The 70,124-nt window shown below is 50.8% G+C and overlaps 3 protein-coding genes across 3 annotated transcripts; all 3 read right to left on the bottom strand.

Moving 5' to 3' along the window:
* Positions 1-4,937: 4,937 nt before the first annotated feature.
* RBP3 (retinol binding protein 3) lies at positions 4,938-14,374 on the bottom strand. Its single transcript, XM_065894672.1, has 4 exons — positions 11,327-14,374; positions 8,899-9,089; positions 6,897-7,039; positions 4,938-5,416 (listed from the first exon to the last, which is right to left on the bottom strand). Exons 1-4 carry the CDS (start codon positions 14,372-14,374, stop codon positions 4,938-4,940), a joined length of 3,861 nt encoding a protein of 1,286 aa, XP_065750744.1.
* Positions 14,375-27,900: 13,526 nt separating this feature from the next.
* GDF2 (growth differentiation factor 2) lies at positions 27,901-32,406 on the bottom strand. The gene is made up of 2 exons (XM_065894743.1): positions 31,999-32,406; positions 27,901-29,058 (listed from the first exon to the last, which is right to left on the bottom strand). Exons 1-2 carry the CDS (start codon positions 32,342-32,344, stop codon positions 28,109-28,111), a joined length of 1,296 nt encoding a protein of 431 aa, XP_065750815.1. The 5' UTR covers positions 32,345-32,406; the 3' UTR covers positions 27,901-28,108.
* A 7,908-nt stretch (positions 32,407-40,314) lies between these two features.
* Positions 40,315-53,789, bottom strand: GDF10 (growth differentiation factor 10). The gene is made up of 3 exons (XM_065894565.1): positions 53,222-53,789; positions 43,230-44,155; positions 40,315-41,289 (listed from the first exon to the last, which is right to left on the bottom strand). Exons 1-3 carry the CDS (start codon positions 53,535-53,537, stop codon positions 41,098-41,100), a joined length of 1,434 nt encoding a protein of 477 aa, XP_065750637.1. The 5' UTR covers positions 53,538-53,789; the 3' UTR covers positions 40,315-41,097.
* Between the last annotated feature and the right edge of the window lie 16,335 nt (positions 53,790-70,124).

The following is a 70,124-nucleotide window of genomic DNA, read 5'->3' as shown; positions in this document are numbered from 1 at the left end:
AAGTGCAGCTCTCAAGAGAGGCCAGAAATCAGGACCGTATGTGGAATTGTCTCTCTAAAAAACTGATGGCCAAAATGGCATGGACTTAAGGAAGCACGTTAGTGGTGGTGGCGTGGGGAGGGGCAGGAACCACCAGCTGGAGACCCCTAACTCTGTTATGCTCCCAGCCTTTGAACCAACTGGGTGGTGGGCCTGGCCCTGCTAACCTCACAGTACTGCCCTGTTCCTCTAGGCACAGGGAGAGACCCTATAGAGGGGTGAAAGTCAGCAGGCGTTGTCCTACGGTAAACCTCCCAGCCTTTCTTTCCTTGGGAGGTGCTGCCGCCCCCTGGTGGCAGCATGCCTTCCCTGCAGGCCACTTCTCTTCAGAGAAGGGGTTTTACATGCCCTGCCTATATGTATAATTTTGTTTTTATTCTTTGTAGTAGAAGTCATGTGTGAGGTCTAAATATCATATAGTAAGATATGAAATCCATAGAATAAAACTTTTATTTTAAAAACAAATTATTCTCCAATGTGTTTTGATTTGTGCCGCGTCCTAGAAAAGAATTTTTGGAAAGCGATTTTGTTTTTGTTTTTGTTTTTTTTGCGGTACGCGGGCCTCTCACTGTTGTGGCCTCTCCCGTTGCGGAGCACAGGCTCCGGACGCGCAGGCTCAGCGGCCATGGCTCACGGGTCCAGCTGCTCCACGGCATGTGGGATCTTCCCGGACCGGGGCACGAACCCGTGTCCCCTGCATCGGCAGGCAGACTCTCAACCACTGCGCCACCAGGGAAGCCCAGGAAAGCGATTTTGAATGGGCGTTGGGGAGACAGTGCCTTCTGGAAGGAGGGCAGCCGTTCTTGTTCTTTAAATGTAACTTTTTCTTCCCCGGTCACCTTATGTTTTCCTGGAGCAGGAGACAGGAAGCCAGTAGCCTCTGATACCCTTGCTATTCTAAGCTGCTTGGATTAGGAGGCTATTTTCACTGCCAGCCACCCTGATCTGCGAGGTAGCAAGGAGGTCCTTAGGCAGCTAATCCTATAGAAACTAGGAAGTGTGAGTTGAGCGCTCTCCACTGGGGACCTTGGAGGCAGGTTTCTTTGCCCACAGCTGTGATTCGGGCTGTATCCTTTTTCTTTCGAAGTTGTATCCTTTCATTGCATTAAAGCTGTGTGGGTGGCCATGACCCTCACTGACACACAAATGGGGCCGTCTGCTTCGTGTTGGGCTGTTTGGCAGATGGAGGCACACAGGAAGCAGGAGGGTGAGTGAGATGGGAGAAGAGCTGGGTCAAGTCTCCAGTCCTACCCTCTGGTGCTCCAGCATGGTGCCTGAGAGCTGGGTCAAGTCTCCAGCAACGATCCTGATGGTGAAGGTCCAGCCTGTCTGTGCCTGGGGATACCCTGGGAAAGGGGGTGGACGGCCTGGTCCAGCCCCTCTCACAGCACATCAGTGGGTGCCTTGAGGGGTCCTCAAGCAGGGGGACATGGGAGAAGGTTGCATGGCAGAGCAGTGGCCCTGGCTACAGGCCGGAACACAGAAATGGGGCAGGAGGCTGTGGTGGGGATTTAGGTACCGAGCCAGGACCTCAGGACAAGGCAGGGGGGATGGACGATGCAGTTCATTGTAAGAAAGCAAAGTGTGTGGCTGGTTGAAGTGGAAAAGGATATCTTGAGAGGAGCCAGGGCTGCACCCAGTGTTGGGTGGGCAAGCAGGGAGCCCAGGCTGAATAGTAGGCAGAAGCAAGGAGCTACTCGGCAGGACCTCATCTGTGGTCAGGCAGGGGAACCGCCTCTGGAAGGTGCTGCTTCTGTCCCTGATAAGTCGGGGCACAGCCATGCTGCCCTGCACGCTGGACGTCTGGTCATTGCTGCTACCAAGCTTCCCTGGGTCACTTGCTCCATAAAAAAAAAAAATGTCCTGCATAGGGGCCTCTGGTTGGCCCAGGCAGGACCACATGTCCATACCCCACAGCCAGGGAGCTGGAAAAGTGAGCGTCCAGGACATCTGGTTTCATGGTGGGGGAATGGTTACAGCTGACATTGGCCAAGCACTAGATTAATCATTCAATCTACACAGCCCCAGAAGTGCTATTATCTCGTCCATCGCATGGTTGAGGAAACTGAGGCACAGAGATGTGAAGCAAGTTGCCCAGAGTCACACAGCCTGGAAGTGGCAGGGCTGGCCTTCCTATCTGGGCAGGCTCAAGCTGGAACCTGAGCTCCTAACCACCTCTCTGCTTCTGAGTAAGTCTGTTTCCCACACGTTCATATGGGGAGCAATTCTCTGAACATCCAAAGGCGGTGCAAATGCTGGTGACCTAAAGGAGGGCAAACATCCACTGTGTTAGGTGTGTGACCGCCAGTGAATAACTGATCCTGTCTAAGGCTCTGGGCGGAGCTGACTCTGGTGGAGGTGGTAACAATGGATGTCCATGTGGTGTGAAGCTCAGAAGAGAGATCTGTGTATGTCACCCACCCTAAACCGCTCCACCCCTTCCCCTGTTTAAGACCCACCAGGGTATTTGCCATCTGTAACCCCACAGTGCCTGTGGGACAGCTTAAACAAATTAAGCTGCAGGAAACAGCAGTGGTGCAAATCAAGGAAATCCAAAAGATGTGAAAGGAAAACCCATAAAAAAATGAACACGCGGGGCTTCCCTGGTGGCGCAGTGGTTGAGAGTCCACCTGCCGATGCAGGGGACGCGGGTTCGTGCCCCGGTCCGGGAAGATCCCACATGCCGCGGAGCGGCTGGGCCCGTGAGCCATGGCCGCTGAGCCTGCGCGTCCGGAGCCTGTGCTCCGCAGCGGGAGAGGCCACAGCAGTGAGAGGCCCGCGTACCGCAAAAAAAAAAAAAAAAAAAAAAAGAACAACCACTAATGATCACTAAGGTATAGATAGTGAGTCAGTTATATAATTTATGTTATCTTCTTTATTATATTTTTGGAATAACGATGGCTGCATTTGAAAATAATGATATATGCTAATTACAAGGATTTAAGAAAAAGAGAAAGTATAAATAAGAAAGTTAAAACATCACCCCAAATGCTACCATCTAGAAGAAACCATCGTTTGATTTAGGTAATCATCTCATAGCTGTGTGTGTATATATATATATATATATGTATATTATATATATATACACACACATACATATATATGCGTGTATATATATGTATGTATCTCTTTGTAGGTGTATGTGAGAGAGAGAGAAAGAGGGAGGAGAGAGAGTCCTAGAGTATAAGCATATAATGTGGTCACACATTTGCCTGGGTAGCAGTAGGTTTAATGAAGAAAACTGTGAGATCACAGTATGTATGACAACTACTAAAATACGATCATGTCATGAATCTTACTTGAATTTAGCAGGAGGAAAAGGAGCTGGAGAGAAATCTTGCCTTCCATCAGGGCTTTCCAGTTTAGACAGGGTTGTTTTGAGGTGTTCTAGTGGAGAAACCCCTAGAGATGGTGGTGGCCCAGATTCCCCAGATCTCTGAGGTCTAGGGAGGGGGCTGATGAAGTCCAGGCCATGCCTGGTGCCCTGGGGAGTCGCCTGTGGCAGCTGCAGCCTGGACTCACCAGAGGGCCGGACAGGACAGGACCAGAACTTCATCCTCACCCCGGCAGTCCTGGAGCCTGGAGCTCTGGGAGCAGGGATTGTGCACTGGGATCTCCCTGCCCTCCTGGCCTCACCCCACCATGACTTTGGGCAGAGCCTCAGAGGTCTCTCATTTTTGGGTCCCTGTGACTCTAGCAGAGCAGAGTTGCATGGGCCCAGGGCACAAACCGGGGGCCTCTCATTCCTCCAGGTTACCCCTGGGCTCCAGGTCTCCTCCCAGGGCTGGCCCAACCCTGGGGGAGGTCTTGGGCTCTGCCTGTCTCAAACTGCTCACCCTGTTAGGAGTCAGCTTGGTCGCCAGAGCTGGCAGTGACAGGCTGCACTTGGACGAGCAGGGCAGGTCCCCAGACCACCACGCAGGGCCACTCTCCCCTCTGGTAGCAACGCTGCATGGCGGGATTCTGCGTGGCACCTGAGCTCACTTTTGGGTCCCTGGCAGAAGCAGGAGAACAAGGTCATGGGAGGAACGTGAAGGAAAGATAGACTTGCTGTGTAGAATTGGACTGGGAGGGTTTAGGGCAGGGAGGAGAGGGCTCTAAGTGAAACTGAATTTGTCTTCATGTGTCCGAGGGCTGACACTTGGAGGGAAACGTAGTTTTGCAGCTTCATAGGCATGTGTGTTCACTGTGCATCCACCGCCTGTGTCAGGTGCCATGCCAAGTGCTGGGCAGTAGGAGACAAGGATGCGTAGGACGGTTTCCACCCCTGAGGACTACACAGCATGGCGGGGACAGAAATGATCCCGGGGCAGAGTGGGAGAGGTACACTACTGGGGAAGATGCCCGTGCAGGGAGGACAGAATGGGGACAGTGTAGCGGGGGAGTGGGGCTCTGTCCCACATGGGGGCCACCAGCTGCAGGTGGTTGCTGTGTGCTAGACACGTGACATGTGCCAATGGAGATGTACTATAAGTGTGGGACACACACTGGATCTCAAAGACGTGGTGCAAAAGTATCTCATTCATGACAATTTTTATATTGAATACGCATTGAAATGATATTACTGTGAATATAGTGGGTTAAATGGAGTATACTATTAAAATTAATTTCACCTGCTTCTTTATACTTTCCTTAAAAATGTAAAGTGACACATGTGCCTGGCCTCCGTGGCTCACGTTATGACGCTGTTGGACAGAGACGCTCTAGTTGACTGCATGAGGACCAGGGGTTGGTGATTAAGAAGCGTCGGTGGAGATAGATATGGGCTTCACTTCCCAGGAGGGGGTTGACTTTGAAGGGGGTGAGCTTCCTGTCCTGAGGTGTTCCAACAGGGAGGATGCTGGCAATTGGGAAGAGACCAGGTATATGAGCTCCAAGGGTATCTCTGATTCTCAAGCCTAACCAGAGGGCAGCAGGCCCCTTTGCTGCCCTTTGGGGGCCTCAGTCAGGACCTCATGCCTGGGTGCCCCTTGGATGTGTCCCAGAGGTCCCGGCCTTTTCTGGCTCTGACTATGGTGGCCCTTGCGGCGGCCCTGCAGGCGTGGGCTCCGCCTCGCCCTTAGCAGAGTGTGCTGGAGCATCTCCTTGGCTCTGGCGAGGGCTGCTTCTGCAGGGACAGCCACGTCAGGCACCACACCCACCCCTTCCCAGGAGCTGCCGTCTGCAGCCCCCACTGAGCGGGCAGTGGGGATGGTGATGTACAGGTCGGTGTCATCCACGTGGTAGGTTTGCGGCAGCTGGCAGCCCCCACTGGTCACCTCCCCGATGACCAGTGCCCGGCCCAGCCTCTTCAAGATGTAGGTAAATTCCTCTGCGGCGCCAGCTGTCAAACTGCTGGTCAGAATGACCATGCTCTTCTGGGAGCCGTAGCGTTCACCTGCAGGATATAAGGCCCTTCAAAATAGGGAGTCAAGTCTCCACCCTGGGCACCTGCCTTCTCCATACTGCTTAGACTACAGAGAGGAGGGCCAGGGATTTAGTTCTGTGTCCTTGTGTCCACAGGCAAGTCACCCCACCTTTCTGAGCCCCAGTTTCTGCATCTGTAAAATGGGGATAAGGATGTGTGCCGGGTCCCGAGCATGCCAGTACTTGAGAGATTTTATCACCAGTGATGGGAAGAGGCTGGACTGACTTAGCCGAGAAAAGGGCTAACCTGACCAGACTCTCTTCACTTTGGACCCTCAGAAGAGCCAAGTTTATGACTTAATGACGACAGCCCTCTAGAACAGTGATGTCCAATAGAAAAGCAACATGAGCCCGAATGCAAGCCACATATGTCATTTCAAGTTTTCTAGAAGCCACGTTAAACAAAATGAATTTTAATACTGTTTTATCTAACTCAACAAATCCAAAATTTGTTCCTCTCAAAATGTCATCAATAAAATTATTGAGATATTTTACATTCTTTTTTTTCATAAAAAGTCCTCAAAATCTGGTGTGCACTGAACACTTTATGCACCTCTATCCATGTGTGGCATGTGGCTTCCGTACTGGACATCGCAATTCCAAGACCCCATGATCTGCAGATCTGTTTTTAACTGCTGGTCTTGAATGTCTATTTGAATTGAGAATTCATCTGGTCCTGATTTTTATTTACATTTTGCAATATTATTGAATGTATATCTTGGAAGATTCCCTCCAAATGCTTGTGTGATAAGGAAGTATGCAAATGAAAATTGCAGGGTGCTTTTCTGATCGGAGGAGGCACACCCCCCATTGGCTTCCCAGCCTCCTCTTTTCAGATGGATGGGCAGGTTCCTTGGTTTTGCAAGGTAGGCAAGGGAGATGGAGCAAGGCTATCCACCTGGGATGTGGCTGGAGAGCCGTGGCTCTGTGAAGCGCAGGGACTGTACTACTTCCTCCGGCCACTGCTCTGGCCTCAGGGCAGTTAACAGAAGCCCCATCAGAGTTATGAACTTCCTTTAGGTAGGTGTGCTGGCAAACTGCTGAGAGTTCAGGTGAGATGGAAAACCACTGGAAACGCCGTGGGATTTGGTGATGGCCTGAGGACCCTTCTAGCTTTACATTTGTCTTGCAGGCTGATGGTTGCTGTGGCAGGAATGGCAGGCATTTTGGTTTTAGACAAACCAGTGTTTGAGTTTGGGAGCTATCACTTATTAGCTGAGTGACCTTAGACAAGCTATTTGACCTAGTTGGGACTCATTTTTCTCATCTAGAAAGTAGGTATAATGGTACATGTTTTGCAGGGATTAAAGGTCTTATGTACAGAGTACATGGCATAGGACGGGGGCTTTATATTCTAGCTACAGTTACTTTTACCCGAACCCAAACTGTCTTTCCTTGATTTCCCAGAAGCTTCTAGAATGATAATAGGAAGGAAAGGCTTCTGTACCCACCTTCGAGCTGTGCGTGGGTCCAGAGCTCACTGACAGAGTCATTGGGCCGGTTGTAGATTTTGTCCAGCAGAATAGGTGGGCCTTCGTCGAAAAAGTAGGAGCATATGGCGGAGATGGAGGAGGTGGGACCACCGATGTTGAACCTGAGGGAAGGGAAATGTTGCCCACTGAGGGGCGGAGCCCACAGGGAAGCCCTCGGTGCCCCTCTGGGTGCCCTAATCCTTGCCCTGTGGAGGGTTCTAATTCCAGGCAGCCTCAATCTGGTGTCCTTTCTTCCTCCTACAGAATTCTTTGGTTGGCATTTCCCAGAGTACAAGATTCTTGAGAACCAGAGACTTTGTGGTCAAATTTATTTAGAAAATACTGCATAACTTACCCACCCCTTCTGTTCACACATTAATACATTATGTGATACATATTGTATATATTATATTAAAGGCCCTAAGTCCTACAGTCTGGAACTTGTTGATAAATTTCCCCAGCTTACTGACCGTGTACTTCTCCCATGCACCCATGCTGCCTGCACATTTTGAGAGCACTGTCTTCCCTAGTTTCATGCTTGATAATTTCACAGAACGCACTAGGTATCTTAGTTGAGGTGTCCTAACATGGCTCTTAGTGTGGTGGAGTGTTCAGAGTTGTGGAACTGCATTGGGGGTGAGGGATCCTGTGATCATTCCAGGCTATTTGGATTTGTCCTGCTGTGTGACCTCGCTGGGCCCCTGTCTCCTTATTTGTGAAACGAGGAATCCTGGGCTGGCAGTGTATTAGGAGTCTCTTCCAGTTGATGGTCTAGGATGGGTTCATGGCCCATGACTTCTGCATCTGAACCTCCAAACCTTGGCTTGGAAGGATCTTTAAGCAAAGCACACCTGTGGGCTGGGTCTCCTCTTTAGAAAAATGTGGATGACACAGTTAAGCAGAAAGGGACTTAGCATGAAGGTCATTTGGATGGTCAATAGAGCGTTTGAAGAATAAAGTCATCAGAGGTGCCACAGGAGTCCCCAAGCTCAAGTTCTGTGTATACCCAAACCCAAGCCCTGGGAGATGGTTCATCTTCCAGGGAGGAGAGTCCGCCTCTGGGATCCAGTGCCACCTAGTGACGACTAGGAATCACAAGAGTTTTGCAAGCCAGAAGCCAGAGCTCCCTCTCAGTCAATCCAGCAGCTGGGGATGGGGGGTAGGGTGGCGGGGCGGGGGATAGTGTCCAATTCCCAGGGGAGCTGGCTCCCCCCTTCCCAGTGCCCATGGAAGGTGCCCAGGGCACGTCTGCTGATGGCCCCGGGAGTGACAAGAGGTCTGGTTACTGAAGGACATTCTTCTACCCATCCTTCCCCAGCTCTCGGAAGGAAACTCAACCTGTATGAGGCATACCTTCACAGAAGCCGATGAGAGGTCTAGCTGAAAGCATCCCCCCAACAATCATTTTGTAGTGTAAAGAGTTCTTTTTGCAACAATAGTGACTAAATCGCAAATTCTCTCTGGGCCACTGGCTTTATGATTCTCATGACCAGGGTTGTCCTGGGCTGATTTCGTGAGATGTGAGACACAAGCATAGGTGGAAGCCTAGCTGTCCCAAACACGGCTGATCATCAGAGCCACCTGGATGATGCCTGTTAACTATACGGATCACTGGACCTCACTCCTGGGGCTCTGGATTCAGCAGGGAGGGGTCCTGGAATCAGTGTGTTCAAGGTCACACTTCCCCTCTCTCCTCACTGAATCCTGTGACTAGGTAAGTGTGGGGACCACTGGATTAGCTCAGTGGTTCTCAGCCTTGGTCACCTGAGCTTAAAAAAACCAACAGTGGTGGGGTCCCACCTGGCTAATTAAACCAGAACCCCAGAATAGCTGGCCAGAGCCCTGAGAGCCAGGCGGGCTATTCCACTTGGGTTCTTGCCGGCGTCCCAAGGTCCTTTCATCCCTACTAGACTCATGGCTTTGACTGTCTTCCAGCAGCTGCCCCAGCCTCGCTGGGAACTGCTGAGCCCCGCCCACTGACCTCATGTCGACAATCAGGGCGTCCGTGTGTACAATCTTCTTCCAGACATGCTCCACCAGCAGCTCGGAGACCTGGGTGAGCAGCTCACAGTCCCCAAACATATCAAACCTCAAGTAGCCAACGTTGCCCTCAAGCACATTAGTGTGGAAGGAAAACTTGATCAGGTCTTCAAAGACTTCAGGGGAAGGGATCTGAAAGAGTGGGAGGTCGGCTCCATGTCAGGAGAGGAGAGATTTGAAAGCTCAAATTATTTTTTTTAAGGTTCTGAGTATCTTTATTTCATTATTGACCATAGTACTTAAATGGACAATTAGCTCCGCTAAAGAAGAAAGTCCAGGTCAAACTCTCCCATAGCCATGTTTCCCTGTTATCCTGCCAAACCGTGCCCAGCATCCACACCTTGTCACTTCTGCCAGATACAGTGAAAGGTCAGATTTGAAAGTGGGTGCCACGGAGGTCCTTTATATCATGAGATATATTGAGCCCACAGGAAGGGAGCTAACATTTCCTAAGGAGGTTGTAGGTGCCAGGGCCTTTCCTGTTGGTATCCAGGTGGTTACATGAGTAGTGGGCCTGGGATATGAACCCCAATGAATGGTCAGCAGCCTCCTTACAGGGAATGCTCATGGGTGCCAACCTCTCACCCTGGTGTCAGAGCTGAAAGGCCCAGGCATGGTCTCCACTCTGACTCCCCTGAGCTCCCCAGACACTTTTTGTCTCTGAGCTCATCGTCTAAAGACATCATCATCTGAAGACATGAACTACTGGGCCCTTGAGTCTTTACCAGGGATCTGGCCCTGTGCTGAGCATGTAGCATTTACCGTAGAGAAGACACTATTATCCCCATCTTTTTACTGAAAAAAATTGAAGCACAGAGTGATTAAGTAACTTGCCCAAGGGCACACAGCCAGTAAGTGGAAGAGCCAGAATATGAATCCACACCAGGTGACTGCAAACCAGGAACACCCCTGCTGACTAGGACACCCGGCCTCCAGGCCTTGTGCTGACCTCAGTCACAAGCCCTTTGGCCATGGGCCGCTCTCCTCTGTACCCCTCCAGGCCTCAGTTCCTCTTTTTGTAAAATGGGATAACAGTTTGGCAGTAGATGCTTTTGGTGCCCTTAGCCCTCTGATTTCAGCCACAGCTTGACGCAGGCTGACAGGGCTTTGCCTCTAGCATACCCTTGTTTTTTGTTCTCTACTTCAGGACCTTCTCCAAGCTGCCCCAGAATCTAAGAGCGTTCATGTCCCCAGGGGGACCTTCAGCTAACAGAGAGTGGGAGCCGTGGGGTCACGTCTGCAGAGGCATTCCTCACACTTCTCAGGGTGCTGTTGCAGTCTTCAGAGGCAACAGGCTCCATAATGCGCCCACACTTCCTGTCCCACTTTCCCCACTTCCTCACTGCTGCTTCAGTGACCACCTCCCACATCAACTGACCGCACCTAAGCCCCTGTCTCAGGTCCTGGCTTCAAGGGAACCAGGACAAATGCTTCCCTGCCTACTTGTTGTGACTATGCAGTTATATCATAGATGATAAACACCATGGAGAGGTGTTGTAAAGGTGCTTTAGATCCAGCTCTTGCTGATGGGAGTGCTCGGTGAGTCCTGTGGTGTGCTTTGGCCCTTGATCGGGAGAACTTTTCCCTCATCTACCCCGGCAGCAAAACTCCTCAGCCTTGATTTACCTTTTCAGTGTTCCCCAGACCTGCAGTGCTGGCTTCAAATGTCTTGACCACACAGCCTGGCCCAGAATTTCCCCTTCAGTTGGCCCTTGTATCATGGTGCACGCCCACCCAGCGCAACTCCTTTGGGAGACAGTACTTGGCATTGCGGGAGGGGAGGAGAAGGCAGTCGGTGCCTAACCAAGCAGCCTCACTGCAGGGGTTGTCCAGGCTGTGCGTGGACACTCCTGCACCTGTCCCCAGGCTCCATGCTCTAGATCCAAGGCAACTGTGATGCCAGGACCTGTGCTGATTCCCTGTCTCCATCCCCCTGACTCATTCACACAAACTGCAAACCCCTGAGGCAAGCAGGTGATGTGGGTGCACACATACCCCCCATTTCCAGAATAGGAAATCACGGGGACCTCATGTGACTTATCAACCTCTTTCTCCAGCACTGACAATGGGAAGCCCTACAAACCCTTGCATTCTACCCAACCAAGAGTGAAGCTCCTTCTATACTAGCACTTTTCAAACTGAGCTCCTGTGGGTACCGATGTTCTACTGAGGTGCTTAGGGATCTCATGGGCATATGAGGGACTGGAGGACAGGGTGAGAGAGAGGAAAAGATGTGACTGGTGAAAAATTTAACATGAAAACACGTCTGGAAGCCATTGCTTTGCACCCTGCACAGAGCCCTGGATGTGCGGACGGTTGGTTGACTCTCTCCTGGGACTGTGCTGGACCAAGTCTCCCTTGTAACTCACCTGCATAGGTACAATCCCAGGAATGCGGTCCTTGGCATCCTCAGGGATATGGGCTGTCTTCAGGTGTGGGTCCCCGGACAGCACCTGCAGGTCAGCCTCCAGCATCTCGGCCAGGGCAGCTTCTGAGGTCACCCTGGCATAGCGGCTCTGCAGACGGCTCAGTTTGGATGCCATCTTGGCTCCCAGCTCAGGGGAGGCGTAGTTATCTGCCACGAGCTTCCCGGCTGTCTGCAGCACAGTGGGCACCTTGGCACGCAGGGCCACTATGTCCTGGGCTGTGGAGAGGGCCACGCTCATGGGCACGGTGATGTCTGGCTCCACCCCAGCCAGGTCCCAGGCCTCACCGGTGCTGGCACTCAGGGCCATCTGTGTGGGCATGGAGGCATATAAGGGGCTGCTGCCCACCTGGTAGATGCCCACGGAGAGCGCCCCTCCAGCCGTGGGCTCCCCGATGATGGTGGCACGCTGCAGGTCCTGCATGGTGTGAGCGAAAGCCTCAGCCGCTGACCCGCTGGTGTGGCTCACCAGGATGTAGAGGTCCTTGTGGGAGCCGTAGCGCTGGCCTGCCACCTGGGGCAGGGTCCACACCTCTGTGACCCTCGACATGGCTCTGTCAAAGACGGAGTAGAGGTGCTGGCGGGGCTCTGCCTCGAAGAAGTAGGAGCAGAGCAGCGGCACGGCCGTGGAGTAGCTGCCAGGGTTGTAGCGCAGGTCGACCACCAGCGCGGGCGTGTCTACTAGCTTCTGCCATACCAGCTGTACCAGCTGCGGCCCGATGGCTTTCACCGTCTCCAGCTCAGCCATGGCGTCGAAACGCAGGTAGCCCAGCCGGCCCGGCAGCACCTCTGTCTTGAACAGGGCCTCGATGAGGTATGAGAGCTCCTCTGGGGAGGGGACGATGGGAGGTGGTAGGGGCACTTCCTCAGCCACCATCTCGCCAGGGCTGTGGAACACCAGCAGACGGTGGTCTCCAGACATCTCCTGCAGGTCTGCCGTGAGCTGGGAGGCCAGTGACTCCAGGTCCACTGCTGTGCGGTAGGCCCCCTGGGCCAGCTTGGCTTGCAACACGGCGCCTGTCTGCCCCACGACCTCTGGCCGAGCATAGTGGGCCTCCAGCAGGTGCCCCGTGCCCTCCACCAGCTCCCCCAGGCTTCGGTGGAACTCCAGCACCTCCTGGGCTCTGTCCAGGGCTTCCTCAGCCAGTACAATGGCATCGGGGACCACGCCGCCCCCCAGCCAGCACTCGCCATGGTTGTCGATGAAGGTGAGCACGGGCACTGTGAGCGCCAGGCCGCCCTCGGGCGTCTCCAGCAGGGGCACCGTGTGCGTGTGCAGCAGGCTGCCCGCCGTGATCTCGCCCACCAGCGTGGCCCAGCCGAGCGACTGCATGAAGAAGGCCAGCTCCTCGGCTGCGGTGGCGGTACGGTGGCTGGTGAGCAGGTACACCCCGCGCTGGGTGCCGTATGGCTGGCCCAGCAGCTCAGTCTGGCTGAAGTGCTCCTGTGTGACATTGGTGCGCCGGTCGTAGGTGGTGAAGAGACGCACGGGGCCGGCGTCAGGTCCCTGGAAGTAGGAGAGCAGCAGGGGCACGGCGGAGGACGGCCCCCCAGGGTTCTGCCGCAGGTCCATGATGAGGTGCTCCGTGTCCTGCAGGGGCTCCCACACCTGGCGCAGGATGTACGGGGCCAGCACCCCCAGCACCGAGGCGTCGGCAAACCTGTCAAAGCGCAGGTAGCCCACGTTGCCCGGCAGCACGGACACCTGGAACACGGAGTCCACCAGGGCCCGCCGGGCAGCCTCGTCCTCGGGCACTTCTGAGACCATCTCCGGGGGGTCTTCAGCTTCATCCTCGGGCCCAGAAGAGGTTTCTCTGGACCTGACCACCTGCACCAGGAGCCTGGGGTCCTCGGACACGGCCTGCAGGCCGGCGTTGAGCTTAGTGACCAGGTCCTCCTCGGAGACCACCGAGGACAGGTCCATGTCGGCCAGGTGGTGCAGCAGGGCGGGCACGCGGTCCACCAGCGTGTAGTATTCCCGCAGGGCCTCCTGCAGGCGCTGGATGACGCCCGGCAGGGCGCGGCGCAGCGTGAGGATGGCCAGGGCCTTCTCCAGCGCCTGCTCGGCCGGTGTCCCCACACAAGGCAGCACCCCGCTGCCCTCCCAAGTCTGGCTGCCTTTGCCCAGGGGCCCCAGGGACCTGGACACGGGCACGGTGAGAAAGAAGTCAGACTGGCCTATCCTCAGCTTCTGGAGGTCCAAGGCCCCCCCTACAGTCCGCTCACCCACCACGATGGCCCTGCGCATTTGTTTGAGGATATAAGCGATGTCCTCAGCCACACCCCCCGTGCGACCACTGGTGAGGACCACCACATCTTTATTGGCACTGTAGTTGTCTCCTAGGACTTCGGGGAGGGTCCAGATCTCAGTGGTCGTATTAGAGGGGCGATCGTAGATGGTATCCACGTGCAGAACTGTGTTCCCTGGGTGCAGGTAGGAGATGACATAGGGGATGCCGGAAATGTGGCCCCCAGTGCAGTGGCGGAGGTCCAGCACCAAGGCAGAGGTGCCCATGAGCTTCCTCCAGACGTTGGCCACCAGGAAGCTCCTCAGCTTGCTCATCACCTCCTGGCCCGGGATGTCGTCCACCCGCAGGTAGCCCACATTGCCTTCCAGAACCTCATGGCGGAAGCCATTCTGCAGCCCCGCAATAAGCTCCTCTAGCGTGAGGTTCATGAGTGCTGGGGCTTGCCGGGGAGCCTCGAGGGTGCTGGGCTCATAGGAGATGACCAGGCGAGGGTCGTTCAAGGAGCTCTGCACGCCAGCTGTCAGCACGTGGGCCAGAGTCTGAGGGTCTGAGATGGCCAGGATCTCACGACTCTTGATGGCCTGCTCGATGGCTTCCTGCATCCCCATCAGGTTCTCTGGGAAGCAGTAGTTATCCAGGAGGACCTTGGCCATGTCCAGTACCAGGCTCGGCTGGAATAGGTGTGTGGGGCCAGCCAGGCTGCAGAGCAGCACGGGCAGCAGCAGGGCCCATTTTCTTGACATGAGGATCCAGAGGGAGGGCTGGCTCCTGCACAAAAGCTCTCTCGACACCGTGCGCCAGGCAACAGCACTGCCCTGCGTGGCTGCCTTTCTCCCGCGTCCTTCTCAGCCAGCGGACAGAAGGTCTGGGGCTAAACACGGGAGTTGGGGTGCAGCTTCCAGCTCCGGTAAGCCTTTAATCCTGTCTAATTCAAGCGCATCAGCCCTGGGGACTGGGGAGAAACGGCGGAAGTGGTTTGACTCAGAAGGTATGTGGGGTCTCATCTTGATGCGCCACCTCTGGTAGACTAACGTGAATAACTACCGTTTAAGTTCCTGCCACGTGCCACGCACTGTGTTCCACGCTTTACAGGCTGACAGTCTCCACCGTGCAAAGCAGAGTTAATAACCTGCAAGTAAATAGCATTTCCCCACTGCACTGGGCGACACACCCCTCTGGAATTAGGGAGAACTTGGGGGCCTGGTACTGCCACCCTTTACTCTGTGGCCTTAGGGAAGTGTCTTACTTATTGTGTAGATTAAGTGACAAAATATGGGTAAGGCACTTGACAGCATCAGGGAAGAAGGAAGCACTCGATTACTGATAAGTTCTTCGTGTCAGATAGTTGCTCTGTTTTGTAGCTGAAGAAACAGAGTTCAGTAGCTAACGGAAGCCCACCATCCTAGGTGGGGGGATGTGAGGGCAGCCAGTAGAAGCCTGTGGGGTCACCGTCACTTAGACGGCGCCAAGGTTGAGTCTGAGGCTCCATCTACTTCACGGCTTGAAGTTTATTCCCCCGTCTTGCTAATGCATCCAGGGAAGCGAAGTGGTTCCCCCCGACAGCTTTCAGATGATAGGAGTGAAATGTCTGAACTACATTGTGGGGCATGATGAACGGGATTGGTGATTCCAGGGCAGATGAAGTTAGCGCTGAGATCTAACAAGCATCCATTATCCTGGCTAAAGAAGACCCTCGCTGGTTGAGGGCTCGGCCCTTGGCCCACTGCTTGCAAGGAGAACTGAGTTGGAGGACTTAGGTCTCTGTGGTCCAGACCCCACAGGTTTCCAGATCATCAGTCCCCATAGAACTGCTGGACGCCCGCTCCTTTGCATAGAAGTGACGTGCGTCCAGCTGGTGACTGATTTGGCACAGATTTCCAAGAATACCTACCACGGAGCCTAGACCCTCGAACCCCTGCTTTGTCTCCCCATCCCTCTGGAAGTGGGCATTGCCCTCACTTAACAGATGAGACAGCTATGGCTCAGAGTGTGGTCACATAGCCAGGGACGAGCGCTGGGAGAGCCGCCTGGCTGCACTCTTTTCCCTTCGCCCCGTTACCGCCAGTGCACCCTCCTGGGACCGGGTGGCCACAGGCAGGCGTGCACGTGTGCCTCAGCCGGCAGCCGGAGGAGGTGGTCTTGGGGCCGGGGGACCTTCTCAGCACGCTCGAGAGCCACAATCCGCTCCCTGGAAATCATTATCTGAGGATGTTTACCAAGTGGTTGATGAAGGCCAAAGAGGTCAATTAGCTAAAACAAACATATTCTTAGCTCATTAGGATTTGTTTAATGCCCAAGTGACATATGGTCACATCACTCCACCGTGTGCAGCCAATCAAGTGAGACTGATTTATTATAATAATAAGGCCTCCTTAGTCCCCACTGGGAAGGCTGAGCCCTCTGCTCCACCGCCGCTTGGGGAATCACAACTCGGAACATGCCAGCCTCATCCTCTGAGGGCACTTTTCCATCATCGCTTGAGCCCAGGCAAAGCCTCTGGACCAGGAAAGGTGCAGATGAAGATGAGCAGGAATACGTATCTCTCTGGGAAAAGTGTTTCCCCTGGACTCATTAAAATGCAGCCTCAGGATGCGATGCCTGGAGCTGGTGTGGGGCTTTGATTTCTGTGGACGGCCCAGAGCCTCAGGGAGGACTGGGGTCTGTTGCAAGTCCCTGAGGTGCCCAGGTTAGTGCCTGCAAGGGGAGATGATGTGTCCTTCTGTGGGTGTGGCCTGAGGCCAGTGGGAGGAGATTCTGTCCCCAGAGTTCCCCAAACTCTCCAGGAGGAAGGGGTGTCCTGGCCCCCAGATGAGGGGGGCATAGCAGGTGGCAGCTGTCTAAGGTGAGCACGTTCTGGGCAAGTCCCATTGCGGGAGCCAGGAGGAGCTTCCACGCAGCCTTGGCCAGTTGTCGGCCCAGGGGCTACAGAGAGTCCCATTGCGATCTTGCGGGTTGAGTTTGGAGTTGGGATGCAGTCAAAGCCCCTGCCTCCCCCTCACTTGTACAAGCAGCCATGTGGGCAGAGGTGTTAAGAGCACGGGCTCAGGAGCCGCCCCAAACCCTACTGCTTTCTAAAGTACAGACCCAGATTAAGTGACATGACTGCTCTGTACCTTGGCTTCCTCAAAAGGGAAAGAGGATAAGAAGAGCCTCACAGTGTCGTTGTGACAGTGTCAGTAGGTATGCTGAAGAAGCCGAGGTCACAGTAGCAGCTGATGAGTGGCAGACAGCCTGTGATCAGAGCTCCCCAGTGGGGTTGGGCAGAGGTAACCCAAGAGGCAGGGGTTGTCTTAGGGACCCTGGGGGTACCAAGTGCTTCTGAAGACCCAAACCTTCCATGGGCTTCTGTGTATCTGGAGAGTCTGTACACCTGAGAAAGGCCCTGACACAGTGTTCACTCCAGAGCACACTCCAGGGAGATTAAAAGGGGGACAGTGGCACAGATGGTGTGCTACTGGGAGTCGAATGGAGCACACCTGGAGCCTGGGCAATCCCAGAAAAAGTTAATCTCCTGCTACATTACGGATTCCTTTTTTTCAGTGGTCAGAGGCCTTGTCTGTCTGGTTATTTATCCATTCATCTTCCTATCTATCTATCTACATACCTACCTATCTATTGTTTTATGTTAGTTTTCCCCTCAGTGTTCATTATGGTCACTTTCAAGCGGCACAGCAAATATCCATGACCTATTCACCTAGATTCCACCATTGACATTTTATTACCCTTCCTTTCTCTCACCTCTGTCTCTCTGGTCCTCTCTCTAACCCTCAAGCCAACATATTTTGGGATGTATTTCAAAGCAAGTTGAATCTTGACTTTATTTTATTTTAATCCTTTTTCTTTTTACTTTTCTAAAAATAAAAGTAAAACATACTCATATTTGCAAGTTGAATAATTCATAAACGTATGAACAGTCTTCTCCCAAAGCCTTTCTAATCCAGCCAATAATAACAGTTTAATGTGTAGCTGTCCTCACTTCACTTTTCTCTGTGTTCATATGTGGAAGCACATATGTAGGAGATCTATCTGTCCGTCCATCCATGGATCTGCCCATCTATGATGCTCATCCATCCGTCCGTCTACCTAGTGTCACCTCATAATAGCACGCAGGATAATTTGCATTTTGTTTTACTCACTTAAGCATACAGCAGAAACAACCTTCCAAGTTGAAGCATAAAGTTTGTTCTTTTAATGGCTGCATAATTGTCCTTGACAATTTACTGATCTGTTTCCCTAGCAAAAGATACTTTAAGTTGTTTCTGTTTTTGCTTCCATAAACAATACTGTGATAAGTGTTCTCAAATACATGTTCTTAGGACTAGTACTTCTTGCTTCTGTAGAAAAATTTCCAAACCTGGCCTTGCTGAATCAAATGGTTGGACACTTGTTTATTTTTTTTTCTTTATTATATTTTCAGTAACTTTAAAATTATATAATAGATGTGTATTTTTTCTTTTTTTTTTTTTACAACTTTATTTATGTACGATTGACATACAATAAACTGCCCATCTTTGAAATGTACAATTTGGTGAGTTTGTATCTTCCTCTCATCCTCAAATTTTCCTCATGCCCCTTTGTTATCCATTCCCTTGCGTCTCTATCTCCAGGCAAACACTGACAAACAGCTGTTGAGTGTACCATTGCGTCACTTATTTTATCGCTGAGTAGTATTCCATTGTATAGATATACCACAATTTATTATCCACTCACGTGTTGATAGAACTGCAGTTTGCTTCCAGAACGTACCTATTACAAACACAGCTGCTGTGAATATTTGAGTATAAGTTTCTGCGTGGATGTATGTTTTTATTTTCACTAGGACAAGAATGCGTGTTTAACATTTTAAGGAACAACCTAAATGTTTTCCAAACTTGAAATTTCTATCAGCAACATATGAGACTTTCAGTTCCCCCACATTAATGCCAACAATTTGTATGCATGGTTAGACTTTAAATTTTTGACTATTATAACGGGTATATAGTACATTCTCATTGTGATTTTAATTGGGACTTCCTTGATGACTAATTGTGTTGAGCATCTGTTTGTATATTTATTGACCATTTGTATATATTCTGTAGTAAAATCTCTGTTTAAACCTTTTTCCCATTTGTAGGGGGTAGGGAGAGGAGGCTGTTTTTTGCCTTACTATTGATCAAGTAAGAATTATTTGTACATTTTAGATAGGAGTCGTTTGCCTAATGTATGTATTGCAAATATTTTTTCGCAATCTGTGGCTTGTCTTTTCATGTCCTTAACAGTGTCTTTTGAAGATTTAAAGTTCTTGATGAATTCCAATTTATCATTTTTTTCTTTTATGATTCATATTCTTGGTGCTATATCTAAGAAATCTTTGCCTATTCCAAGGTCACCAAGCTTTTCTTTAATATTTTGTTCTAGAAGTTCCATAGTTTTAGTTTTTACATTTCTAATCCATTTTGAGTTAATTTTTGTGTATGTGTATATTTATTTTATTGTACGAGGAAGGGGTCAAGATTTTCTTTTTCCATATCAATATCCAGTTGCCAACACTAGTTGTTGAAAAAACTTTCCTGTCCCATTGAATTGCCTTGGCATTAGGTCAAAAAGTGATTAACCACATTAATTGAGTGGGTCTATTTCTGTACTCTCTGTTCTGCTGTATTCTGTCTGTTTTTTCACCAATACCACACTATTTTGGTTACTATAGTTTATAGTATGTCTTGAAATCATGTAGTGTAATCCCTCGAACTTTGTTATTCTTCATCAAAATCATTATCCTTTGGATTTATATGGATTTATCTAAAGCCATGTACATTTCAGATACCAATAATTGATTTTAGAATCAGACAATTGATTTGGATTGAATTGAAACTATAGATCAGTTAGGGGACAATTGACATCTTAACAATACTGAGTCTTCCAATCTTTGAAAAGGGTATAACTCCATTTATTTATGTCTTCATTGATTTATCAGTGTTGTATGGTTTCAGTATATAAATTATGTAAATATTTTGTTAGTTTTATTGTTTTTGTTCCCAAAAATATTTTTATTTATTAAAAGACACTGGTATTTAACTACAGAATGGGAGAAAATATTTGAAAATCATTTATCTGATAAGGGTCTAGTATCTAGAACATATAAAGAACACTTACAACTCAACAATAAAAAGACAAATAACCTAACTTTTATTTATTTATTTGTTTTTAATTTTTTTGAACATCTTTATTGGAGTATAATTGCTTTACAATGGTGTGTTAGTTTCTGCTTTATAACCAAGTGAATCAGCTATACATATATCCCCATATCTCTTCCCTCTTGTGTCTCCCTCCCTCCCACCCTCCCTATCCCACCCTTCCAGGTGGTCACAAAGCACCGAGCTGATCACCCTGTGCTATGCGGCTGCTTCCCACTAGATATCTATTCTACATTTTGTAGTGTATATACGTCCATGCCACTCTCTCACTTCGTCCCAGCTTACCGTTCCCCTTCCCCGTGTCCTTAAGTCCATTCTCTAGTAGGTCTGCGTCTTTATTCCCATCCTGCCCCTAGGTTCTTCATGACCATTTTGTTTTTTGTTTCTTTTAGATTTTAGATTTATATATGTGTGAGCATACAGTATTTGTTTTTCTCTTTCTGATTTACTTCACTCTGTATGACAGACTCTAGGTCCATCCACCTCACTACAAATAACTCAATTTCGTTTCTTTTTATGGCTGAGTAATATTCCATTGTATACATGTGCCACATCTTCTTTATCCATTCATATGTCAATGGACACTTAGGTTGCTTCCATGTCCTGGCTATTGTAAACAGAGCTGCAATGAACATTGTGGTACATGACTGTTTTTGAATTATGGTTTTCTCAGGGTATATGCCCAGTAGTGGGATTGCTGGGTTGTGTGGTAGTTCTATTTTTAGTTTTTTAAGGAACCTCCAAACTGTTCTCCATAGTGGCTGTATCAATTTACATTCCCACCAGCAGTGCAAGAGGGCTCCCTTTTCTCCACACCCTCTCTAGCATTTATTATTTGTAGATTTTTTGATGATGGCCATTCTGACTGGTGTGAGATGATATCTCATTGTAGTTTTGATTTGCATTTCTCTGATGATTAATGATGTTGAGCATTCTTTCATGTGTTTGTTGGCAATCTGTATATCTTCTTTGGAGAAATGTCTATTTAGGTCTTCTGCCCATTTTTGGACTGGGTTGTTTGTTTTTTTGATATTGAGCTGCATGAGCTGCTTATAAATTTTGGAGATTAATCCTTTGTCAGTTGCTTCATTTGCAAATATTTTCTCCCATTCAGTATTTTGTTAGTTTTATACTTAAGTATTTCTCATTATTTTCAGGTGCTATTGTAAATGATATGTTTTTCTTACAATTGTAATTTCTAGTTATTCATTGTGTATTAATCTTATATTCTGCAACCTTGTTAAACTCATTTATTCATCCACTATGTTTTTAATAGATTCCTTAGAGTTTTCTAGAGGAGTATTCATATTGTATTTCTTTCTCTCCCATCTACAGACTTCATTTCTTATCCTTGCCTTACTGCACTCCTTAGGACCTCTGGGGTCTTGATCCTGATCTTAGGGGGAAACAATTCAGTCTTTTATCATCAGTGTGATGTTAACTATATATTTGTTTTTTGTTTTCTTTGATAGATGCTCTTTATAAGTTTAAGAAAATTCTCTTATATTCCTAGTATTTAAGAATTAAAAAGAAAATCATGAACAGATGTTAAATATTGTAAATGCATCTTTTGAGATGACCATGTTTTTTCCTCTTTAGTTTGTTAATATGGTTGATTACATCTATTGGTTTTCTAATATTTAACCAGTCTCATTTGTGGGATAAATTTCTCTTGGTCATTATGTATTATCCTATTATATGTTGTTGGATTCAATTTACTGGTGTTTTTTTGAGGATTTTTGCATGCTCATGAGGGATATCCATATGTAGTCTTTTCTTTTGGCTTTGCTTTCAAGGTAGTTCTGACCTCATAAAATGAGTTGGAAAGGATTTTTTCTCTTCCTATTCCTTAAGTTTTTCTATTTTATGGGACAGTTCATGTAGAATCGATACTATTTTAATTATTTGAAGAGCTAAGAAGTACTGCTCTAGGCAAGGAAGGGCTGGTTCTGTTTATTCCTTATTCCCACTTCCCAACAAAGCATGTTTACAGTTTTGTGCCACGAAAGGAAAACAATAACTGAAGTCCCAGAATAAAGATCATTCCAGCTGTTAATCACTCACATAAGAGGTGTTCAGAGCCCCCAGATAACATCATTTGTCTGATGCAGAAGAGACCTAGGGTAACTGTGGGTGCAGCTCCCACTGGCACCTCCAGGGGGCGCTGTATGCCAGACAATGAGCCGGGCGGGGCGGGGCGGGGGTGGTGCTTTGAACTGGGATCAGTTCTGAGGTGTGTCTGGCGCTCTGAGTAGTGACCAAGGTCCTAACGGCAGTGGGAACATCACCCACATGCTTTCTCTGCAGGGGGTAAACCTCTATGAAGTGGGTGGCTGCCTTGACTCTTCCCTGCATCAAACATTTTCTGTGCAGTGAGGACAGAAATTCAAGTTTACAGACAATGAAAGTTGTGGCCAGAACCAGCCTAAAGACAAAGCACAGGAGTGCAGGGCCTAAAGAGGTTCTGGGAACGCATGCTTTTTACAAATAAATGAGATTTATTTTTTATTTTATTTATTTATATTTTTTTTGCGGTACGCGGGCCTCTCACTGTTGTGGCCTCTCCCGTTGCAGAGCACAGGCTCCGGACGCGCAGGTTCAGCGGCCATGGTTCACCGGCCCAGTCGCTCTGCCGCATGTGGGATCTTCCCGGACCGGGGCACGAACCCGTGTCCCCTGCATCGGCAGGCGGACTCTCAACTACTGCGCCACCAGGGAAGCCCTGAGATTTATTTTAAATTAAAACTGGAGAGAATTTATACCTAAGCAGTCATTTTTACCAGAGACATAAAACTATAAGAATAGTAAACAAGGGTCAAGTAGGTTTCCTGCTGCCCCAAGTCTGCAAGGTCTCGTGCAGTAAGTATTTGTTCACGGGTGATGCCTTCATTTATAGGTCTTGTTCACATCCTGCTTCTAAGGTGATTTCTCCTAAACCATCCTTCCTCCTATTTTATGGGTGAGGAAGCTGGGGCTTGGGGAGGTTACAGAACATGCCCAAGATCACAGAGCTGAGGAGCAGTGGATTGGCCGAAGGAAGGGAGGACATTGCCACCCTCCCTTACCTGGGCTTTGGTTCCTCTCTCTGTGTCGAAACCCCAGGCATGGACCTGTGGTGAGAGGCGGGGTTGGGGACATGAGTAGGGCCTAGATCCCCTATGGCTTTAGTAACCCCAGCAATGCCATGTCTCTGTGACTCCAGGGAAGATAGTCTGCTGGATGCTGATGTGAAGCCTGAACCCAGAACATCTCCCCCCATCCCATGGGAATCCACAGGATAAGACGGATAAGATGGGAGTGGTGGAATGGTGAATGGAACACAACTTTGGAAATCTAAGAGCAGGTCCACCAGGAGGCCTTGGAACAGGTCGTGGGGCAGACCCTGGAAGGCCTGGGGCTCTGCTCAGGCCACTGGGCTCAGCTGTCATCAACCTTTGATGTCCCCTTGAGCATCTACTCTCCAGGAGGGCCGTCTCCTGCTCTCTCCTTTTCATTCCTCTCTTTCTCTCTTTCTCTCTCTCTCTCCCCTCTTTCTCTTTCTCTCTCTCCAGGCACTAAGAAAAGTCTCCCTTTTCCTGTGCCAGCTCTTTTCTGGAAGACCAGGGAGCTAGCACCCCTCATACCATAGTTCTTCCAGCTTTCCCTCTCAATGGTGCTCTTTGGCCTGGTGTACCTGTAGTCCTCTCTGTCCAGTTGTGTTGCCTGGGGTGGCCTCACCCTGTGTCTGGGGTCATCGGTACATTGCTGGTGAGCAGGGCCTGCGCTCCAGATGCTGACCTCACTTTTCCCCCATGACTTAGCCGTTCTTCTTGCATTTCTTTCTCCAGGTTTATCAGACACGTCTGTATATGTATGAACCCCAATAATTAAGAGGCATCAGGATTTTCTCCATGAGACCCCTGGGTCCAGGCAAATCAAGGAAGTAGAGAGTTGTCTTTGCAGTTCCCAGATGTCTGGCTACATTTCAGGTTTGGGTGCCCAGCACATGGAGGACCTCTGGTGCATGTGCATGGAGAGGGCACATGTAGGCAGAGGTGACTCTTGCTTCCAACCCAGGTAGAGGTAGGAAGGCTGAAGATACTGGAAGAGAATGGGAAAAAATGAAGAGGAGGGAAACAAAAAAAGATAATGAGGAAAGAAATGAAGATTCAGAGTGAAAGAGTGTAATAAAAGGTAATAGTGTAGCTCTAACGTTTTTCCAAATATTACTCAGAAAGAGAAACAAGAACCTACATGAACTTTTCCAAAGTACCTGGGAAGCATTTGCATGTCATTTTGGGGGTGATAAGCAAGGACCTCAAGACTCAGTGACCATTGATGTGACCATGAACCAGTGAATGACCTGGTCAGGACCTGAGCCCAGGCCAGGCAACCCCACACCCGGTGCTCTTCCAGCCACCCTGCTGTTCCCAACTGTCCTCTGCTATTGGCCCCTGAGCTGTCCCTGACTATGGACACCATATAACCTGTCATCCAAACAGAGGCCCTAATTTCAATTATACATGGACAACACATGTTAACCAGGACCATCCCAGGCAAATCAGGGCGATGGTCACTGAGCCAGAGGAAGAAGTCGGCCAAGCACTGCCCAGTAGGAACATGGTCCAGGCGAAGGAAGGACAGTCGGGCACTGATGTGGATGACCTGGAAGGCACTGGAGGTGCGGCCCCAAATGGCCTCCCGAATGCAAGTGTGATACTGGGGTCCTGAGAGGGCCACGAAGCTCACATATTCACTGTCCAGCTCCTTAGCCCCCATCAAGGCGGCTCGGGTGTCGGGCTCTCTGGGAGGAAGGGAACCCTCATCCAGAACAGAAGCTCACGGGAGAGAGCCGCAGAGGAGCAGCCGTTTGCTGTAGGCCCAGAGACATCTTTCTGAGGACCGGAGTCGTCTGCTGATGAAAAGGGTTCCCTCGGGGAGGGGTGCTCGTCCCAGTGAGAGGTGTCAGGGAAGCTGAGAAAACGGTGTGAGATTTCTACCTGAGCTAGATGATCTGATTTGAAAAGGAAAGAAGTTCCAAAAGGTTTATTCAGTCTCACGGAAGCCATCTGTGTGCCACCAGTGCTGCCTGTCTAGTGTACAGTCTCTGGCCTCCTCTTCAAGGCGCATCTGGGAAAAGTGGGACCCCCTCTGTATCAGGCTGCTCCCATGGGAGCTGACATATAGATGGAATGGACCAACCTTTGAGAGCCAAACAGTGTTGCTGCCTTTGGTCACAGACCAGAGAAGCCCCTGGGCCCCTTCGGCGTGGGCCGGGGAGGAGGGGCCGGGCTGGTCCTTTCACTCAGACCCCGGGGAAGCTCTCAGCACCCAAGCTCCAACACCCTGTTCTACAGGATCTTGTCAGTGCCTGGGCCTGAAGCAGCCTCCAGAGTGTCCCTGGGACTCGGGAAACCAAGATGCCACCCCCACACAAGCATCTAGAACCAGCTGCATCGTTTGCGGGGCCAGGCACAGAACAAAAATATGGATCCCTTGTTTAAAGTTTGTTATGAATTTTGAGATGGCAAGAGCAGAACATGACACCAAGCGGCCCTGTGGGACTGCCACTTCATATCTGTGATCCTCACCCTGAGAGGGTAAAAATGAGAACACTTCAGGACACACTACAAATGCAGCATTGACTGTGGCAGTCATTAGTCATTAGTCATTAGGGCTGATTGGCCGTGTAACAGAGTGTCCAGAGGATGGCACTGTTGGATTTCATTCTCTGGCTGGGGCTGGACAAGCTTTGGAGGGTCTGGTGGAAAGAACACAGTGAAATGGAAGGCAGAGGGCATTTCTCAGGATCTCCTTGCAAGTTCTGTCCCAGCACATCCATCCAAATCACTTCGTCCTGAGCCACAGCCCACATCAGCCCTCCAGGGAGTGACTGAGGCCACAGGCCCTTGGGTCTTGTCCCCAGAGGACTCGGTGCCCCAGGAGGCTCAAGATAAGAGGTCAGTAGGACCCCACACCAGGTCAATGGCAACCAGGAGACAAAGGCACTGTAACGTCCCTTAGAGCCAAGAAGATCAGAATTGGAGCATCAAGAGTGGGGCCAAGGGGGGTGTGGGCAGCACTAGAGCTGGGCCTTCGTGGAAGGTGGACTTGGGCTGCAGAGCTGGGGGCGGGGCGGCCACAGCAGTCACCTGAGGGCCGAGAACAGTGGGGTGGCCTTGAGTATATCTGGCTGGAGCTGGGCGTCTGAGCAGGGATGTAGAGAGAGCAGAGGCTGGAAGAGTTGTGCAGGCCCCAGGACACCGGGCAGACAAGATTTACGGCCGGATGTGTCTCTCTGACAGAGCCCAGCCTCCGGCCCCTGACGTGTGGGGAGGTCAAGGAAGGCATGGGGCTGACTGTCATTGTCCACTTGCACGTATCCACTTCACACCTGCTCACACCCAGGCCCGCATACCCACACACGGGCTCTTGCACAGATGTGTCCATTCCCCCCAACCTGCAGAGACACCGCCCACATGTGTCCACCCCTCTCCGTGACTCTCCTTTCCACTTCCCCCCAGGGAAAGGAGGGCCTGAAGGGGGGCGGTGGGCAGGGTGTGGGGCTAGGGGACCATCCGGCCCAGGTCTCACACTCCAGAAAGGCCACAGATTAGACTTCTGAGTTTATTTCCAAGTGAAACTTTGATGCAGGCACAGAAATACACCACCGGGACTAAAAGATGTCTGTCATCCATCCTTACAATTAAGCGACATTGTCGTACCAGGAATTAGTATTTTCTGTAACTCCAGTAATTAAACAGTAATGTTTTTATTGCATTTTTGTGTTAAAGCTGTTCTTTGGTTCCATGTAAACATTTAACACAAACCATTAAAAAAACATATTCTGGGAACTTCAACCAGTGGGAATGGCCCAGGTCTCTCCAGGCCTCCTATAGGCTCTGCTCTGGTCAGCGGTCAGAACTTCCTCGTCCACCCCATTCCACGTGTGACCTCGAGAGTCAGAGGTCCTCTTTTGCGGTCAGTGGGGAAGGAGCCTTGTCCCAAGGCCCAAGCCCAGCACCAGGGCTGGACACACATTGCTCAGGAAAGCCAGCGAGTACAGCCATAGCCAATGCGGCCAATAAGGACCTGAGTTCGCCAGTGGCCAGGAGCCCTCGCCCAGGAGGACTAGATGTCTTCACCTGAGTACGTGGAGTAAGAATAGGGACGTTGCAAATACTGAAGCAAGAGCGCATTTATTCCAACAAATTCAAATCCAGGTCTTGTCATCCACCGAGTCCTTGTGGGAGGGGAGCCCATGATGTGTGATGCTGGTGCTAAGTAACTGCGGAGACACAGGCCATGGGCTGCCCCATCCCTCAGGGTTAACTGTGCACCCCCTTCCAAACCATCTTGCGGTTTGAGTCCATGGCGGCGAGTGACCCTGTATGAACCAGCAGGTCAAAGTACCTCCAGCCCCAGCGTTCACTGCGACCTGAGGGCTTCCGTCCTGCCTCTCTCCATCCCGCAGTTGCTTTAGGGGACGGTTTTCAGTGACTTAGGGGTCATCTTAAAAAGCACTTGGACACTGAATCAGCACAGGTACGGAGCAGTCAGAACATGCCCTGGATGTGACAAGCAGCCCAGTCATCCTGCTGGGTACTGGCCGGCCTCAGTCCCGTTTGCCCCGCACTCCCCAGCCCCCAAAGTCTAATTTTCTTCAGCTACCAGGCGACCTGCTAAACCTCAGTGGGATACTTGGGGAGGTCCCGGCCTTCGGTGATCAGCAGACCTATGGAGACCCGTGGGTTGGAATCATGCCATCGACTGTTGCTACTTGAACTGCCCGAGTGTTGGCTTCCGAGTGTGTGAATTGGGAGTCACGACGCCCATCTCGCAGGTTGTGGGAATAATGTGGAGTGGGTGTGGCGCACCCAGCCCATTCCTTTCCCCTTCACTCCCTGAGGTTATTGGAATAAACCCCATGCCTCTCACGTCCTTTAATTTCTATTAATCTCTGTGCATCTCCCGTCTATACTCCTTGGCCTCGTTTTCGCTCAATTTTCTGCTGACTCTGGATAATTTTTCTCTTGTCCCCTTTTCTTCATCTCCCCTTCCACCCTAGCAACACTTCCAGGCTTTCCTCTTCTCCCCAAACCCCGATTGCCCGTCGGCATCCCCTCCCCTGCAGTTCAACCCAGTGGTGTGTGCTTGGGGTGGGCCATGAGAGGGAGAGCAGGTCTTTACCACAAGGACCTGGTGGCTCCCCTTCCTTCTCCAGGCTGCCACCCAGGTGGACTTAGTCTCTGTCATGCCCAGCAGGACACAGGACCTCTCACTAGGAGCCCCCTCCACCCTGCCTCCCCCACCCACGGGCCAGCACTACCTGCAGCCACACTCGGCCACGCTCATCCCTTCATAGTGGTACTTGAGGGTGGGGACCCCCATGTCATCCTTGTAGAGGATGGAGATGGGGCTCAGTTTGGTGGGCACACAGCAGGCCTTGCCCACCTTCATGGGGAACTTGAGATGCACCAGGGTCTGCACGATGGCGTGTTTCGTCGGGGTCACATCGTCAGCGAGGGGGAAGAAGCAGCCGCCTTTACATTCAAAGGCGTCGTACTCCTTGGGCGCGATGATCCAGCTGTCCCAGCCAATGTCCTCGAAGTTCACCCGCAGGGAGGTCTTCTGACAGTGGTTGTTGGCCCCGGCACTCCTCTTCCGCCTGGCCGAAGACGAGCTCACGGCCGTGTGGCTTTGCACATCCTCCTCGTCGTCGTCCTTGTTCTCACCTGCCTCCATTAGGCCGTTCTTGAACAGCTTCTTGAGCACACTCTCCTGCTCGTGGCCGATCATCTCCCTGAGCTCCAGCCTGGTCTCCTTGGTGCCATTGCTGCGGTCATTGGAGAAGACGACAAAGAACGGCAGGTTTTTGGAGCTGGGGGGGACACTGATATCCAGCTTGTCACAGCCCTTCCTGTGACTCTCCACTGTCACTTCCAGTTTGTTTTTGCTCTTAGTGGGGTCTGCTCGGACCCACCTCTTCACAGCACTGGACACCTCAAAGTTCTCCCAGCCCTCGTCCCGGATATCCTGGGACACCAGGAAGGTCTTGGTTCCCCCAGAAGCATCCCAGGCATTGGCTCCATCCAGAACATCGTAAATGACCGTGTTTCCTTTCAGCTCGTGAGAAGAGTCCACGTGACTTTGACAGGAGAGGTAGAGTCGGAGCTCGGCCCTGGTGATCTGCTCATGCCTGGGAATGGAGATGTTGAAGAGCAAGATGTGTTTCTGGAAAGGGAAGTCTTCTGTGGCGGCTATAGAGATGGCATCTGAAATGCAAATACACGGTGACAGTCATCTGCTGGGAGAGTCTGTTTTCATGACACCAAAGCTGAGACTCATGGTTTAGATGAAAGGGCATCTGGCGTGACATTGTCTATCTCTATCAAGTCTCTGTTTGTTTTCACTTAAGCCCTTAATGTAGAAGGGTATTTTATTTTATTTAAAAGCTTTTTTTATTTTTATTTTTTGCGGTACACGGGCCTCTCACTGTTGTGGCTTCTCCCGTTGCGGAGCACAGGCTCCGGACGCGCAGGCTCAGCGGCCATGGCTCACAGGCGCAGCCGCTCCACGGCATGTGGGATCTTCCCGGACCGGGGCACGAACACGTGTCCCCTGCATCGGCAGGCGGACTCTTAACCACTGTGCCACCAGGGGAGCCCTAGAAGGATATTTTAAAATGTACATTTGGCATCTTCCAAAGAAAAACAGAGGCAGGAGATGCATCGCATTGAAATTGACAGCTCCAGCTGTTTATTGAGCATTTACTACGTGCCCAGCTTTGCACCAGGAGCTTTGCATATTATATTTCACTTTTCTCTTCACATTGATCCCCAGAAGATCTAATTATTATTCCACTTTTACAGACGTGGAGACTGGGACTTAGGGTGTTTAACTGCCAAAGTGCATACCGCCTATGTATGCATCCAAAGTGCATATATAACGATCCTCACTTTATTAAAAAAAAAATAGAATCAAATAAACAAAACAGAAAAGCACACTGTCAGCCTCAGAGTGCAGATCCTGAGTGTATGATTTTAAAGGAGAGATCATGGGAAGGGATGGTAAAATTCCAACATTATGGCAATGTTAAAAATCTCAGCATCTAAATGGTGTAAAAAACCATTCAGAATTGTAACTTCTGAGCAAAATGAAAGTGGATGATTTTTTTTTAATGTTTGAGGGAAAAATATATTAACCTGAACAGCTTGGTCGTGTTAGACATACATAGGCCTTGCCTTTTAGCCGCACAACTGTTTCACTTTCCTACTCCCCTTGCTGACACCCGGCCATTTTATCTCTATTATACCATGGCCTGGTCGCAAAGAGGGAAGAGAAGTTGTGTTTTTTGAGCACCTACTATGTGCCAACATGAGGGGATACTGTGTGCTGTCCTGAAACCCGGCAGTATCTGACAGACTGAAGTGCCAATCCTGACTCTCTCCCTTCTAGGCTTGTGACCTTGGAGAAGTCCTGAGTCTCTCTGGGCCTCAGTTTCCTCATCTGTAAAATGAGACTCATCCTACCAACCTCCCAGTGTTGGTGTGAGCCTTCAACAAGAAGGCACATGGAATTTACCCAACACTGTCCCTGGTTCACAGCAGATGCTCAATCAGTATTTCTGTGTCCTCCTAAGACCGTCTTCCCTACTTGGGCACAGCTCCCCCACCCCCAAGCACGTGGCCTTTCACACAGCTCTCTGTGTCCCCTCACCCAGCACGGATGTGTCAGTCTAGCTCCTGCAGCATGTGGTGAGCCACCGTGGCATATGTGAGTCATGAGTGGGGTCCATGAGCAGTGCATTAACCACCTGCTGTGCTCTTACTGTGGCACACCTAGAAGATACTCCTGGGACTGCATCAGGCACTTAGAGAACAAGTACCCTCCCCCTCGGAGCCGTACTCAGGCCATCTGTGAAGGGAAGCATAATTGGCCTTCACAGAAGTACTGGCCACAGGCAGGGCTGGGATCAGATCAGAGCACTTGTTTCCAGGACATGGACAATGATGGGGGGAGTGGGGAGGGATCACTGAGATGGCTGTGAATGCTGGACTCCCAGACTACAGGATTTGGTGATTAGGTCCAGCCAAAGAAGCCTGGCCTTTCCCTAAAGCAGAGGTTACAGACGCGCCCCATGGGCATAGTGAGACACTGGCAGTATCTGTATGACCTGCCGACCACATTAAAAAACAAAAAATTAAGCCCTGCGGACTTCATTTTTTAAAAATTAAGCCAGTGTTTTAGAAACCAGGCAAGTTCACATAAAATCCAGAATTTTCTTCTTCTTTTGGGCCATCAGAAAATACAGCCTTGCCGGGCATGCAGCATGCCCACAGCATCCTTTAGCTAGGGCGTATACCTGTTAAGAGTCTGCAGGTCTCAGGCCCAGGAGGGATGAAGCTCTGAGTGCCTGGCTGGTTAAAGAGAGGCTGCAGCCGTAGGGAAAGTGAGCTGTGCAGACAGGTGGGCCTGGGTCAGAATCCAACTGCGTAACTAATATGTGAACTGGGCAAGTTCCCTCAGAGTCTGCAAGCCTTGGCTTCCCTGCTCACAAGATCATGTCACCTACATTGTGTGAATTAGTGGACATAAGCCCTAAGCTGACATTCGTTATCTTCTAGTCCTCCTGAATCAGTGAAATTAATTTATATTTAGAAAATAATTAAGTTGTCCTCGGGCAACTTCTTCTTGTTGTTAATGCTTCTCTCTCGGAGGAATTTATCTGAATTTTAAACACCTTCTGATGAGAGAGAAATAGACATTCCTTCGGTGTTTAAAAATATACCGGTTAGTTGGAGGCTAAATAAGTTGTCTGTGTCTAAGTAGGAAGGGGACAGTATGGGAAGGGGGAGGTAGGGAAGGGATGGAAGGAAGGGGACTGGCATTCCTTCAGCACCTACTGTGTTAAATGTGGCTCTGGGCTCAGGGAGGGAGAATCTTCTAGAGCAGAGCTGTCCAGTAGAACTTTCTGCAATGATGGAACTGTTCTATAATCTCCACTGTCCTATAGGGTAGCCATAGTCATGCATGATTGCTGAGCACTTGCATCCAAGCTAGTGAAACTAAATTATTAATTTTATTTCATTTAAACTAATTTAAATCGAAACGTAAAGTCCCATGTGTCCAGTGGCCGCCATACTGGGCAGCGCAGCCTTGGACCACTGAGTCCCCCACCCCGACCCGGGGCGCCCCGGTGGAGCCGACTCTACCTTCCATGCTGAAGCTGCGCACGATATTGGATGCGGGGGTGGATGTCTTGTCGGTGGTGTATCTGTTGTACAGGTCGATCATGTACTGCGGCGGCTCGGCTCGGGTTTTATCCTGGGAAGGGACCCCGCTCAGGTTGAGGCTGCGCAGGAAATCCACCTTCATGTTCTCCAGGAACATCCTCAGGTCGAAGGTGCCCCGCTCCCGCTCACCTCCGGGCCCGCCTAGCAGGCGGTGGGCATCTGCCCCAGCCGATCCCCGCCCCCGGATCTCCAGTGGCTTCCCCTGCGCGGAGCAGGCCAGCAGGGAGAGCACAGGCAGGGCCACCCAGAGCGCCCCGCGGCACATCTTGGGATGCTCTAGCCCTGCTCCGGAGACTGCGGCAGCCGCGGTGTGTTAGCGGGTGCGGGGAGGAGCCGGGAAGGAGCCGGCCCGCATTGTCCTGCCCACCGCTCTGCACCGCGCAACCGGGCCAGTTCACAGGCTCTCACCCGCCTGCCGTCCCCGAAGTGCCCTCCGCTTGTTCTTATCTGGCCCTTGATGCTGTGCTCAGGCCTCTTATCTAAGGGAGCTCTCTGTTAATGAAGGCTCTATAAACATCTGACAAACACACAGGGCTTGTGGGAAGGACACGGCCTGCTGCAAAAATCTGAATTTCTCCGTGGGGTTATCGCCCCCTAATTAGGATCCTTTCTCATTTCCTTGCCAGCTCTGTTCAGAAGAATCTCGAGACAGGGTGACATGTGCTCCATCTCCTGGGCCACAGAAACAAAGAATCCAGGAAACAAACAAGACCAAAAAGTCCTCCAAATATAGAAACAACAGCACAAAACTCCCAGAAGCCCCCTGGCTAACCACTGGAGCCAGGGTGGGTGGTAGAGTGGAGGCTGTATCAGAGCTAGTAAGAAGCCTGGTTCCTGTGGAACTGGGCTGTGCATTTGTGGCTCAAGCGCTCGGTGCCTTGGTTTCTCATCTGTCAAGCGAGTTCCCGAGCCTTAGAGATCATGGGTGAAGGTGGCACGTATAATTTAGTGAGGTGGTGGGGACTTTGGAGTCAGACCAGATATGGGTTCAAATCCCATCTCCCTCACTTATACCTCACAAGCGTGACCTGGAGCAAGTCGCTTCACCTCTCTGAGCCTCGGGTTCAGAAGAGACTTGCAAGGATTCAAGGTGATTATGTGCTAACCATCATGGCGGTTGCCTTAAGCCCCAGTCAGTTGGGTGGCTGCATTCCGGCTGCAACTTCTCCACCCCAGGGTCTGACTGACCTGGGAGCTGGGGAGGAAGCCCTGTGCCGGGCTGCTCTTTGAAAACACCACTTACACACAGAATCCTGCTGGCCCTGGGACCCCAGAAGAGCCCTGTCACTGGTCTGGGGGGGTGCGGTCTTGGCTCACGTCAGCTGAGTGGCTGCTTGGGCCACACGTGTCAGTCAGGAGAACCATATAATCTGGGAGACAAAGGAGGAGGGAAGCTCTGAGGCCAGTACATGCCCAGGAGATGTTCCCCCCTGAGGAAGCTGACAAGCAGGGCCCCAGAGTCTGTGTTGTTTTAAGGGCAGTGGGCACACACTTATATCTGTCCATTTCCATCATGTGTGGGTTTGACCACAGCAAAGAATGAGCATAAACATATTCTGGGAGTCTACTCTGAGGAGGATTTGAATGTGAAGTTTTTTCGAGCTGGCAGGGCTCCTGGGGAGAGGGTTCAGGTTCAGGAAGATGGACAAGGGGCCAGGGCGGTCGGAGTCAGAGATCCCGGGTGTGCACCCAGCTTTTCCCCACCCCTGGTGGGGGGTGGAGTGAAAACAGGAATCCCCAGTGGCCAGGCCTGGATAGAACTTGCTGTCCCCGTACTTTGGGGACACTGCCAGGGAGGATGGATGGGAAGGGTGCAGCTTCAGAAGTGCTGCTTGCAGAGGGGGCAGGAAGCATGCTGGGCTTTGAGCCAGCTTAGTGCAAGAACTCCCTGAGGCAGGGAAAGATGAACGGGTGCACAGCCCTGGAAGCAGGACTGCAGCTTCACAGCAGGGAGAGGGCTGGGAGGAGCTGGGGAACTGGGCAGGCATCCCCCACAGGGCTCTAGTCCCTGGAGGCAGCCCAGAAGCCTGTCACATTTAAGAGGTGGAGTCAAGGGATGTGACTGGGGGTGGCCTGAATGTGCTCTTGAAGCTGGAGGAGTTGCTATCTGACGTTTTCTTAAAAACATGACAAATATTTTTTTCTGATTATAACAGTAATATGCAGTGCAGATAATTTGGGACGTGCAAAGTATTAGAAAGGAGATAAAAATAACTTGCAATCTCACCACCTAGTGATGGCCACTGTTACCATTTTGAGATTACATGCAGCTCCACAATCCCCTATTGAAAACCCTTGTGGCCAGGAGTGTTTTGAAGTTCAGAAAGCTTCAGATTTGGATAATTTGGTATGGAGTGTATACTGTAATATCCCCAGTGGGCTTGGGGGTGATCCCCTATACTCAAACACATTGACATTTCTGCAGTGAAACAAATAAAAACACAGATATCCATTCAGGTCAGGTTTTATCATGAAGGGAATTGAAAGAAACTTCAGGTTTTCTCTTTTGGATTTGGGGATCTCAGATATAGGACCGCAGACCTGTTTACATATGGCCGTCGCCACATCTGGCCGTGGAGGCTGCATGTGAACACTGCCTGAGGTCCTGGTCACATAGACTGTGATGAGGATGGCGCCCCCAGAACTGTGCAGTAAAACATGCCTCTGTATTTCTGGAATGATCTGCCCCACAAATTCAGAGCATCAATATGTCCACATCTCCTTTATTGTTTTTAAGTAATTGCATGAGACCTCCTGATCCATATTATTGGAAAGTCTGGTTTTCTCTCTCAGGTCGTCCCTTTCCTGAATTGTCCAAGAGCCCTGTAGGTTTATTTAGTCCAAAGGAGATGGAGGTGGAATGGTGTCAGTCCAACTTCTTAATGCTGGAAGCGGGAAGTGGGATAGAGGTCCTGGCAGGTCCCACCTGCTGTTGCTTCTCAGTGACACTCAGCTCTGCTGCTGGGGTGGGTGTCACACATCTTATAGCTGCTGGTGCACAGCTGCTGGGATGCCCTGGCTGGTCCAGGTTTCTGCCCGGGTGCCCCATGGTGTCCCCTGTTGGGCACCAAGGTAACAGCTTTCTTAGACATCCTCCTATGCTTACCCTTTCTCTAGAAGGCACTCCCCTGTGGCAGGTGGCTGGGTTGAGAGAAGAGGTCAGCTGTGATCACACTCTCATCCCATCCTGCCATCTCCCACAAATTTCCAGGTCCTTATGCGGACCCTGAGTTACCAGCCTAAACTCCCACTTTCCTCAAGGTGATCTAGAGACCTTGTTACCTTTCTGAACATATGGGCCTTGGTCCCTCTGGACAGATCCCCTTAACTCTAGATCCCCTTAACTCTAGGTCTTGTTCTAGGGAACAAGGTTTGGGTCTTGTTTTATCTTTCCCAGATGATGTGGGGTCTTCATACAAAAGGACCTGCTCCCTCTCCTTCCACCAGCTTTCCCTTCCTGGGGAAGGGCTGCCTTAACTGAGCCACAAGCGGTCTTATTTACCACTCCTCTCCCCCTCTTCTCTTCCCCCAAGTAGTGTAGCATGTGATGTATCAATTCCACTTCTGTGTATATATCCAAAAGAATTGAAAGCAGGGTCTCAAAAAGATATTTGTATACTCACGTTCATAACAGCATTACTCACAATAGCCAAAGGGTGGAAGCTACCCTAGAATCTATTGATCGATGAATGGATAAACAAAATGTAGTACATCCATGCAATGGAATATTACTCAACCTTAAAAGGGAGGGAATTCTGACACATGCCGCAATACGCATGACCTTGAGGATATGCTAAATAAAATAAGCCGGTCACAAAAGGACAAATATTGTATGACTCCGCTTATATGAGGTACTTATAGTAGTCAAATGCATAGAGATAGAGAGTAGAATGGTGGTGGCCAGGGGCTGGGGGGAGGGGGGAATGGTGAGTTACTGATTAACTGTGATACAGCTGCCTCTGTGGGATCAGGAACCCCTTCCATCACAAGAGACTTGACTACAAGACACCTGTCCTTCTGTTAACCTCTCAAGCTCCACTCTCACCCACACATTGCTCAGAGGAATGAAAACTGGACTGACCTTCAGGCTGTAAGGGGAGAGCATGAACCAGGCAGAGCAGCAGGTATGTCATTTCCCAGCTCTGGGCCTCGCCTCCCTGAGATCCTGCTTCCTCTTGGCACACGGCAAGTGCTCAGCCAATGTGCACTCTGTCTCTGGACTGTGCCCAGGTGGTCAGCACATTTATTAGAACAGTTGTTCTTAAAGCATGGTCCCTGAACCACAGCAGCAGCAGCACCTGGAAACTGGTTAAAAATGCTAAGTCTTGCCCCGAATCAGAGAGTCTGACTCAGCCCAGAAAGCCGGTCAAGGCTTCCAGGTGATTCTGATGCACATTCAAGTTTGCACATTGGTTTTAATAAAAGAGGAAATTCGTATGAGCCTTCCAAGAGATCAGGTGTGTGTATACTGTCTGGTACGGTATTTGGCACAGAGTAGATGCTAAATCACTGAATGAATAAACAGGTCATTCGTTCCTCTGCTCACCCACCCTTATACATACAGACAGGACTGCTTATGAGAGATTGGAGGAATCTAGGATTGGATTAGGCTTGAGCAAGAAGTAAAAGTAGACCAAAGCTTGAAAGAGTGCCATCATCTTAGGGAGTAGAAGAGAGGAGACTCGGAAATCTCAGAAGCATTAGTTTATCAGTGAAGGAGATTTTATGTTTGCAGCTTTGGGTAAAAAGAAATAGCCTTTGGCTCTAACTTCCATGTTTTGGTGCACAGCTAGGAGCCAGTGCTGCCAGGCTGGTTCTGCCCTCCTAGATTTCCCGCCGAAGCCCACTCCAGCCCACCTTGGCCCGGGCTGCCATCAAACACATCTTGCACAAGCTGGTGCCTGCGATGGCTTTATGCCACCAGCTAAGTCCAGCTCTTCCATCCTGGTGGAGTCATCTCCACTCCTCTTCCCTTGGAGCCCTCTCCTCAAACCCTCCCACTCCAGCCCCAGACTTCTGTAGGCTTCTCCATCATGGCCCTGACTCCATCCTGGCCACAGAAGGAGCCCGAGTTACAGGCTACATCTCTGATGACATTTTTCGAGTGACTTAGACATACAGAGGCACCTATCGGGACGCCTCAGGCAAGACACCTGGTAGTATCCAGGTTCAGTGTCCCTGCTTGTTGAGTAAAAGGGTTGCATCCAAAGTTTTTCAAAGTTTTCTCCCAGCCTTAACGTTTCCAGCTCGCAGCTGTACCGTTTATATTTGTCACATGAACTAAGGCTCTGCCCATCCAGAGGATGTATAACTTCAGGATTAGGGCTCAGCGGCAGGTCACCACACTGCCCCCTCCAGACTGACCCAGACACAGTTAGTGAGCTCAGGGACCCGCGCACACCTGGGCTGGGTCCTGGGCCCTCTTGCTCTTGTGATCATGTGATGTTGATATTTTGGTTTTAAGGGGAAAAAAGCATTATTAAAAGTTATAAAGCCTTGCTTTATTGTAAGGCCACTTAGGGCCATTGGGACAACCTTAACTGGCTGGTGGTGGGGGTCACTGCTCAGGAAGCTGGGAGGCAACACCAGCTACATAGGCCTTGAACCAGGCAGCCTTGCGTGTCAAAGCTGATGTTACCTGTGGTCTTGGTTAAGACATTGGTGCCGTATTACTTACTTGTCTTGGGCTTGTTTTTCTGAAGCACCAGCGGGGGAGTAAGCTGCAAGGTTGCCGTGAGGCTAAATGAAGTGTCATATCTAAATGCATGATGCTTTGTGAATGTGAGGGGACCCTGCTGACACTAGTTCCTTTCGTCATACGGCAAAGTCACCACCACTGGGTACCACCCAACCTGGCACAAGCACGAAGCCCCTGTCCATGGCTGGACACAGGGGTGATCCTCCCGGCCCGCTCCCTCTACCCTTGTAATCCAGAAATGAGGGCTCAGAGAAGTTGTAGCCTTTCACAGTGACCTAGGAGATCGCCCAGAAATTGCAAATGCCAGAAAGAATAAGATAGAAGTATTATAAGACACTCCATCTTCACCAAAAAAATGGAAAGGGAGCAGTTGGATGAGAAAAAAATTGAGGGGGAGAAGGGAACATGAAGAATCTAATATTGAGAAGAAAGGCATTTGGAACCTTATCAAACCCTAATGTTTTTACTTATTTTGCTAGTAATTTATATCCTGTCATATTTCAAAAAGGATTAGACATGGCAAACCAAGCCATGACCGATTTGCAGACCAATTTGAGACATCCCAGCAATCCAATGAAAGAATCATTTAGTCCCAGTACAGGTCCTGCAGGAATAAGGCAGTGTGTGCCTTAAGGACCACCCCCCTCGCCTCACCTGATCTCTGCCAAGAGGCAGGGCCATGTGCCCAGGGCAGCTGTTCACACACATGTCCCACAACCATTTGGAGCACCTCAGAGGAGATGCTGAGCATATGCTGCTGGGCCCCAGCCAGGTGTGTCCAGTATTTTTGCTGTAAACATCTTCGCCGCAAGCGGTTTTGTAGCACGACTAATTGGCCTTAAGGCCATGTTGCTGTAAAAAAATCACTGCTTGACGGTTATACTACACTAGAAAATGATAACACATCAATTTTTGCACACCCTTGGTTGAACTAATCTAAGCCAGCTTTTGTTAAAATGCTCACCATTTTCAAGAGACTTCTACTCATCAGGAATCACATAAACATTTGTTTTGGCAGGGATAGGAGGAGTTGATTCTTCTTTTGCCTCCAATTTCTAATACGGCATAATAAATTGGGTCAAGACAGCTTAAGAGAACAAGGTGTCATATCTAAATGAGCTAAAGAATCCATCACTAGTGCTCTCGAAGACTGTTGTTAGTAGCTGCCTCTTTTATATCTTTGATAAATCGGTAAACTTTTGGTTTTGATGGGTGGGAGGTATGACTGTGCTCACGGAAGAATCTGTCAAAACTGGTGTCATATTTTCTAGTGTAATGGAACTGTCACCCAGTTATTTTATCTTTTATGGCAAAATGGCCTCATGGCCACTTAGTTGTGCAGCAAGAATGCTTGTGAAGAAACTGCTTGCAGTAGAGATGTTTATGGGGAAAATACCTAGACCCCAACCCAGGTACCCTCAGCCCCCCTTACCTACCTGTTCTGGGTACTCTCTTCAGTGTCGGCCGCTTTGCCTCCAGTGGCTGCAGTTGCAGCCTTCTTCAGAGGCTGCCTGGGCTTCCTAAGCCACAGTGGCTGGTTGTGTAGAGGGCCAGAGAACTGAGTTTCCATCTCTGCACTGGGGGCAGCCTGGGGAGGGGGTGTGAACATCCAGCATCCTTGCCTTGAAGCTGGACTAACCCAGAGGTATAGCTTAAGTGCCAGAGCTCCCCACAGGATCCGGGCAAGGTTGGGATGCTTGGTTGCTTGCCCTCCTGTCCTGCTCTACCCACTCCTTGCCTGTTTCTCCTGGGAGCACTTCCTCATCCATGCCTTGCACAGGAACCCTGGTTTCAGGACCCTGACCTAAGACAGATGCCTTGGGCTCCTTTTCTCCTTCTAAGTCCCATCCTGGAGAACTGCTCATGGCTTTTCAACCTTCTCCGAGTAAGAGAAGACTGGGGGCCATGGCATCCTCTGAGTTCCCAGCCGAGGGACTGTTATACACCTGCCCCCAGTTGGACCCAGTTTCTCCTTCAGAAATGCTGGTCAATCAGCTTCAGGTACTACAACTGGAAGGCGATGTCAACTCAGGGATAAGGGAGCCACTTGGGGGAGAAAATTTGCGGACAGGGATGCTAACTAGGAAGCAGGGAGAAGCAGATGTTCCAGTTCCTCAGGAGCCCCCAAATCTCTGGAGAGACCCCTGACTTCTTCTACTCAATCTCTTGCTTGAACTACCCCAAGTAGAAGCCCTCTGACCAGGCTACCATAGATGTTCCTTTAAATATCTCAGGCACCTCCCCATCACTTGATATCCCCTCTGAGGCTAAGGAGTCGAGGTCACTGTGCCTGCCTGGGCCATGTCCTTCCTGGACGAGCCCAGGGTGGGGACCTGTGGTGTGATATGAGTGGGCAGGACCCTGGAAGGCATAGGAGTGGCCGGTATCTGGAGCTTAGGATAAAGATGAGAGAGTGTGGAGACGGCCTACAGGGGCCTTGGCTCCTAAACAAGGCTGTGACCCCAGCAGTCACCCAGATGTCATACTTACACATGGAGATCCATCCATATTTTGCAATGGGTGACATTCAGTTTTTGAAGATACCACTGTCCCTGTAATTTATTAGCTTTCCATAAAAACACATACCGTACACAATCTACAGTATAGAAAGTATAATTTACAAAAATATAAAATCTTGGTTATGTTTTAGTATTCCCGCGTATCACTGTATGGGTTATTTCAACAAGCACGTTTAAACAATGCATGCTCAACCAGCTTGACTACCTCTGTGGGGAACGGTGTCAACCCCCTCCTTTTTGTTTTAAAATAAAACATATATTAAGAAAAAGAAACCAAAATTGGTTATATGTGCATACTGTATGTATAAAAGCGTCTGCAGTAGATTCTGAGAGAAAACATCCATTTATACCATTATTTAGGCCCTGTTTTGTAGCATCACACTGTGGCCTGAAGTGTTTTAAACTGATTGTTTAAACAGAGGTTCTTTCCTTGTGAAGGGAGTGAGTGCCTTCGGGTCTGTAGTCTTCTTTCCAGGTTATGAGATGATAGTCACAAAACCCAGCCTGTGGACACGTCCGGTTTTCAGGCCTTCAGAGCACAGCGGACAGGCCGTGGGCAACCGTCAGGCCAGGGCTAATTCCCAGATCCCTTCAAAGGATTCGGACCGGCATTGAGGGGGCTGAGTCACCAGCAGTGAAAGACCCCAGAATGATGCCCTGGGGTGACAGATGGCTGCCTGCAAGCTGTGCCCTGCCTTTGCAGCTGCACCCTGAGTCAAGTGCTCACTCCAGAAGGTACCGAGATGGCTGCCCTGCTGTGTGCAGGCGGGACAGGTTCTTTGCACTCCAGAGCGGCTGGTCTTACCGGCAGGCACAGGTCTCCACAGACATGTTGGGGTACACCTTCAGAACCACATTCCGGTTCTCATCCAGGAAGAGGACCCCAAGAGAGTTCATCTTGTCGGGAACGCAGCAAGGCTCTGGGATGCCCGGGACGATGCCCACGGCCCTGACGATGCTCTGGATGGTGGCGTGGTTGGAGGGGCGGACGATCTGCAAGGGGGAAAGGAGCACGGTCACCTCCGAACTCTGCCTACCCTGCAGTCCTCACCCACCCACCAGGCTGCCTGCATGTCCTTGACTGAGGCCACAGAAAAGGCATTGACCTAGGAGAAAAGGTGAGATCACAGGGCTGGGTACACATTTCTTCTGAAATCAGTGGCAGACTGAGTCCTAGGGACTTTTGCAAAAGGCCTTCCTGCCCTTCGGGCTCCCAGAGGGAAGGCACATCCCCTACATGGCACTGGCCACTTGGGGGCACCTGCGCGTCACACATCCCCGAGGAGCACCAGGAACTGGGCAGGAGCCCCAGAGGGAAGGCAGTGGAGAAGATTGGAGGTTCTGCCTGGGGCCATAGCTGCCCAGACTTTACAGTCCAGGGAGCACCGACGCGCTTGCCACGTGATCGTGTTCTCAGCACAGGAGGGGAAGCCCTGCAGGCACAAGTGCGTCAGTGTGATGAGGCTGGAAACTCGCAGTTCCCAGGTGGGTCTGACTTTGGGGTGTCAGGCGCTGCTTCACCTACATCACCCCATTTTGTCATTGAATCAACCTTATGGGGTGGGTATGACTTTAATTTTCCTGGTGAAACTGAGGCTTAAGATGACTAAATAACTGTACCAGGAACCCTCAGTTAGAAAGTAGTCTGGCTTGGAAACTATGCTCGCTGGGCCCACACCAGCTCTCTTCCCCTCCCTCCCCAGGCAGCCTCTCCCATCCAGAAGAGTCTGGGTCCCAGCAGCAAACACGGCACCTCCCACAAGATGAAGAGGACCACGTCACAGGTGCTTCAACTCACTGTCGGCCAGAGTGAGACCCCAGTGCACAGTGCCTCTGGTGGCGGCGAGGTGGGAGGAGAGGGACACCGGCATTTGGGGAGTTCAGGCTGGTGTCAGGGAAGGTGGAAAGACAGCCAGGCAGACTGATAAGGTAAGTGCAGGGTCAGCCAGCAAGAGCCTGCTGTACTCACTCACCCTGCATCCCCCGGGCTGGGCCCTTCCAGCAGACGCCCGTCTCTCTGTCAGACACCTCCCTTCCTCTCTCCTGCACATGCACGGCTTTGAGGAGAAGCCTCTTAATTCCCAAACAGGTTAATGCGGCCCCGCGTCTGGGTCTGGGATTTCCCAGCTGGCTGATTTATTTACGTTCACAGTGGATTTACGCGCTGACTTCCTTTCTTGGAGAGGAAGGCATGACCTGGAACTCAGCAGAGGAGCTAAGTAGGAGGAAAGTGTGTGCTCTGTGCCGAGGTCGACATCAGCAGGCAGCCAGCCCACCGTGGTTCAGGATGTGGGGAGATGGATGGACAGAACCATGGCCCAGCCTGGAAGGAAGGTGAGCATCTGAAAACCCGGGCCAGTGCAATGGGGAAAGCAGCCCCCTGCTGTGTGTCCTGCCAACTTGTGTGCAATGAGAGCTAGCTGCCCTGTGAGTTCCTGCCCTGAGTCGGGGGTGGGGGATGGACGGTCACACTGGGAAGCCACTGAGGCCAGCTCTGTGCTGGTCACAGACACCAACGCCCTGAGACCCGGGCCAGGTTTCTAGAAGAGCCTTGGTGAGGAGGGGGCTTAAGAGACCTGACCTGTGTGCAGGGGGCCAGGCTCTCCTCAACCTCTGTGGATATTACTATGTGGGAACACACCTAAGGAGATGGATCTCCTGTTTTGCAAAAGGAGAAAGGTTCTGATTTAAAATTCAAATTCACTGAAGGCACAGCCAGACCCCATCCATCTGTGGGCTGTATCCACCCAACAGGCTGACATTTTGGCACGTCTGTCTACCTATTCTCTGCCTTGAGTAGATGGGAGGTGTCATTATCCCTATTTACAGACAGGAAACAGTGAGGAGGCAGAGGGACTTGCCTGCAGGGGCAGAGCTGAGAGTCACAATTAGCCCAGGGGCAGAACACAGCGGGGCGACCCCACACACTCTACCTTGGGCATGGGGAACTCGCAGGCTCCTGAGCAGTAGTAAGCGTCGAACGACTTGGGTGAGATGATCCATTCGTTCCACCCGATGTCTGCAAAGTCCACCTTCAGGTACCTCCGGGAGCAAACCCGCGGCTCGTCCCACTGCTTCCTCCGGGCTTTCTGCATCGTCTTCTCGTCAAAGTCCAGCACCTGCGAGGAGGCCATGAACACATCCTGGCCCTTCTTCCTGCGGTCCTTGCGGCCCGGCCGAGGCTTCAGTGCACGGAAGGGGCTGGGCCACAGCTCGTGCTTGTGGTAGTGCTGGGCGTGGGGGGCATGTGCCGGCCTCTCGTCCAGCCCCGGCAGCTCGTTGTTCTGGAGCGGCCCCATGGCCTGCGTGGCCCGGCGCACTCGGGGGTCTGCCGAGCTGTTGGGGGCTGCTCCAGGCTCCGGGTCCCCAGCCTGGAAGGGGTCATATCTCTGCAGTGTCACTGCCACACTGTTGGGCTCTGAGATGGCCAGGTCGTTGGCGTAGATGAGGATGTAGGGTGTGTGGGGGCCGGGCCTGGGTACCCCCGGGTCCTCCTCCCCAGAATCCAGCTGGGCGGACAGGAGCAGCTCGCCATCCCGGCGGGCCGCCTTGATGATGGGGGAGATGTCCTTGGCCCGCCACAGGCCCCGTGGCGGGGGTAGCAGGGCCATGGCCCCACGGAGCAGCCCCTGCGTGGCCATGTTCTGCGAGAGGCTTCGGAAGAGCAGGTGCTGGCGTGCAGGCGGGCCTGGGGGCAGCAGGCGGCAGGATGCATTCTTGGCTCGCTGCTTGCATGGTGCCTCGCGTGCCCGGGGCCACCGCGGCTCCGAGTAGAAGTGGAATGTGGCCATGAGGATCATTTCTGAGTCCTGCATGGAAGTCAGGTTGAAGAAATACACGGTCTTCTGGTTGACCACGTCTGCGAGGGAAGGACAGACCACAGCCTGTTAGGTTGTCTCCTGGACAGGCCCCCGTGCTCATAGGGTGTCCCGTCCAGGAAGTGGAGGAGGAATGCCCGTTGAGGGAGCACTTTCAGGCCAGCCAGGCTTTCCTCATCTCCTGTAATCCTCACATTGAACTGACGAGGGCACCCTTTGTTATTTTCAGGGACCAGATGAGGATGAGGGATTGAGGTCAGAGAGGTTGGGGACTGTCATATCCCATTGCAAAGAAAGGAAGAAAAAAAGGTGGCAGACAGGGTAGATGCTCAGGGCTGCTGGACCCTGAAGCTCCAGTTCCTGCCTCTGCACTCTAATGCCTCTCAATGAACAAATGATCTCCCCCATCTTCATTCATGAGATAAGATGGAGTCAGGTATTCGGGATACTTGGGTTGGGTCCGAGCCCTGCTGACAGTAGCCCCCCTGTATCTGCACAGCTTTCTATTTTATAGACATTAAATGCAGTCCTTCTTCCGAATGAGGTAAATTAGAGTGCCTCGCGCTGTCTCAGCGTTCTGAGCGGCTTCTGAGGGAAACCGGGCTTAAGAACACAGCCATTTGGGTGTCTACTATTTATTCTGCCCAAGCCCTTTTAAACTTGTTTTTACAAAGAAAAAGCACTATCAGGGTTGTACCAGGTCACTCAATAAAATCTCCAACATCCAGGTTGCTCTCCAGAGGCCGGAACCACGATGAGGACCGTGATCCCTCAAACATCACATCTGCAGTTCGAGAATACTCTTGGCCCCTGCATCCTTGGGGCTGTCAACCACTCTTTCCTTTCTCTCTTGGTTCTACCAGGTGTACACCAGGACCCCAGGGCAGAAAGCTGCCCCAGGCCCTGGCAGCATGAGGTCTGGGAATAGCAAGCCCTCTCTAGGGTTTGGGTGGGAGGGAGGCGTCATCTCCCTGAGATGCTGCAGGAGAGCCGGAGACCAGAGCTGTCAGGTGGGCTGTCTCCCTCCCGCTGCCCTATTTCCTGTTGCCAGGGGTCTGTCTGCTGGGTGAAGCCTGGGAGAGGTACAGGGCTTCCAAGAGCGGGAGTGTGTGTGTGTGTGTGTGTGTGTGTGTGTGTGTGTGTGTAGAAAATGGGTCACTAACTGTGACCCATTTTCTACACACACACACACACAGGGTGCCCTCATCTCTGACACCTGCGTCCACAGATTCAGCTGGAATTTTTTTAACCAAAATCTTCAGTTTAAGGTTATTTGTTTCTATTGGGATGAAGGCATAATTCTACTGGGAAGAAGGCATAATTCAATTGAGAACTTTCATGTACTTTTAAGGGACTACAAGAAAGAGGAAGGAAGGAAAAGTCAGAGGGCCCAATAAATGTCAGTCAAAGCTTGGGTGACATTCTAAAGCCACTACCTTACATAATTCTCAGGAAAAAACCCTCAGCATGTCCACAGCAGCCCCTCAATACGTCCACACATAAGGAGAAGCACGAGTCTTGATGCACATTTAAACCTAGCTTCCCTAAACACTGCGGCCTTGAGTGTCATGGTCCTCGAGTCCTGCATTTCCCAAAGCTCAAAGATCACTGCTTTCCTCCTCTGGAGATGCTGATTCAGAGGTCTGGGACAATGGGGCCCAGGAATTCTTATTCTAACCAGCATTCTAAGGGATTCTAAGTTTGGGAAGCAACGATGGGTGGTGGCTGTGTATCTGCAGCATCCCGGGTTGACTTGTGGATGGGGTGCAAGTTCACCAACAAGGCAGCCCCTACCCCCCGAGCTGGGAAAGGCTCTAGGAACCAGGCTCCCAGGCCTCAACGGGACCATGCCTTGCTCATCTGCCTCAGACAGACAAGAGAATCTCTATCTCACCTGAATGCTTGGAGGATTAACTAAATAACATATGTAATGTGCCAGGCACAAAGGGGGAAGCCCCCAAATGTGCTTCTGTGCCACTTTTGTCTAAATGACTAAGGCCGGCAGAGCAAGCTCCTCCTACACCATTTCGGGCCCCTCTTACTCAATGGTCCAGCTAACACAGCAGAAGAAGTGTTTTTCTTTTATCCAATTCAAGTCAACTCCATCGTTCCGCTAACAGGTTCTTTGCGCGAGAACACTTAAGAGGCTCCAAAATAGACATTTCTGACTCCTTCCGAAGAGCTGGCCCTTCACAGCGGGATGCAAGCATCTTTGGCCTAGAAACCTGCGGCTTCTGGTGAGAAGGAAAACAGCAGACTGGGGGAACCAAGATGGGGCTTCCCAGAGAAAAGCACCTTGGCCCCCCTTCCAGTGACAAGGTAAAGAACGAGAGAGGACATAAAGAAGGATAACTGTGACCACCAAGGCAGGGACAGCAACCTTGGCTTGAGGTGGGTGCGGCCCAATGAAGGTGCTGGGAGGGCTGCCGCAGGGTGGCAAAACGTGTTGTAGAGGAGGACGGGGTGCCCTCCCCTGGAGGTTATTTCTGCACGGGGTGCAGGAGAGGGAAAGCCAATGCTGCCCTTCCCTTAGGATGGAGAACCACAGAGAGCACGCTCAGGAACTCATAGAGGGAAGAACCTTAGAGGTCAGGCAGCCTGATTAATTACACTCAGGGCAGGAGTCTTTCCTCCATTTGGCTTGAATGCCTTTGGCCATAGGCAGCTCGCTCCTCACAAGGCAGTCTGATGCGTGATGACCCTCCCCGCTGGGAACCCTGGAGGTGGAGATGGGTGACTCCCATCTGCAGGGCATGAAGGGCCACAGGCTGGCCCAGCTCTCTGATTGTACCTGCACGCCTGCATTGCAGGGGGCTCCAGGCTGTGGCTGAGAGAAGGCCACCTACCTGAAGCCTCCCAGCTTGGATGAGCCCAGGTCACAAAGGAGAATCTCCAAAGAGAAGTCCCTATTTCCTATGAACTGTGCTGGTGCCTGTGGCTCCCATCTCATGGTCAGCTAGAAAAGATCCTTCCTTCCTCCCTCCTATCATTCCTCTCTCCCTTCCTTCGCCCCTCCCTGCCTCCCTCCCTTTTCCAGATAAATATTTGGGAAACTCCTACTCTGGGCTAAGTGCTGGGCTGAGCAAGGTCCTAGCAAAGGTGATTACAGGCACTCAGAGGAGCTCAGCCCAGGGATGAGACAGACAGGGATGGTGGGGACGCCCACCTGCAGCGCCCGTCGCAGCTTCACAGAGCTGTGTCCAGGAGAGGCCCCCGGCGGGCTGGGTGCTTTCGACCTCAGGTCACCATCCTGCTCAGAGCTCTCCATTGCCCCCCAAATAAAATTCAACCCTTTACTAAGGCCCTACTTGATCTGGCCTGCTTACCTCCCCAACTCCATCTGCTCCCCGCACCCCCATCTCTGCCCCAGTCACCCTGGCCTTCCTGTCCTTACAAACATGAAGCTCCGTCTCAGGGCTTTGTCCCAGCTCTTCCTTCTGCTGTCATCACCTCTCCTCTAGGAATCACTCCTCTCTCCTTTGGGCCTTTGCTCAAGCGGCATCCCTAACAAAGGGTACCACTGACTCCCTTGGCTGAAGGAACAGCCCCATCGCTCTGTCTGTCCCTGGCTTCATTTGTCGTCACGTCACTCTGGGACATCCTGATATAATATATTTCCTTGCAATTGTTTCTCTTTCCCTCTAGAACACAAACTCCAAGAGGGCGGGGCTTTGCCAGCTGTGTGCACTGCTGTATCCCTAGATCCTAGCACGAGGCCTGAATGATCGTACGTGCTCAGGAATGTGTGCTGAATGGCAGGGGAGGGGAGGGGTCTTTGCTAGATCTGTCTGCTTCACTTAACAAAGTGGGTTCCTGGCCTGCTGCCCTGGGGCTCAGTGAACATCCTGAAAGAAGTCCAGAAAGTCTCCTTTGGAAAGGTGTAGCCAACTATGCAAATCCAGCTGGAGGCACTGCACAGCAGGACGTTTGTCCAGTCACTTCCCCTTGAGCCTTAGTTTTCTCATCTTTTAAATGGGAATAATATTGTTTACTGATTAGGAAGCTCCAAGTTCCAAGCATATATGCATGCTTGATTCCTCATGTTCACAATGAGGGCAGCAGACGTGGCAAATGGACGAAGAGATGGAGCTTCGGAGAGGGTACATGACTACATAACTACATAACTTGCTTAAAGCGCTTAAAGTCCCCCAGCTGGTAAGGGGCGGAGCCAGGGCGTGCTTCCAGACCTGTCTGACCCCAAGCCCACGCCCTTCCCCACCCTCCCCAACCAGGTGCTCTGGATAGAATCCGGATCTGCTTAACAGCTAATGTAACAAAGATCACGTGCTGTGAACTCTAAAATATTTTGCAAACACAAGTCATTATTTGGATTATTTTGTGTTCTGACTCTCCAGGAAAGAAAGGACTGATCTTATTTAGACAAGTTGATCTCTCTATGGTCTTTGGAAATCTGAGAACCCTAGTGAGGTCCACTCTACTGGGCACTCAACCTCCTTCCCGACTCTTTAGGGATGGGACTAGAGAGGAAAGAGGTAGGGAAGTGGCCCTAGTCCAGGGGTGCCCCCAGGCTCCCTGCTGGCCAACTCTCAGGCCAAGACGACCCTCAGACTGTTCTGCTCTGTAGAAACGGAATCCAAGTCACCTGGAGATCTGTCCCTTCACTCATTGCCCCTGAAACAGCCATCAGGGTGACCAGAGTGAGAATGCTGGGCTGAAGATGCAAGCACCAACATAATAGGCTGAAGAAAGGAAGTGGTGGGCCACCAGTGGTGGTGCAGAGAAGGAAAGAGAACTAATGTGTACTGAGTGTCTATTTTTAGGCAGGCTCCAGAGTCAGGGTTTAAACCCTGCTTCATCACCGACTAGCTGTGGGGCCTTAGGAAGTCACACAACTTCTCTGCCCCATCTGTTAATCAGACAGAATACGTGTGCGTGCCTCCTGAAGTGGTGAGCTCATCTCTGCAGTGCTCTCAGCAAGGTGTCTGGCACCCAGCACATGCTCAGAACACAGTGGTCACGTGGTGTCACAAGCTACTGCTACACTCAGGACCCCCCACCCCTGCTCCCTGCCCTCGTGCCCAGCGGGAGGCACTGCCAGCTGTCCACCCTCTCCAGCAGGAGCCTGAGAATTTTCACAGCCTCTTCGCCCTCCTGCATGCAACTTATCCTAGTTCCTATTTCTCCACATCCTGTTTCTCCACAACCACCCTGAACTCTGCATCTTTCCACGACTGTCTTAGCCCACAGTCTGACCTTGACCACCACTGTGACCCCAGGACACTGTCACCCTCACACCACACTCGTGCTTCACAGGGAATCGTCTATTACAGATGAAGAGTTAACATCCTTCACAACCTCTACATATCAGTAGGAAAAAGACCAGAACCCCAAGTGGATGAAGTGGTTTTCACGGGAAAAATTTTGAATGGTCAAAAAGCATGAAAAACAATTCAGGATGACCAGTAATGAAAAAGAAAACGGTAACTTCAAATGAGAATGAAGATATAACAAGTTTTACCTGCTGCAACTCTGATCCCATTAGGGTAAAAACTATACATAATATTCCACAAAATATTAACTCTGGTTATATCTGGATTGTGATTTCTTTTCTTTACTGTGATTTTCTATGAGTTCTGGATAAGTATGCATTTCCCTTATAATCTCTTGTCTCTCCTTCTCCCCTCGCCTCTTTTCTTCTCTCCCTCCCTCCCCCTCCCCCTCCCTCGCCCCTCTCTCACCATACACACTCTCTATACTGCCCCACTGCTTACAGGCCTTGGTGGCCCACTGGTTCACTTCCATTTCCTGCCTCTTTCTTCCTGTTGTTTCCTCATTGAAACCAAACGCCTCACAGTTCCAGGCACATAGGGCTCTGCTTCACTTCTACACCTGGCTAACACCCGCTGCCCTTCAGAGACTGTCGGGGGCCTCCCCTGCTCTGTGAAGGCTTCACTGGACGCTCCCCACCAGCCCTTCCCCTGCCGGGTCAGTGCTGTCCTTTGGGGCTCCTGAAGCCCACCCCCAGCCCTTTCTCACTCCATTGTCCTACCTGTGCCACTGCACACATTCTTCTGTTTTCTCCTCCCTTCTCCACCAGCCCGTGAGCTTTTCGGGGCAGGGCCAATACTCTCTGCTTTTCTGTGTCCTCTGGGCTTACAACACCTGCCACTGAATGAGGTGCTCAGGAAAGACTTGGGGAACTGACTGTGATTCGACAGATGTGTATGTATTATTACTCTCATTTTAGAGATGAAGACACCAACCTCAGAGAGGTTAAGTACCTTGCCCAATATCACATACGTAGGTGGAAAAGCCTAGATTTAAATGCAGGTCGTTTGAGGCTGCAGGTGTCTAACCTTAACCCTTATGGTCAGGCTCAGAGGCTCTCTCCACTGATGCACTTCAAGGAGCAATGGAAGGGAGGGAAGGAGCTGGCTGGCTGGAGTAATCACAGTAGAGCTAAAACATTATTGAACTTACACGTGCCAGGCACGGTGTTAAGCCCTGAACATATCTCAGTTCATTAAAAAAACCCTATAAGGAAGAGAGCATTATTAGTCCCATTTTAGAAGTGAAGAAAACGGAGTCATAGACGAGTTCAGTCCCTGGCCCCAGTCACAGACTCAGGATTTGGCCCTTACCAGTCCAGCTCACAGCCTGCGCTTGGAACCTGAGCTGAGCTGCCTAGAGGCAGGCAAGGGACACAGTTCCACTGTAACACGGGTTACAGGGACCACCCCATCGAGGCAGCAGAGGTCACCGTCACGGAGCAGGCTGGTACCGGTACGATCCAGGACCAGAGCTGAAGCCCCCCACATGTGTGCCTCATCCATAAAATGAGGGGTCCCCACCCAGGCTCACACCTCCTCACAGCTTCGTCGCTGGGTCACAAAGCAGGCACTTCTGAGGGCTGGTGAGGGACTGGGTATGAAGAAACTTAAGTCAGTCAAGGGAGGAGAAGCGAAACTAAGCTGCCTGGGCCTAGTCTGTGCCAGGCACAAACCCCACCTCATCCCATTGAATCTTCACCCCACCCCCACTATGTGCACAAACAATTGCTACTCAGAGAGGTAAAGTGATGTGTACACACATACCAGTAGCAGGTGGAGCTGGGACTTGTACCCATGGCTGTTTCAAATGGTTCCAAACAAGAGTACTGGATTTGTCAAATAGTCTTAGACTGATCCAGAATAATTCTGATCTCCCAGGATCTGTTCCATCCTCTGTCTCCTAAGTCCTGGGCTCAGTTCTGATGGAGGTTGGGGGAGGGGACTAGCAGTGAGAACAGCACGAGCCTGACAGATGGACGGTGCCAACCACTGCCACTGTGAACAGCTTGCCCTGGCCTGGCCTCAGTCTCCTTATCTGTAAAATGGGAGGACTGGATCTGAAGTACTGTCGCCAGATCCTTTTCAGGGCTAAGTGTTGCTTGTACCACCCCCAGCCTGAGAAGACTGAAAAACAGACTGTGCACCTCCATGCCTGGGCCTGCAGCAACAGGGTGGGCCCATGGGCGTGCTCATCCCTTAGTGCAGCAGTGAACTTGCTGGGCTTGCTTTCCTCAAGTGCAAGGCTTTGGGGACTGAGTCAATGGACGCAAGGTCAAGGCTACACCTATATGAACACAAGTGTTTTGTACTCCAGGGAAACACAATGCACCAACACTTAACCTGGCCAGTGCTGGGCTTAGGGCTTAACATATCAACTCATGTCATCTTTCCTGAATTGCTACAGGGAAGATATTACCATGACCTGCCCATTTTGTGGATGAGTACACTCAAGTCCACAGAGCTTCAGTGATTTGCCCAAGATCATAGTCATGCTGGATGATTCTTGAGTGACTTAATAATGATACTCCAGAAATGGGCCCCAAGAGGTGAATAAAAGGTACCAGGGAGGATGGAGTTAGATCTGGTTGGCCTGGAACCTAGTGAGTCTGCCCAGTAGAGGATGGGGGGAAGGAGCTTCTCTGCGGCAGGAGCTCCCAGTACATGTTTATGCGAGACCAGGCTTCCAGTGTCTGGCTCTGAGGCCACGGTGTGGTACCCTAAGTAACACAGCCAGTGATCGACAGGGAGGTGGCAGATCTGACTCCAGGCTGTCTGGCCCCAGTGGTGGGCTGGTCCCCCTCTACCTCAAGAGGGGGCCCTACAGACCAATGGTCTTTCTCCTGATGAATGGCCTCCTCCTTCACAAGGGCTTCAGGGGACCCCTACTCACATTTTCTGCAATGGCATTCTGAGACCATGAGTAATCTCCATGACAACCAGGGTCTTCCCATCACCCCTGTGCCTCGTCTCTGCTCACCCAGGGCCTGCAGAGGTCACCCAGCCCGGGCGGGCAGACAGCTGAGGCAGGATTCTGAAATGCTCTCGGAAGCAGGGCAGGGAGGGCTTGGTGCAGCTCCATCCAAGGTGTGGGGAAAGGGGAAAGGATCTGCCCAGGAGGGGCACGGGCAGGAGGGGGGCTGGGAACCCCCACTGCCCAAGCTTCTAGACCTTTCCTCAAACCCCCATAGTCTGAACAATTCATGCTAGTGCCTAGCAGGCCTCAGTCCCATGTACCCAAGGCTGGGCACCCAAGGCCATTCTCAGTCCACCCTGCTTCCCCAACTGCCACACCCACTAAGTGCCCCAGCTAGAGGGGCACACCCCCTGCCTGGGCCCAGTGCCTGGCACTTCCATCAGGGCTGCACTACACCCACCTGATGGGCTCTCTTCAGTGCCTCCTTCATCTGTCAAGAGCCAGCACAGCTGAACCCTGTGACATGGATCCCTACCCCCGAGCCCCGACACACACACAGGGTGAGCTCCCCCAGCCCAGTCCCATCTCCACGCTGTGCTTAAAGCCTTGTGGATGGGGTCGTCTGTGTCTGGCAAGTGTGACACCCTCCGACGTTTGGCGGCACCCCAGGGGCAGGAAGTCTGTCGCTCTGTGGCACTTCGGCGTCCCCACGGGAGGCTCTGGGCCCCGCACAGAGTGCTCGGGGCGGGCGGCGGTGGGGGGAATAGTTAATGGAAGAATGAATGAACCAGTCAATGACTAGAAGGAAGAGGCAAAGCGGAGGTGCAGGGGTGGGAGGATGGACACGTGAGGAGGACCAGGGAGGATGAAGAGAAGGGGGCCACAGGGCCGCCTCTACTTACCCAGCCGGGCCCGGAAGCTGCGGACCGTGTTGCCCCCTCCTGGCCGCGCGCCCCTTCGGCTGTATTTCTCATAAAGCCGGAGCATGTGGACAGCGACCATGTCCTGGGTGCCGGGGCCTAGAGCAGCGGCCGCGTCCCCTGGAGACCGCTGGGGGTTCTTGTACCCCGCCAGGCCATCGGCCGCTGCGGGCGGGGCGGACCGGGCGGGCGCCGTGTGGCTGCTGCCCGCGTCCTGGAGCAGCAGCAGAAGTAGCGGCAGCAGCGGCAGCAGTTGGGACCCCGGTCCCGGGCTGGTCCGAGCGGGGCCACGGGCCATGATGGGTGGCGGTGGCGAAGGGATCGGAGCCGGGTTAGAGGAGGAGGAGGGAGATCGAGGGCGCACAAGAGGCTGAGAACAAACCCTGCGGCGGGAGGGCGCGCGGGCAGCACCGGCAGGCGGGGGCGCGGGATGTCGAGATCCGCGCGGGGCAGAGCTGGGCGCGCAGCCGGGCGCACGGTACGGCCAGCGGTCACGGCAGTCCGGAGCCACGCAGAGCCGAGCCGAGCCCAAGCCGGCGCGCTGCCTCGGCGGACTAGCGGCGAAACTTTGCAGCCCCAGGCGCGCCCGGCTTGGCGGGTTCGAGGGGCGGGGCGGGGCGGGGCGGCCGGCTGCGCCCTCGCGGGGGACCCGGCTGCGCGCCCCGAACCACTCCGGGCCGCCGCCTACACTGCCGTCCGTGGCCCGGCCGCGTTGTGCGTGCGCCCGAGTGTGGCGGTGTGCGCGCGCAGGGGTGTGCGCCCGATTGTGCGCCCAAAGTCTGGGTGGCGTGGGCGTGGGCCGGCGCGCTCCCCGCTCCCCTGCGGAAAGCCGGAGACCTGGGACCCGGCCCGGCTCCTGTGTGTCGGCGCCTCGGCCTGGCCGGGACTGCGTGGGGGCTGGGCGGCATTTAGGGGGGGCCCTCCTGCCGGGTTGCCCCTGCAATGGCATGTGATGATTGTGGTTGCAAGATGACAGCTCCCCCGTGAGGGCCCGACGGGGGAATGTGTGTGCGCCCGGTTGTCTCTGAGCCAGTGTGTGTCCAAAATGCAAGAGTGAGGGGAACGCGAAGCCTCCTCGGCATCCTTTGAAAAGAAAAACCCTAACGCTAAAGCTCAGCCAACCCAGGACAACTGGAACAAGATCCTGATTAAAATTCAGAATTAGTCGATTTAACCGACCCTTTATCTGGCGACTATAGTTCTGGTTGTTGAAGGAACACATCAAAGGTGCTTATTAATCGTTGGACATGTAGCCATCAGGCTTGTCCTGAAAAAAGGACATGGTTTTAAATTGTTTTACAAAACGTTTCCAAAACTTCAGAATAGGAGAAGGAAACGCTTAGCTTTCCCAAGACAGTGTCACAGTGAGGGTGCAGTGAATCCCTGGCCCACCACCCCTCAGTTTAGCCCTGGGGCAGAAGGTCATGAGCTTCATCTTGCCTTTAGAAGGGTTCCTTGTCCATGGATAGAATTTCAGGGCATCTGTGAACTTGGATGGGGAAAACTTACATCTTTATTTTCACTAACCTGTACCTGCAACCTGGCATTCCATATTAGAAACACAGGTAACCAACTACAGTGGTATTAACCATACCTGTGACTTTGTCACCAATAGCCACCAAACACAGATATTTTCATATCACATTTTCTTATCATGTTTCTCAAATATATCTCTTCTTGCTCATCACTATTCTGAAATTAAAGTAGTCAAGGCTGCTGCTAGTTATTTAATGAATTAATTAAAAGGCACACATATCACTATGTTGCAAAGTTGTTTTAAAAAAACATTTTGATAATTCTATTTGAATGTAATTGGCTTCCTCTGTAACCCTGCATATTAAGAGCATTCTTTTGAAAAACAGTCTATGGGCTTCCTCCGATTGAGTTAGAGGTTCAAGGCCTACATAAAAGGTTTAGGAACCCTTCTGAGGGAAGGAAAGGACCTCTTCAAACCCATATTCTTCCAGCAAGGTCCAGGATACTGTCCATACTACATTTCTAAGGACTATTTGCAAACTTGCAAACATACTGTTCCCTTTACTTGGTAACTTCGGGCTCCCTGAGCCAAAATAGTTACTTTTCTTGGAGGACTCACAATGCAATAATTGAAAAATTGCTGGAGAAAGCTTCCGTTTGGTGTGTAAAACACAACCCATTTGTAATTTTTCAAAATCTTGCAGTGTCAAATTAGAGACCATCCTACTGAAAGCCTCGGAACCTCAGGCCTGTAGCTTTTGGAAAACCATAGAGAAGGATTTTATTTCTTTTGATAATTTGCACACATCACGTTCAACTTCCCGTTAGTATAGCCCCCGTTTGTTCAGTGAAACAGTTTTCAAAAACGGTGTGCCTGGAGGTGAGGTGACCAGTCACAATCTTGGACTTGATGAATCTCTCCTCGAAAATGACCCACACGAACTTTTACTGCTCCCTTCCCCCAGCCCCACCACCACTTCCCTCCTTCTCCCTGTGCCCCTCACTTCCCCTCCGCCCCCCTTTCCTCTTCTCCCCCAGAATGCCTCTGACCTGTACCGGCTGGGGGTAACCTCTGCTCATGGGTAGTTTTGTCTCTGCTGGGGCCATACACAATCGAGGCCTGTGAAAAGGAGTGTGAGTCCGCAGGAGGCCGGGACAAGCTGGGCTATTCGGGGTCTGTGTCCATTAAAGCCTCCTTGCTCTCCTTAACTCATTCCCGCTCCATTCAAGCCAGCCGGAGGGTCAGGCTTTAGCCAGCACTAAAACCTGTAGGGTACAGATTCTCTGACATTGTTGGGAAAGAATTAAGGCATCAGCTGGGGACGGCTAATATTTCTTGCCTCATTTTATTGCCAAACAGCGGGACTGTAAAGTCTTGAACACTGGAGCACTATGGCCCCCTTTCATGTAGCCGAGATGATGGGATAAAAATGTGTTTGGTGAAGCAATTCAGATTACCACCGGGTCACATCCTCGCTGGCTCCCAGCATCGCCTGCAAACAACATCGCTGAGACAAGGAACAATCGCCGTGCAACTTCAGCTGAGGAAGAACAGTGTTACTAGCGTGGAAATGAGGCTAACTGTGGAGCTTGCCAATGAGAATGTTTGGTTTTTAATAGCTCAGGCTGCAGCTCAAAATAAGAGTTGAGATGGCGGACGGTGGATTCAAGTCCTGAGAGCTGTGATTTCTCGCAGCTTCTTACTAAAATGATCCTGGTCCTGGGAGCTTCCGATGCTATTTTTACCAGGGTCTCTGAGGTCTTGAACTTGCCGTCAGGGATGGAGAGTGTTCTCTCTAGGGTGACGAGAGGTTGTCTGGGGAACCTCGGTCTCCGAGGCCTATCTGCCACGTGCTCTGGGGTGGCAGGGTTTCCTTAGGCTCGGAAAGCCCTGAGCCTCCATAGTTATAAAACGCCACACTTGAGTACAGGAGAAATCAATCTCTGGATAGTCTGGGAAGCAAGCTGATTCTGTTTCATCTGGAACGTCGCCCCAAGTAAACCCCAAAGGAAATGTTCCTGAGCACTTGTTTCATGATATTGTCCAGTTACCTTCTGGGAGAGTCATTTTGTGGGTCTAACTAGCTCTGTCACCCTGGGACAGCCCCATCCTCTCTTTGGAACCCTGGCTGCCTCCTGTTTAGATGAGAAGACTGACCTCCCGGCCGTTTCAGCTCCAACATGCTACGCCTGAGTCTGTGGACTCATGTCAACTCATTCTTGGAAATGAGAGCATCTCCATGATCTTTTAGAGTCAATTGGGATGAGGTTCATATCCCTATTTTCACCCCTACCTTGCCATATGGCCTTAAGCAAGTTACTTGACTTCTCTGGGCCTTGGTTTCTCAACTCTAAAATGGAGACAAGAGTAGGATATTAGGAGTGTCACTGGTAAGGTTTTAACATGAGATGGTACTAAATAGCGTTGATCCTTGTTAACTACCCTTTTTATTTATCATGTGTTCCAAAGAGGTTGCAGCCTATTTAAAATAGATCCAGATTCTGTGAGATCTGATGAGAGGTTCAGCCTGGTCATTCCTTGTTCTGTAGAGGAAATGCATTTCTTAGCGCACAGTCCCAAGAGCTGAAAAGATAAAGAAAAGGAAAGAGAATGTTTCCTTGTTTAGGAAGTCATAGACCTCTACTAATGTGCCTTTATCATCAGTGTCTGTGGGTCCCCATCCAAAGAGAGGGTGGATGATTCATGCCTCTTCATCTAGATTTCTTAAGCTCTTGGCCCTTAGGACAAAAGAAATGAGAGCAAATCCCTCTTCCCATTTGGGGCATGAGCTGTGAAAAAGAGGCTGAAGGGTCTGCTGGGGCGCTAGAGACAAGAAGCCCAGGGCCTCCCCCAGGCTGCCAGGCCCAAGTGTAATAAATCTGTGAAATAACAAGCACAAAAGACTTTATAATCAATGACAGATTTTATTTTTGTTCTGGCAAAATCCATCCACGGAGTTAACATTTTATAGGGAAATAACTACCCACTTTGTGACTCCTCCCCAGCCCATATTCTCTTTCTGAAAGTTGGGAAAAACTCAGAGAATCAAAGTCGGCTCCTCAGAGAACCGTGGCAGAAGAAAGCATGACTTTCCCTGGGCGGGAACCCAACTCTCCCGTTACTTCCGAGGGTGGCTCTGGACATTCATTTCTGTTTTGCTAAAATACCCGTGACATGTGAATAAACCAGGATTACAGAACATTGTCTCGGTCAGTAATCTGAGCCGGCATGGGCTCTGGTTTGATGAAATATGGTGCTCTCTGAGCAAACATGGCAATTGGTATTACTTCTCGTTAAAGCTGAACAGTGGGACTATTTAGAGCTGATGCATGAATGCTGCTCTGTGGGGAGTGACAATCTGAAGGGAGCTGGTTTGGGGGGAGGGGAGCAGTGGTGTGGGTGGGTTGGCCAGAGCAAGCCAGTTAGGAGTTGGCGGGGAGGCAGCCAAAGGGACACTTTAGAAATCAGGACCCCTTAGGGGCTGCACCATCTCCTTACGACCCCAAAATAAGCTTCCTCGGAACCTTTGTGGGAGGGACCAAGCCTGATGTCCTTGTGCTGACATTCAAGCCCTCATCATCTGGCTCATTTGTCTCCGTCTGTCTTGGTACAGCCTTTCTCTAGTTGCTCTCTTCCTGCCAGTCCCCTTGTGTCCCAGAATTCAGACGGGTACACATGCTTTCAGTACACACCCCAGCCTCCCCCTGCAGTGCTATCCTACAGACAAGCTATGGTGCACCCCCCAGTACCCCTGCCAGGACCCAAGCCCTCATCCTCCCCGGCTGCCAGGACAGTCATCTGCTGATGGCTCACAGCTAAGTCTCCCCCCCGTACCCCCTAGGAATTGTCTCAGCCAAAGCTGTCCCCCTCCCCGGGATAGCCCGAATGCAGTGTTGAGGCCCTGAAGGATGCCTTGCCCCAGGGCAGGACTGTCTGCAGGACCATCTGGCTCCGGGACTCATACAGGCTCTGCCGAGGTCCCTGTTGCGGCTGCATGGCATTCAGCTTCTCGCTGTAACCAATCCTGGTTCCCGCAAGTGGCTTGCATACATGCTGTATGCATGTTTCCATCTGAGTCTGTTTCCTGCGACAGCTGACCTAAGACAGTCGGTGCCAGGAGTGATGTGAGGAACTAGGCTCAGAGATGGGATCCGGAGACCGAGTCATCTACTGCCCAGTGGCAAAGGGGACTCCATGACTGGTGTAGCTGGAGGCTGCATAGCGCTTGGCACGTGTGCTGTGAACTGGAGGATTCAATCTCTGATATTAAAGATTCAGGGGAAGTGATCATTAGAGAGACAATGGAAGTCGTTGGCTCTTGCTGAGTGAGATGGAGTCACGGGAGATAGATAATGAAAGGTTGAGGGTGATTAATCGTGAATTGAAGGCAAAGTGTGCACATCAGAGGGCCTTCCTGGCAGCGTATAAGAAACCCTCATCTCTTGCAGTGGGGGCAGCTGAAGATCAGGCCCAGAACGTAAATGTGAAGGTAGCAGAGCTCCAGAGATTGTTGAATCGTCAACCCCTGCAAGTCTGTTATGCCCAAGTCAGGGCGCTGGTTAGGAAGGAGTGGGAACCAGAGATTGGGATGGGGGCATCTTGGCTGATACACTAAGAACCTTAAAACCCTATACTTGTAGCTCGGTGCTTTGTGTCTAGGGTGCTTTGTCCACCTGAGGGGTGGGATAGGGAGGGTGAGAGTGAGATGCAAGAGGGAGGAGATATGGGGATATACGTTTATGTATAGCTGATTCACTTAGTTATACAGCAGAATCTAACACACCATTGTTAAGAAATTATACTCCAATAAAGATGTTTAAAAAAATCCAAAAAAATCTATACCTGTTTACATGCTCAGGGCCTGGAAAATGGCCCACACCCCGCCTTGCTTGAAGATGATCCATACATAACATGTGTCCCTCTCTTAATCTATCCGTACCTCCCTTCCTGGTTACCAGATGAAAACAGGGGTCATGGCCTCATATAACCCAGTCAGGGAAGTGCTGGGACCGCTAAGTGGGGAAGGTTCTGTAGTCTAGAATGTCTTAGTACAGAGTCAACATGCACCAGCAGTTCATGGGAGATTATGATTGGGACCAGATCCTGAGGGGGCTGGATTGAGGGGGCTGGGATATAGAGTTGGATAAGGGAGAGTTTAGCAAACAGAAGCACTGTGCCGTGATGCAGGGTTTATACCATGGCAAGGGCCCCAGTAGATGAGGCTAATATGGGTTGGCTTTTGGATGGTTGAGAAAAGCAACCTGCACTAAGTGAAGTACCAATACCAAAACTGTCATGGTAAAAGGTAGAGGAATGGATTAAAGGTTCAGAAAATAAGACATGCTAGAGAGGAAATAGTGAATAGGGCCAGAGAACCACAAGCCTATATGTTCCATGGAAGGGTTCAGAGGACTCTTCATTTACAAGTGACAAGGAATTCAGCGGTGAGTGGGGCATCAGTATCACGGAAAGCTCCCTGACGGCTGTCCTCTGTGGGCTGGGGCTTGGGAGAGGAGACTGGGGGACTCCCTCTGTTCATGATAACACCCATTTAGGCTCTGTTCCAATATTTAGCTATTTTCAGGAAAAAGTAATGGTTTGGTAGGCTGGCTGTGGAGAGTACTGGGTGAAACACGTTGGGGAAGCCTGGAGTGAGAAGGCAGCTGGTTGGTCAGGCTGCAGGTGGACACGGGAGCCCTGGGGAGGCTTGTCAGCAGGGAGGGGCTGGATGGGGAGGGGAGGGGCTGGGAAGATTGGCTGGAGAGACGCTGGGCCTGGGGGGTGCCAAGAGATCATGGGTGATTGCTCCCGCCCCCCACTGCTTCCCGGGGACTCAGACAGTAGACCTTCTGTCCTCCTGTGTTCATGGTGCCTGCAGGGCTGCAGATGCGTCAGTGACACCAGACTGGAAGGCCCTCGGGCTCTGCCACTTTTCCTGCTACGGAGGCTGAGTTGACTGACAGAGTTAAAGCGGATTCCCCTCAGAGCAAACTAGACCACAATCCATTCTTCTAGAGCCAGTTTGCCAATGGTGCCTTGTCTCAGATTTAGATTAATCAGATTAATATTTTCACTGGGATAGTTTTGCCCCATATGAGCTAGTTGGTAATCTAGTAAGAGTTTTCCCCTGATTTTCTTCTTTTTTTTTTCTTTTCGGTATGCGGGCCTCTCACTGTTGTGGCCTCTCCCGTTGCGGAGCACAGGCTCCGGACGCGCAGGCTCAGCGGCCATGGTTCACAGGCCCAGCCGCTCCGCGGCATGTGGGATCTTCCCGGACCGGGGCACGAACCCGTGTCCCCTGCATCGGCAGGCGGACTCTCATCCACTGCGCCACCAGGGAAGCCCTGATTTTCTTCTTTATGAGCACTTTTTTCTACCCGAGCCAGAATTCTAGTACTTATTAAATTTGCCTATTTCAGGTAAAATTCACAGGATGTGGTACTTCTCATTACGTGTTCCTCTGTGTGGCTTTTGCCCACCTTTGTGCATAACGAAGATTGTAGTGTTCATCCCTGCTGGTGGGAGTACCTTCTGTGACCAGGGACCCTGAGCCCATGGCCTTGTATTAGTCCCCCACACCCAAGTCAGCACCGTGTCAGATCGTAAAGAAGAATCATTCTAGCTTTGCTGAAAAAGAGACATTTGCTTATTTATTATAAATATACTTTAACCTCATTAAAGAATATATGGAAAATCTAAAAAGCAGCGATAGAAAGAATTCTCTATTTTTGTACCAACCAAGTTGTGTCAAGAGATTATTCAATTCTCTTCCATTATTACTCTGTGGACGTCTTTTGTTTTCAAATAGTTGACATCATTCTGAATTCACATGCTTGGATTTTCCTTTTGTCACTAAATTTGGAGCATAAATATTTCTTTATATCACAAAAAAACTTTACAAAAGCATATTTTGATTGCATATTTCATTGGTTAGCTTTACCATGGTTCAATTAACCAATATTCTCTTATTGATTACTTTAATTTTTCCTCTCATAAACAATGTCAAAATATACATCTTTGTACAATAAATATTTTTTCCATATTTAAAATTATTGTGGCTTTTGCAAATAATTTGCAAAATAATACAACTTTCCAGAAATGAAATTATTTGATCAAAAAGTATGAATATTTACAGGACTTCTGTGCATATTTTAAACTACTATCCAGTAAGCTTATTACTAAGCTGATTTTTTTTTAATGTATCACGTTTTACATGCTTTATAAAATCGTCTGGTTCTTCTGATATCATTTATACAACTAAGCCTTGTTATAGCCCCTTCTACAGGTTAAATATTCAATTATGGTTTGTCCTGTGTTGTTTATTTTATTTCATTTTTATTATTATATGTTGTTACGCTTGCCTGTTTGGTCTGGGTGGGATTACTTTGACCCACCGTGTGAGGTGAGGTGGCTGGGCTCTGAATGCTGGCTCCTAACTTGCATGGGGCATGAAAGTTAGGAATAAACTCACCTCTCAAGCCACCTTCCCTCCTCTGAACCCATCAGTCAGTTTTTGTGCATCTTTCCTGGTGAAATAGAGGGGCTTCCTTTCGGGGTTTTAAGGAAATGTGAGATGCAGTAATGTTCCATGGAGCCCTCTGGCAGGGCTGTGCTGTGGAAGGGGCAACTGTTGTACCCCACATCCGCTCTGGTAGTCCTCTTTGCATCCCTGCACCCCAGCCTCATTCTGGGACACCCATAGTTCCCCAGGCAGCCAGGCTGTCCCCCATGTCATCATCCTGGGTAGCCAGTCGGCCAGCATGGGGTCTGGTCCCACATGCGGATGACAGGAGATTGGAGCAGTTGCCAGGATATTCCTCAAGAGCAGCTCAGGGAGGTGCTGGCCCTGCTCCTGCCCTTGCTCCAGTCCAGCTCACAGGGCCCTTTGGAGTCCTGTTTCTGGACTCTCTTACTCTCTCTTACTGAATCCAGTAAGATTTGGAGATTTTTCCTCTTCAACGTCCATTTGACAATGTTTCCTGAATGTTTGTGATGAGCTGAGCACTGGTGCAGGTTGTTCTGAGAATGCAGAAAGAGCAGGTGGGCTCGAGGCTTCCAGGAGCTAAAAGCAAGTTGGGGTGGGTCACAAGATGAGGACAGGTGGGTGAGGAGCCAAGGGTGATGGTGGAGATCTCACTGGGAGACCCTAACTGAGCGTGGGTGGAGAGGTCCAGGAGGGCTTCCTGGAGGAGGTGGTAACTGGGCTGAGAAGGAAACAGCATAAGGAGAGAGGAAGGAAAGGTGTTCCAGGACAAGGGAGTGTACAGAGTCAGAGGGAGAGGAACAGGCATGGTCTTTCCAAGAACTGCAAGTCAGGTGGAAGGCAACCCTCGCCCTTGTAGACTCTGCAAGCTATCACAGCCACCAGGACCACTGAGTTAAGCCATTGGGAGAGAAGGAAAAGGCATGTGGCATCTGCTGAAGCAGAAATGTGGCAGGGCAGTTTAGAGAAACACAAAGACTGCTCATGGGCAGAGACATGGGGCTGGGGTCCTCCCTGCAGGTGAGGCAGCGAACCAAGAGAAGCATGAAGCAGGATCAGGTCTGGGCTTGTCATCCACCCCACCCCCCAAGCTGTCACCCTCCCAGGAGCTGGGATTCTGGAAACAACAGCTCTCTGCTCTCTCTGAGGAGGGGGTCTGGCCTCCCACAGACCCCAAAGTGGTTCTTTAAAGCCTGGTCCATGGAGAGGAGCAGTAAGGGAGTCCTCAGCTGACAGCAAAGGGTGGAAGACTAGCCTCTGTCTGCCTGCCTACGTGACCTTGGACAACCTTCAACTTCCCAAGCACAGTGTCTGTGCCCGGTGTAATATTCACTTTGCCTGGTGGATCCCAAGGCTTAAACATCATTCCTTAAATCACTGGTGATGCCGAGTCTCTTCTGTCCCAGAGCAAGGGAGCAGCAGGTGTTTTTCAAGCTGGCCACCATAGCCTTGCTGTGGCTACACTCCATGCTGAGGTGCCGGGCGTCTGGGGACCCTGTGTAACCTGGTGCCGCTGTGTCCGGACCCTTGCTGTCTGTCTTGGCTGGTTTTGGAGGCTCTCTGGGGCCAGCAGAAGCACCGGAGGGCTGGCAGGCGGCTTTTATGTGCCTAGTTAGGGTTTTATGGTGGAGCCTGGCAGATACGTGTCTGACTAGACATGTGTGGCTGGGACTGTCTGTGCTCCTGGCTGGGGGTGTCTGTGCTCCTGGCTGAGCCTGCCCCAAGAGCAGAGGTCATGAGCCACCCCAGCAGGCCCGCTCTGGGGATCGCACCCCCAGGTCCATCCACAGAACAGGGGCACTGGGCCCTCCTGGCTACAGCTTTCAGCTCCTGAAATGCGTGTTTCCATTAGTTCACAAAAGGGCTGGGCTGAGCCAGGCAGAGGGGATGGAGGAGGACGTGGCGTGGGCAGGCAGAGACAGGCTCCTGGGAGCCTGGGGTTGGTGGGAGCTCCGGAGCTGCAAGCATTTTGGAGCAGGAAAGTGTCACTGCCCATTCAGCCAGGTTCCTCCAATCTCCTGCCAGGGACTGTTTTAGGCCCTGGGAACTCCAGGGACAGGCAGCAGTGTCCTGGCCCTTAAGCTCGTGAGCTAACTCTATGTAATTTTCCTTCCCTAAGGGACACATAACCTGGGACTCTCACGGCCACCATGGAGAGATGTGTTATAAGTCTCAGTCGTGTTCGTGATCCGAATGAGTGTCCAGGGCAGAGTCTGATGAGGTTTCATCCAGGTGGGGTGTCTGCCAGCTGGTCCACCCTCTTGCTCAGGACTGGAGGCAGATTCCAGACCCACCATCTGAACTGTGGAGCCATCAGCAGATTTCAGGCAGAAGATGAACTTGTTTCCATGCAGGAACTCATGGGTCTGAGCACCATGGAGAGCAGGAGGGAGGAACAAGGAGTTCCTTTCCTTAATGTGTCGTGGAGGTGGGGACATGGAGTAGGTGGCCCACTGGTTGGCAACTGACGACAGTTCTTTGAGCTCTGGAGGTTCTAGTGATTCTAGAAAGACCCCACCATCCAGAAGAAGTGATATATGAAGTTCCAAATATCCATGTTCCCTAGGTCATTTTCCTGTTTGACTGCATTTATGGGAGCAGTGGTCCTTACGTCACCAGGATTTCCAATGGTAGGATGCATTGTAGACTCCATCCTGGTTCTGCAAGGAGCTTGGTCCAGCCACTTGCCTTTGCTCTGAGCCTCAGTTTCCCCACCTGTAAGAATGCATAGCATGAAGACTCCTCACTTGCACAGCTCTCATGATCTCAGCCCGAGGGACTCCACCCTCCGTCAAAGTCTTCAGCTGTCCCGTCTGGAAACACTTGATTCTTCATGCTGATCAGTAGGAGATTTTGTAGCTAATCACTTTGCCGATGGTTCTTTTTTTTTTTTTTTTAAACATCTTTATTGGAGTATAATTGCTTTACAGTGGTGTGTTAGTTTCTGCTTTATAACAAAGTGAATCAGCTATACATATACATATATCCCCATATCTCCTCCCTCTTGCGTCCCTCCCACCCTCCCTATCCCACCCCTCTAGGTGGTCACAAAGCACCGAGCTGATATCTCTGTGCTATGTGGCTGCTTCCCACTAGCTATGTATTTTACATTTCGTAGTGTATGTATGTCCCTGCCACTCTCTCACTTCATCCCAGCTTCCCCTTCCCCCTCCCCAGGTCCTCAAGTCCATTCTCTATGTCTGCATCTTTATTCCTGTCCTGACCCTAGGTTCTTCAGAACCATTTTTTTTTATATAGTCCATATATATGTGTTAGCATATGGTATTTGTTTTTCTCTTTCTGACTTACTTCACTCTGTATGACAGACTCTAGGTCCATCCACCTCGCTACATATAACTCAATTTCGTTTCTTTTTATGGCTGAGTAATATATGTGCCACATCTTCTTTATCCATTCATCTGTCGATGGACACTTAGGTTTGCCAATGGTTCTTAATCTCTTAAGAGACAGGTGCTCTTGTTAGGACCACAATACTATTTCTGCACAAGTCTGTGGGGTCCGGAAGCACACCCAGCTGGAGGACAAAAACATCGTCTCTTGGTGGGGATAACAGGAAAATAACAGCAGTGATGGAGAAACATAAAGACGTGGTAATTCTTGCCATGCGTGAGTCATCTCGTCACTCCTCTGGCACAATGAAGGTCAGAGTCTCTGAGGCTGGTAAATGAGACACATGTGGCAATTGTGTCTGTCTGTCCTGGGGCCAGACACATGGGAAGAGTGAGGAAATCTTTCATTCTGTGACCACCAACGTGAGAAGAGGAGACAGAGGTGAGAGTCGGGACTAAGAACGCGCAGTAAGTCCATGCTCTGGGTCTGTCCATCCCTGGGCTGTGTCAGGGACAGAAGGAAGATAGGCATTTCCTCCCCTGCAGCCTCCTGGGGGACTGAGCATCCCGCCTGGAAAATGGTCAGGTTTCTCTAAGGCTTGTGGGGACCTGTGAGGGACAGCAAGGTGAAAGCACTGGCCGCTTCGTGGAACCAGCACCTTTGTCCTCAGGCAACTTTCTGTGATATGAGCCTTCAAATGCCATTGAGTCCCATCCATACAGAAGCCTCCTGCGTCAAAAGCTTATTGTCTGTTACCACCCATGGGCCCACTTATGGAGACATGGAAGGGCTGCAGATTTGCTTTAAGCCTGAAGTTACTTTGTAAAACATGAAAATAATGATCAAACATGTCCACTCATAAGAGGCAGTTTGGAAAATACCAAAATGAGGAGAAAATATATTCCTCATTCCTATCACATAGTGTTAACTACCATTTTGACACCTTTCCATCCTTGACTTTTCCTGTATGTTTTTGTTGTTTTACACAGCTGTGGCTATACAGTTGTATACGTTCGTATTGTGATTTTATGTTTTTTACTGAAAGACGTAAACCTATTCCCATGTGATTACAAAATTCTCCTATGTACCACAAGCAGTGGCTGGGAACATGCAGTAGGTTAATTAGTCAATCTACTCTTATTGCTTAATTAGTCTATTTTAAGCTTTGGCTGTTATAAATAATAGTGCAGGGACCGTCTTTGGGCAGTTTATTTTTTAAATGTGGAATCATTTCCTTACAGTCACTTCCCAGAGTGGAACTGTTACTTCAAAGGGTGTGAAAACACTTTCAGGTTCTTCATCTCCTGTGCGAAAGGACAACCTTGGGATTTTACCTTCCATGTTCCCAGAGGGAACAGCATGAGTCCCCTTGTCCCCTTGTCCTAAACCAGCCGATTAGCCTGAGTCTGACCACAGGGTACTCTGTGAGCCCCTTCCCCTCTGCCCTTTCCATCCCCGCTCCTCTCTTGTCCAGAGCTGTGGGCAGCTGTGGTCTTCAGAGGCCTTGAAGAATGCTCCAGGGCGGCATGCTTAGCTGGCCCTGGACAATTCCACTGGAAGACCTTACTCCCGAGCATCCTGTCCCGTCATGGAAAGGCCCGTGATGGCAACACACGTGAGCAGGCTACACCCCTGGCATGGCCCACAGAAACACAGTGATTAACCCGAGCACCTTCCTGTCTCCTCAAAGTTCAGCCCGGGGGGTCCCAGGTTCAAAGCACTCTGTCTGACTCACTCTTTCCCATTCCCCAAAGGCAACTGCAATTGAAAAACAGTGAAAGCACCTCCCACCCTGCCCAAACAGAAGCTCATCCCCAGGGCTGGCTCAGTCCAGGGTCCAGGAGGGACTGGCAAAAACAACAACAGCCAGGCCAGAGAGGGCACGTGTGGTCACCCCAGCCCAGGGGCTCCTCCCCAGCCCAGGGGCTCCTCCCCAGCCCAGGACCACCTCTTTCAACCGGCCTCACCCCTCATCCATCCACCCCAGCTGTTGTGTTGTCCACTCTTGGCTCTGATTTTCCTTTGTATATGGACACTAGAGAGAAGGCTGGTCTGAGAGTCCCTTTCAGCCTGATGGCCGGGCCAGGAGCCTGAGGTTACCAGGGCCTGGAGAAGGGACAGGAATAGTAAACTTTACCAGTGGAAGATGCATTTTTCAGGAGAGAAGAAGGTTCCAAACCAAATTCCCAACTTCACAAACATGCACGTGTACCTGAGAGTGGCCCCAACACTTGTGATACTGAGGAGTAAGATGCAGCTGGGCCCCCTGAGCCTCATGGGGACACCCCACCTGCTCTCAGAAGTTGTGTCTGCACTTCCAAGCCCAGAGCTGGAGGTTCTCACTCGACAAAGGCCTCCACTGTGGAGCACAGGCGACAACTCCTCAGGTGTCTCCAGCGACAAGGAGCCCACAGCCTAACAAAACAGCTTGTGGTATTGGGGGACCGTCCTGTTCCTCTCATTTATTTTAAATATTTTTAGGAATAAGGGAGGGCATCGATCATTAAATACACTCTTCCCTGTGGGAACCAGTCATCTCTCTCCCACCCAAAGGGGCCAGCAGAGCGAGGCTAGAACTTGCTTCACATGCAGGGACTCCAGTCCTTACAGACATCTGCTGTCTCCCCTTTTCAGATTAAACACTCCCATTCCACCAGTTGTTTCCATGTGACCCAGTTCCTACCTGCTTATCTTCCTTAGGACAAGCCCCACTTTTCAGTTTCCCTTCTTAGAATGCAGTGTGTAGAACTAAACAATTCTTCAGATGAGCCCCCCACACAGAGTTGTTGGTACCTGTGTTCTGGACACTCTGTGCCTCCAGACTCCATCTGCTGCATTGAGCAGCCCACTGTGGGCCTTGACCCAACGTAGAGTCAATAAATACCCTGTCCCTCCGCCTCACCACCCCACTACACACCCATGCCTTTAATATGAACAGGCAACCAAACCAAGATAAGACCATCCTCTCCACGACAAGATATTCATTCTCTCAGTTGTAATTTCATCTCACTTCTTATATTTGAAGCTGGTTATCTTGGACTGGTCTCTGTGAGTGCCCTGAGGTATAGTTCCTGGAGCTGCTGGAAGGCAGAGGCTCCCTGCAAACCAGGAGATGAGAGCACCTCCCCAGAGTTTCTAAGGTTTGGGTTGGGGCGGGGGGACAGCAATAGAGCATGCTCTGTGTGGGTACGACTTCATCACACACGCAGCACCCATATTGATGCATCACCATTCTCTACTTATCAAGGACACATTCCACGTTTTAGAGCAAGCTTTAGTAAAGACTTCCCCTCCGCTCCGAAACTTGAAACTTTTCACACAGAATAACACAGAGGACTTTGGCTGTGTGGTTGAACTTCCCCTCCCTCACTGTGCTTGCTCAGAACTCCATCTTTGCAAAGCCACTAGCTCTGCATCTGGTGCTGATTAAGAGAGTGTCGACAGCGTGCTTTTCTCTTCCTCCTAACTAGGGGGTTGGAGACACACATTTGCCGAGCTTCTCCCAGGTAGCAAACTCTTGCTAGGCGTTCTGCATACCTGATCCCACCTAATCCTTTCCACAATACCGTGAAATCCATTCTTATCTCCATTTCACATATGGGAAATCCGAGGGTCATAGGGGTTAAATCATTTGCCCTTGTTGACAAAGCTGGTAGTGACAGAGTTTGGTTTGGAGTGCAGAGCTGTTGACTCAAAAGCCCATGCTTTGTCTACTGCTTCAGACTCTAGACCAGTGCTGTCCAATAGAAATAGAATCTGAGCCACAAACAGGAGCCAAATATGTAATTTTATATGTTCTCATAGCCACATTAAAAAAGGAAAAACCAGGTGACATTAATTCCAGTAATGTTTTTTTTTAACGCAATGGGTTCAAAATATTAGTATTTCAACATGGAGTCATTTTATTTATGTTTATTGAAGAATTATGATATGCCAGTCATTTTATGTTATTTTCACTTGTGGATTGTATTGTGTCCTTCAAAAATTCATATGTTGAAGTCCTAACCCCTAGGACCTCAGAATGTGACCTTATCTGGATGTGGAGCCATTACAGATGTAATTAGTTAATATGAGGTCATTAAGGTAGGCTCCTAGTTTAATATACTGGTGACCTTATAAAAAAAGGGGAAATCTGGAGACAGATATACACACAGGGAGAATGTCATGTGACAATGGAGGCAGAATTTCTTCACTAACTCTACAAACAACAAAGATTGACAGCCAGCCATCAGAAGGCAGAGGAGAGGTACGGAGCAGACTTTCCCTCATAGCCTCCAGCAGGAACCCAGCCTGCTAACACCTTGATCTGTAGCTTCTAGCCTCCTTAGATCAAGCTTTAGGCCTCTGTCCAGCTCAGGCCTCCCTTGACGGAACTATGAGACAGTAGATTTCTGTTGTTTGAGCTCCCCAGTTTGTGGCTCTCTGTTAATGGCAGCCTCAGCAAACTAACACAGTATGTCAGTTAATATGAATACCAGTCCTATGAAGAAGATGGTATCGTGCCCATTTAACAGAAGAAACAAACAAGGTTCAGAGAAGTGACTTACCCAAAGTTACTCACAAGTATGGTTTGA

Source organism: Phocoena phocoena, chromosome 16 (genome assembly GCF_963924675.1).
Source record: "Phocoena phocoena chromosome 16, mPhoPho1.1, whole genome shotgun sequence".
In the NCBI taxonomy this organism is placed as follows: domain Eukaryota; kingdom Metazoa; phylum Chordata; class Mammalia; order Artiodactyla; family Phocoenidae; genus Phocoena; species Phocoena phocoena.
The sequence above is the reverse complement of the archived record's forward strand: the minus strand, read 5'-3'. Positions and strand labels throughout refer to the sequence as shown.

Excerpts from the sequence above, each read along its gene's own strand:
- RBP3 (XM_065894672.1), bottom strand. The coding sequence starts at position 14,374 with ATGTCAAGAAAATGGGCCCTGCTGCTGCCCGTGCTGCTCTGCAGCCTG. Across the intron at positions 7,040-8,898 it reads GCCCTGATTGTCGACATGAG|GTTCAACATCGGTGGTCCCA; the intron begins GTCAGTGGGCGG and ends CCCTTCCCTCAG. Across the intron at positions 5,417-6,896 it reads GACCCACGCACAGCTCGAAG|GTGAACGCTACGGCTCCCAG; the intron begins GTGGGTACAGAA and ends TATATCCTGCAG.
- GDF2 (XM_065894743.1), bottom strand. The coding sequence starts at position 32,344 with ATGTGCCGCGGGGCGCTCTGGGTGGCCCTGCCTGTGCTCTCCCTGCTG. Across the intron at positions 29,059-31,998 it reads GCGCAGCTTCAGCATGGAAG|ATGCCATCTCTATAGCCGCC; the intron begins GTAGAGTCGGCT and ends TTTGCATTTCAG.
- GDF10 (XM_065894565.1), bottom strand. The coding sequence starts at position 53,537 with ATGGCCCGTGGCCCCGCTCGGACCAGCCCGGGACCGGGGTCCCAACTG. Across the intron at positions 44,156-53,221 it reads CAGCTTCCGGGCCCGGCTGG|ACGTGGTCAACCAGAAGACC; the intron begins GTAAGTAGAGGC and ends CTTCCCTCGCAG. Across the intron at positions 41,290-43,229 it reads GCGAGTTCCCCATGCCCAAG|ATCGTCCGCCCCTCCAACCA; the intron begins GTAGAGTGTGTG and ends TCCCCCTTGCAG.